Below are 57,500 nucleotides of genomic sequence, written 5' to 3' on the forward strand. Positions count from 1 at the left end.
TTCCTGCCCTGCAGCGCTGTATAGTCCTTGTGGCTTAGCGCTTCTTTTTTATTATAATAATAATATTCCACGGAAAGGCCGTCTGAGTTCTGCTGGCCCTTACATCCACCCCAAAACACATACATACACCCAGGTTGGCGAAGGTGGTTGGAAGGTACATTTTAATTGATAGATTTACCCTTCGAGGAAGAGGTAGGTAGTTTATACTGTTAGTGAACTAATATTAGGACTATTGAGGCAACTGTAGATAATAATAATGTCAACCTAAGACCTTAATGTAGGTAGTAATAGGCCTGTAATGTAGGCAAACACTAGGTTATATTAGCCAGGGAGAACTGGCAGCCCAAGTTTGAATGCCGAGGCACGGGGTTTTGAGACCGATGTGCCTCCTCCTTTGCCGAGAATGCGGAACGAGGACATCGCCATGAACATCAGAGCGGCGCCCCATGTGTCTACACATACTAGGCCCTGGGGAATTATGGTGGAGGCACCTCGAAGTACCGTAGATGACCTCCTCCGTCAGTCCCATACAGTAAGACAAGACCTCCCTTTCTTTCTCAGTACAGTGGACCCCCGTCTTACGATATTAATCTGTTCCTGAGAGCTCATCGTAAGCCGAAATTATCGTAAGGCAAATTAATTTTCCCCATAAGAAATACGTAATGGAAATCAAATTAATCCATGCAAGACACCCCAAAGTATGAAAAAAAAATTTTTTTTACCACATGAAATATTAATTTTAATACACAAACTGAAGAATACATGCACAATTACTACTCTACTAAGAATGGAATACATGACACTTACCTTTATTGAAGATCTGGTGATTAATGATGGGATGGGAAGAGGGGAGTGTGTGGAAGTTATTGCTTAGAAGGGAAATCCCCTTCCATTAGGACCTGAGGTAGAAAGTCCTTTTCTGGGGTTACTTCCCTTCTTCTTTTAATGCCACTAGGACCAGCTTGAGAGTCACTGAACCTCTGTCGCACAACAAATCTGTCCATAGAGCTCTGTACCTCCCGTTCCTTGAAGATTTTTCTAAAATGGGCCATAACATTGTCATTGTACAGGTTGCCAACATGGCTTGCAGCAGCTGTGTCAGGGTAATTTTCATCCATAAAGGTTTGCAGTTCAACCCACTTTGCACACATTTCCTTAATATCTCTTTTCAATTCCATACTAATTCTCGCCCCTTTTACCACACAGATGGCACTAGAAGATTTCTCGAGGTTCATGGTGACTTATTTTGCAGTTACAAGCACTAATAACACTGGGATAATGTGAAATGTACCGAATGTATGCATAGATGCAACTGCACTGGCTGGCTTGTAAACACTAATGCTGAGGCCACATGTGGGACGTGTCCCAGACGAATCACACAAGGCGAGGCAAAATTTTTGCGTTCAAATGCTTCGTACGGCGGATTTAACGTAAGGCGATGCGTTTGTAAGGTGGGGGTCCACTGTATTCTGGCCAGTTTCTGGGGGAATTTGTGAGTGAGTTGAACTGTGGGCCTTTGTGCAGCTGGGCAACCAATGACCAGTACGTACCGGCGTCTCCTCGTTAGGCTTAAAAGCTAGTGTCACTTTCTGCATAGTTATACTAGGGGATACACACCCCCTTGGAAACAGGAATTTCTGAGGTGCAGGCAGGTCACTAATACTGACTGAATATTGCAGGAATTAAAGCTCCCAGTTGCACATGGTTCTGAGGGGAAGTCCAGAGGGGCTAAAGCTTAGGGAGGTTGAAGATCGGGATACATACTCCAACACCAAGTAAGTTAGTCCTTTATTCGTGCATGCGGGCGAGATTTCTTGCAACATCAGTCATTTATGGAAATCTGTCCTATAAGCCGCTTGTGAGGCTGAGGTACCGACCTCAGAGCTCGGTGTCAACAGAGTTTGCTAGGGTAGACAACTCACATGAAGGCAGTCCAGACAAATTTTCACAGGTATTAGCTATGAGGAAAGGTTAATGGAGGTGAATATAATGATAGAGGACAGAAGAAGCAAGGGAGAAATAACATGGAAAATGTTCAGGGAAACTATTAAGGTCGACTGATTGGCTGTTTGAGAAGCATGAAACAGGTACTTGGAGACAGACAAGTCACAGAAAAGTCACATCACAAACCATTTCTTTGGTCTTGAAGTGGTTGGGAAGTTGAATGATCTTAAAGTGGTGGAGGCAGGCTCCATACACAGTTGCAAGAGCAGGTATGATAAGGCTCAAGAGGCTAGGAGGTAATGAATCTAGCAAATGGCAAGTTGAGAGATGGAGCTAGCAGCAGAGATTCGACCCTTGCAACTACAAATAGACTGGATAAATCAAACTCGATAGTTATTATGCACAAAGTACGAAGGTACAAATAGGCAAGTACACAGCCCCATTATTCAAATTTAAATGTGCTTACAACACAAAATATGTACTGTGCATATATACAAGCCAGTGCAAATATTAGCCCAGTGTTTAAAAGTCTTGGACAGCTGCAACAAAGCACAGGCAATACACAAAACAAACTGTGTGCATTTGATATTCCATGTGTTTGAATTAACCTAAGGAAAATTGCCATTCAAATAAAGGCTCAAAAATATGGAAACTCCCCAACCAAGAGTTTATCTACCAAATAATTAAAACATTTGAACCTAAGGCAAATTTATGTAGGTCTAATATAAACGTCACTTTTACTTTTAACACACTGGCTCTCTCACCAAGGTAGGGTGACCTAAAAGAAGAAACTTTCACCATCATTCATTCTATCACTGTTTTGCCAGAGGCACACCAATACTACAGTTCAGATGCCCCTCCAAACTGCAAACATCCCCACCCCTTCCTTCTGAGTACAGGCAATGTACTTTCCACCTCCAGGACTCAAGTCTGGCTAAACAGTTTTTCTGATTCCCTTAACAAAATGTTACCTTGCTCACACTCCAACAGTTTATCAAGTCCTAAAAACCATTCCCCTCCACTCACTCCTATTTAACACACTTGCACGTGCCTGTTGGATGTCCAAGCCCCTCGCACACAAAACCTCCTTTAACCCCTCCCTCCAACCTTATTTGTTTTCACATATGCCTCCTTTATCCCCTCATCAATTCTATGGCTCACCTCCTCTTTCATATACCCATCTGCTGACAAATCCACTCCCAAATGTGTTGAACACATTCTTTTCCTCTATTTTCCCTCCTTCAAATCTTCCATTACCTAAATCCTTTGCTACCCTCATCACCTCGCCTGCCTGTATTTGCAATTTTATGGCTCTGAACAGTAGAATATCCAGTGACCTAGACAATAATCTTTGTATACGCTTTAGATGGAAAACAGCGATTATTAAATTCACACACACACACACACACACACAAAAAGCTAAACCTGTCATAGTTAAACAGCACAACAAGATGGAGGAGTGCCAACAACTGGACTATGAAGAGATAAGTGTGAGAATGTGTCTACACCGAAGGTCGAGTGCTCAGAAAGAGACAGCCAAGGGCAACAGGACATTGAGGAAGAGGGCTGATAAGAATTCTACGCACTCTTTTACAAACGGGAATCAAAAGGTGTTGGGCTAACAGCACCTGATACCCCTTACAAGTTGCCAGGTCCAAGAAATGAACATAAGAATGTCTGGTGTCTAGCACTTAGTCCCCACGTTCCCAGCCAACAGTGATGAAAGGTGATCCAAAAGTCTATTGATCATGAACTTGGATCAACAATGCTGCCAACAATCTAGAATGCAGAGACAGCAATGGAAAATAGTTGGCAATGGGATCTCCAAGGAAGATCCTGAAGAGCAAATGTGAAGAGTCTTCAAGCTTACAGTCCTGAACACCAAAATGTCTAGACCCAGCAAAAGAACACTTCACTAGCATCAAGGTACTGCCCCCTCCCCTTGATGGTTAATAAAACTAGCCAATTCATAAATTACAGCCTTGAAGGGTTGCCACGTATGAACACACAATGCAGCTCTTAACCACGAATGTTGCTTTAATCCTCTCTAAACAAAACAACTGTGACTGTCCATGGTAAGAAATGGAGAAATCTGATACAGGGTATTCTAGGTATCTCAGTCTAGAAATTTTAGGATCAATCATTGATTCAGAAGACCATCCATGGTGGGGTTAAGCAATCCTGTCAGTGCTTGCCCTGTTGGAAAAAAAAAACTAGGATCACAGGACTAAAGCATCTAAAAATAAAACAGCAGTATACTAACCTCAACTGGAACATGAAAATGTTTTCAAATTTTATCATGACCATTAACCATCGTAATTAGAACAAATGTATGATCCAAGTTCATGCAAAATTAACTTAAAGGAGCTAATGAATAAATTATTTATGAATGAGCATGAATACAGTTTTTATTTTTTTTTTTGTTTAATACATTGTTTAAACTAGCATGCATAGTGTACTTACTTTAATACACCAGGTGCCAAGAAAATCAATAGGATGTTTTAAGTTGTAATTTGATTTTTTAACTTGATGGCCATTTTCCACCAAGCCAGGATGACCCAAACAAGAAAACACATTCACTCAATCACCATTTGTCCATAAGTGTGTTGACATCAATCAGATTACCCTCTGACTAATACCCCCACATCTAAGACTCAAGCCCAGTTAAGTGGTTTCCTTCAATCCCTTCATAAAAGTTAGTTGTTATAGATAACACATACAAACTCGCATTCACGGGAGTGTTGTTCAAGCGGCCCCAGTGAAATAAAAATTCACAAATACCACTAAATTTTATCTGTACAATAATAAAATTAACCCCTTCTCCTGCATAAATTACTAAATTTGAAGAGAGACTTTTTTTTTCTTTTTAGGTCACCCTGCCTCAGTGGGATACAAGTGGTGTGTCAAAAAAAAAAAAATTTAAGATTTAGGCACATTTTGACTTTCAAAGGCCAAATCCCATTAATTTTTGTTTTAACCTTGGACTTGACAAATTCAGGGTTCATACTTTGAACAAGATTTCTATGATAAGCTGTTATTCATAAGACCTTTCAGTAATAATACTGGATAATGAAAGTGCACAAAGTAGGAATTTGTGGGTTAAACTGTATTGTACTGCTGTGGACTTAAAACTCATGAAAAGTGAAATCTTGTAACCAAGACAGCTTAGATGGTAACTGCTAGTGTACAGAGGTGGTCAATTAAACTCCAAAACCTAACTATGAAAGATCATAAGAATGAAGTCTGTGCACTACTGGAGGACAAGGTATTCTTTTTTTTATATTCGAATCACCATTATCACTGATCTTCCTCTTCAATTTTATCCTCATCTTCTGACATTTGTTCCTCTCTGACAATTTTCTTCTTTTCATCCATTTCTTCAGATGGTCCTGCTTCTAATCTCTCTGCAACATCATCTGTCTCCATATTTTCTTCTACTACTTTCTTCTTCTGTAAAGTTAAAATAATTATCAACATTATGAGAGATATTAATTAGTTTAAAGCTTCCCTAAAAAAAAAAAGTTGTTCCAATACATATTTTGTTTGTTTATTTTGCTTTTAAGGTAATAAAGGAATATTTTAAAGTCAAGGAAGGAGCTTGCATAGACAAAAAGTAATATGACCCAAGATTTTGTTAGAACCTGCCCATGGAAATACAAGTAGAGCTCATCATGCTGAAATAGAAGCATTTACAGGAAATGAAGTACAAGGTCTAACCTTTTCACTCTTGGTCAGGTTGATCTATGTCACTGGAATCAGTGTTGGTCACTTAGACTTGATTAATGAACAGAGTAAATGTTTTAATGCTAGAAATGTCTACAGTGTTTATTTGGGACATTTTTTTTAATTTGATTTTTTTAATTTTGAATAAAATTGGCCAAATTACCAACTACTATGAACTTTTTACAACAGTTGTAATGGTTGAATGGGCAGTTTCTTTTTTCCCCAACTGAATTGATGAGGGAAAAAAGGTGAGTGGTGCGTTGAGGTATATGTGGAGTCAAAAAACGTTATCTATGGAGGCAAAGAAGGGAATGTATGAAAGTATAGTAGTACCAACACTCTTATATGGGTGTGAAGCTTGGGTGGTAAATGCAGCAGCGAGGAGACGGTTGGAGGCAGTGGAGATGTCCTGTTTAAGGGCAATGTGTGGTGTAAATATTATGCAGAAAATTCGGAGTGTGGAAATTAGGAGAAGGTGTGGAGTTAATAAAAGTATTAGTCAGAGGGCAGAAGAGGGGTTGTTGAGGTGGTTTGGTCATTTAGAGAGAATGGATCAAAGTAGAATGACATGGAAAGCATATAAATCTATAGGGGAAGGAAGGCGGGGTAGGGGTCGTCCTCGAAAGGGTTGGAGAGAGGGGGTAAAGGAGGTTTTGTGGGTAAGGGGCTTGGACTTCCACAGAAGGCATACTAGAGAAATAATTAAGAATTTGGTCAAATGGAGCAAAGTAGGTGAAATTGCTGTGTAAATTGCATCCAGATTGCTAACTTTGCGCCCGGGAAATTCCACAAGTTTTTTATCATATTTTGTATATACATGTACATGTACATGTTGAGTAGACTTCAGGATGTACATGTTTATAGAGGGGCCACAGATATATCAGATCACTTTCTAGTTGTAGCTACACTGAAAGTAAAAGGTAGATGGGATACAAGGAGAATAGAAGCATCAGGGAATAGAGAGGTGAAGGTTTATAAACTAAAAGAGGAGGCAGTTAGGGAAAGATATAAACAGCTATTGGAGGATAGATGGGCTAATGAGAGCATAGGCAATGGGGTTGAAGAGGTATGGGGTAGGTTTAAAAATGTAGTGTTGGAGTGTTCAGCAGAAGTTTGTGGTTACAGGAAAGTGGGTGCGGGAGGGAAGAGGAGCGATTGGTGGAATGATGATGTAAAGAGAGTAGTAAGGGAGAAAAAGTTAGCATATGAGAAGTTTTTACAAAGTAGAAGTGATGCAAGGAGGGAAGAGTATATGGAGAAAAAGAGAGAGGTTAAGAGAGTGGTGAAGCAATGTAAAAAGAGAGCAAATGAGAGAGTGGGTGAGATGTTATCAACAAATTTTGTTGAAAATAAGAAAAAGTTTTGGAGTGAGATACTTGCAGCTTTCCATCTTACCCCACATAGCAAAAATCTCTTTAATTTCTGAAGAAGGCACCATCTTCCATCTCTCTTCCTCCTCCTCTGCAGCAAGATTCTGAGCTGCGATCTCTTACTGTTCCTGCTGAAGCTCTTGCAGCTCCTCAGTGGTGAGCTCTTCGTTGTGGTCTTCCACCAATTCTTCCACATCCTCCAAACTCACATCCAACCCCATGGAACTCCCCAGTGCCACAATTGATTTTACAACAGACATAGGCTCATCAGGGTCAGTCCCAAACCCTTCAAAATCCCTTTTATCGACACAATCTGGCCACAATTTTCTCCAGGCAGAGTTCAAAGTCCTGGTAGTCACTCCCTCCCAAGCCATACCTATAAGGGTTATGCAATGGAGGATGCTGAAGTGTTCTCTCCAAAATTCCCTTAGGGTCAAGTGAGTGTCTGTGGTCACAGTCAAGCACCTGTGAAACATTGCTTTGGTGTAGAGTTTTTTAAAGTTTGCAATGACCTGCTGGTCCATGGGCTGGAGGAGAGGAGTGGTATTCGGGGGCAAGAACTTTACTGTGATGAACCCAAACTCCTCGAAAATTAGGTCATCCAAGTTTGGAGGATGAGCAGGTGCATTGTCCATTACTAGCAGGCACTTGAGATCCAATTATTTTTCCAGGAGGTAATTCTTCACACTAGGGCCAAACACTTCATTGAACCACTCAACGAAAATTTCCCTTGTGACCCATGCCTTACTATTAGATTTCCAAAACACACACAATTTACTCTTCATAACATTGTTTTTCCTGAACACTCTGGGATTTTCAGAATGGTACACTAGTAATGGCTTCACTTTGAAATCCCCACTAGCATTAGCACAGAACATTAGCGTCAGCCTGTCTTTCATAGGCTTGTGTCCTGGCACTGCCTTTTCCTCTTGTGTAATGAAGGTCCTCTTTGGCATTTTCTTCCAAAAGAGGCCTGTTTTGTCACAACTGAACACTTGTTCAGGTTTCAGCCCTTCACTGTTTATGTACTCCTGGAATTCATGCACATATTTTTCAGCCGCCTTGTGGTCCGAACTGGTAGCCTCACCATGCCTTACCACACTGTGTATGCCAGTACGCTTCTTAAATCTCTCAAACCAGCCTTTGCTAGCCTTAAATTCACTCACATCATCACTAATTGCAGGCAATTTCTTTACCAAATCGTCATGCAACTGCCTAGCCTTTTCACAAATAAGCGATGTCATAAGACTGTCTCCTGCTAATTGTTTCTCATTTATCCACACCAATAATAACTTCTCAACATCTTCGAGTACTGGTGATCTCACTTTTGTCAGCATATTTATCCCCTTTGCAACAACAGCATCCTTGATTTCCTTTTTCTTGGCTATGATGGAAGATATGGTTGTACGGGATTTGTTATACATCCTGGCCAGTTCACCCACACGTACGCCACTATCATATTGTTCAATGAAGTTTTTCTTAAATTCAATCGTATTTCTCACCTTCTTTACCAAAGGCTTGGCACTAGGAGCTTTCTTTGGAGCCATGGTAGCTTATTTAGCACTTAAATAACTTGCAAGCACTAAAATAAATGAAATATTATGAAATATTTCACTGGAGCACGTGAGGGGACCGTCGCTCACTTGTAAACAATGGCACACTGGCTGGGAAGGAAAGGCTGAGGCGGCCCGAGGCCGCTCAGACCGTGCATACGCGTCTGGGGCGAAGGACTATTAGCGAGTTACCGGACCATTTCCGAGCCAATATTTTGACGAAAAAACAGGACTATTTCCGAAATGGACGACTTTCAGTCCGGACGATTATTGAGGGACCACTGTGTGTGTGTGTGTGTGTGTGTGTGTGTGTGTGTGTGTGTGTGTGTGTGTGTGTATATATATATATATATATATATATATATATATATATATATATATATATATATATATATATATATATATATATATATATATATATATATATATACATGTATATATATATACATGTATATATATATATATGTATATATATATATATATATATATATATATATATATACACAGTGGACCCCCGGTTAAACGATATTTTTTCACTCAAGAAGTATGTTCAGGTGCCAGTACTGACCGAATTTGTTCCCATAAGGAATATTGTGAAGTAGATTAGTCCATTTTAGACCACCAAACATACACGTACAAACGCACTTACATAAATACACTTACATAATTGGTCGCATTCGGAGGTGATCGTTATGCGGGGGTCCACTGTATTATATATTTTTTTTTTTTCAACAAGTTGGCCGTCTCCCACCAAGGCAGGGTGACCCAAAAAAGAAAGAAAATCCCCAAAAAGAAAATGCTTTCATCATCATTCAACACTTTCACCACACTCACACATAATCACTGTTTTTGCAGAGGTGCTCAGAATACAACAGTTTAGAAGCATACACGTATAAAGATACACAACATATCCCTCCAAACTGCCAATATCCCAAACCCCTCCTTTAACCCTTTCAGGGTCCAAGGCCCAAATCTGGAGTCACGCACCAGTGTCCAAGAATTTTCAAAAAAAAAATTTGTTATTTTTTCTTATGAAATCGTAGAGAATCTTTTTGTGAAGGTAATAAAACAAAAAGTACGAAATTTGGTGGAAAATTGACGAAATTATGCTCTCGCGAATTTTGATGTGTCAGCGATATTTACGAATCGGCGATTTTGCCGACTTTGACTCCCATTTTAGGCCAATTACATTATTCCAATCAACCAAATTCTTAGCTATTTCACTAGTATTACTTCTATTCTATCGATTGAGCACAAGAAATCGCCAAGTCAACTGTTTCAACTACAAAATAAAGTGATCGGAAATTGTTAATTTGGCCAATTTAACACAAAGTTCAAAATATTCCAATTTCAAAATAGGGTCCAGAATAAACAATGTAGGCATTCCTGGCACTAAACTAACATTTCCTCTGTTCATTAGTCATGTTTTGAGGCTTTACAAATAAATTCCATTTTGATTTTTTATTCACATAATGAATTTTTATTCACACCAAAAAATAGAAGATCTACTGCTATGCAATACTGTAATAATTGTATAAATATCATCACCATATTTGTGAATGTATATTAGACCCACCAGCTGACGTGTATTAGACGTGTGAGGTCGTTTGTTTACTCTTGAATATCGGCAAAAATTTAACATTTCCGCTACTTTGAGCTCAGTTTCAAGCCATTTCCAGTGCTAAAACCAATCAAAATCATCTCTATTTCTGTAATATGTCTTCCATTCTATCAAATGAGACCAAGAAATCGCAAATACAACTATAAAAAACATACGAAAAAACACTGCAAAGTTGCCGTTTTAATCAAAAAATCATGATTTCAGTTTTTTTCTCTCATTATACACAGTGTGCTGCAGGATCTGTTTTATGTGGTGCACACATACCACATAGATGTATTCTCTCATATCTAGGCCCAAATGTACCACTCACAGTTTATCAGAGTGAGCTGAGCTCATGGCGTAGATCTACGGTTTGGACACTCACCATAAAGCCGTAGATCTACGGGACGGACCCTGAAAGGGTTAAAGTGCAGGCATTGTACTTCCCATTTCCAGGACTCAAGTCCGACTATATGAAAATAACCGGTTTCCCTGAATCCCTTCACTAAATATTACCCTGCTCACACTCCAACAGATCGTCAGGTCCCAAGTACCATTCGTCTCCATTCACTCCTATCTAACACGCTCACACACGCTTGCTGGAAGTCCAAGCCCCTCGCCCACAAAACCTCCTTTACCCCCTCCCTCCAACCTTTTCGAGGACGGCCCCTACCCCGCCTTCCTTCCCCTACAGATTTATACGCTCTCCATGTCATTCTACTTTGATCCATTCTAAATGACCAAACCACCTCAACCACCCCTCTGACTAATACTTTTAACTCCTGATGCATAAATATCGCCAAGACAGCTAGCTTTGCGAGAGTGTAATTCAGCAAGTTTTCCATAAAATTTTGTACTTTTGGTTTCATTACCTTCCGAAAAAGATTCTCTATCATTTCACAAGAATTTTTTTTTTTTTTTAAATTCTCCAGCCCTGAGAGGAAGTTTCAGATCAGGGGTTCTGACCCTGAAATGGTTAAGAAAACTTTAAAGATCTACAGTCAGTTGTGTAATGTTTCAACTCAACATGATGAACAGATGTTCAACATCAAATGCTTGTTATGTAGAGTTCATAAAGTGGTAAGAGAACAAATACAGGTATTGAAAACCAGTGTTTATATTCTTTTATATTTCCTGTAAATGATTTTGTTCCATAGTTTCCTATTTTCTTTTCTTGTAACATACTACAATGCCTCATTCCCCAAAATATACTGATAGACAGTGCTACACTATGGTGCAAATTAAATAGTATTATGATAAGAATGATAATTATATGAATGAAACAATGCCAGAAATACTCATATACAGTCTTGATGCCTGAAAGGGTAACCCTAAACCTGACACACACACACAATTCTTAAAAAAGACTGCAAAAATGGATGTTTGAGGGCTATACAATGAAACCAAACTTACCCTAAGACCAGCAGCAGGAGATCTGATGAGGCTCAGGCCCTTCCTGACTTCGACAATATCAGCAACACGCTGATATTGTACACTCTTCATGAGACGATCCATCACAAATTTGCCTTCACGCTTCGTCCTGATCTTTGTTATCTTCTTCATGGCTTCCACTGTTGAGAGGTAAATACACTATACTTTTTAGGCAATAGATTAAAAAATCGTACTAATTTTATCATATTTTACATACTCTGACCTGAGAAACTTTTATAGCAGGAAAGGGCTTAAAATGACAAAATAAGCTCTAAAATGACTTTTTTGAATACCTCCTGGAATGTAAACTTATCCAGATTCACCATTTTAAAAAATAATTAAATCAAATAAATAAAAACACACACACCTTACTCTCAACATACTGGCTATCACCCACCGAGGTAGGGTGACCAGAAAAAGAAGGAACACTTTCGCCATCAGCCACAACATTGCCATCCTGCTAGAGGCACATTGACATTACAGCTCAGATGCTCCTCCAGACTGCAATATCTTCGCCCCTCCTTTAGAGTACAGGCACTGAACTTTACACCTCCAGGACTCGCACCCCAACAGCACGTCAAGTCATAAAAACCACTTGCCTCCACTCTCTCCTATTTAACACGCTCACATACACACCTGTTGGATGTCCAAGCCCCTCGTATACAAAACTTTTGCCCTCTCCCTCCAGCCTTTTTTAAAATGACTTCTACCCCTCCTTACCTCCATTACAGATTTATACACCCTCCAAGCCATCCTATTTTGCTCCATCCTCTCAATGTCCAAACCACCTCAATAACACCTCCTCAACCTTTTGGATAATACTTTTAGTAATCCTGCACCTCCTCCTAATCTCCAAACTACAAATTCTCTACATAATAGTTACACCACATTGCCCTCAGACACGATATTTGACAATGCTTCAGTTAAAACATTACACCTACCTTCCGACTTACGACCTGCTCGACATACGACCACTCGACTTACGACCATGTTTTGTATGCCAAATTTCTGGGAAATAAACAACTGTTTGTGTTGTACAGTGTTTATCCTAAAACTTACAGTGTAAAATACAGTACTAACAACATAAAAAGTAAAAAATTAAATAAAAAATAAAACAAAATAAAATCGTTACAAAAATGTGATGTTGATATTCAGTAGTAAGGTTCGACTTGCGTCCATTTTGACTTACAACCGGTTGGTCAGAACCAAGCTTGATCATAAGTTGGATGGTACCTATATTTACTTTCCAATAGGGCAATCAAGGATGGAATATGCATTTTATCTGATCTTTTAAACTACTGTTGCCTGTCTCCTCCTGCATTCTTTCCCTTGACTCCATTTCCTCACTGTAGTTAAACCGAATGACAGTTTAGCCAAAAGGGGCTTTTCAGTTATTAAAACTAATGATGAAGCTTGAGAACCAATTTACTCAACTGTAATGCACAGTTGAACCCAGTAGTTCAGGAGAATTAGGTTCCTTGGAAATGACAAATATGGAAATTGTGGCCAGGGATAGCACGCAAAAAAATGAAGGGGGAAGGGGGTGAAGATCATGAATATAAGAAATGCAAATTAAGGAAGGTCAATTGAACAATTATCTATTACAAGTGATATATTTAATGTCCAGCACATAATCTAAAATTTCCCATAAAATAAAAAAGCATGCTGTACTGTATGTATAAATTTACTATAATTAGAAATAATAATAAAAACAAAAATTAAATATTTATCTGAAATACTACATCAAAAAACAAAAATTCTATTTTAAACTGAAGTAGTTCTGCAGTATCCTTTTTACTGAATACCACATACTGCATAATGTGGGGTCATAATGTGTGTACAGTATCGTCTGGTGTTGCTCCAGTTTCTGATTATTATTCCTGGTGGCAGAGGATATCAATTTGATTTTTATATAAGTGTCAACTAGGGGTCTGCACTGCCCAATCACACTACTAACATGTTTATTCAAATAAAGAAGTCACAATACCTTGGCTGTAGAAATTCACAACCCACAAACTGAAAATGAAAACTGGATGATAGCATAGTCCATCCTGGATACTTATCAAATTGCCAGTGAGGAAAAAGGGAAGAAAGGCAGAAGTCTGGTCAGGGCATCATGAGGCAGAAGACAGCCAGGATCAAGTCAAATAACATTCTGAACATTAGAACATTCAGCAATGTGTTATACCAATAGAAGCAAGCATCTTCAGAAACAAATCTAGGGTCAAGATTTATGTTACAGATGCTGTGCACAAGGGCAGATTCAACAAAATGGCATTTGTAAAGAATAGATAATTTTTGGAAGAGTACCAGTTTAAGGGAGGTAATGGTTTCTTAACGAAGGATAGAGCATTGCTTAGCAAACATAGTTTTTGACCAACTTTGCCAATATACGTATTGCATAGGGCAAGAGAAAAAAATAAAAGTAAAAGCCTAAAACTGAAGCATCAGAAGTAGGAGTTTCAATATCTAAAGAGCACTGGGACCAAAAAGTCATCCAGCACACTAGTGATAGAAGACATGTACCAGCTTGCTTCAAAGTACAGAAATACTTGTCTACCGACCGCTCGGAGTTATGACCAGCTCTATGACCAGTTGGTATTGCATGCTGTACAAGAACTTGGGCCATGGAAACAGGCAGTGAGGCATCTCAGTGCCAAGCATCTTGAGTCTCGTTCCCGCAGCCACTCAGTACACTAGCTTTCACAGTCTCCAAAACTACATATATACAAATTTGTACTTTATTGTGCACTCCCATAGTACAAGATGTCGGTGTAAAGGAAGATCCTGACTTCAGCTCCTGATAACCCTGCTGATAACTCGGATGATAACCCTGAACCAGTACTCTGAAGGATTCGATGACTAAAATGTTAATCTGAATGTCTCTCTTTATACTGTAATTTGAATTTTTTTTGGTACATCATTATTATACTGTACAGTAATTATAATTTTCTGTAGTAAGAGTGATGCAAATTAAAACAAAGTTATCAAGTTGGAATTTCCTTTAGACCTTTTCTTTGTTTAGAATAAAATGTTTTGAATGGTTGTTATAAATGCTTGAAGTATTGGTAAGGGGTGTTTCCTCGCTTAACGATGAATTCGCTTAGCGATGTGGTCTTAGGAATGATACTCTGTTGTTAGGTGAGGAGTGTCTGCATATCACTTTGATGAAATAAAAGTTTAATACAGTATCCAGAAGGTTAAGTGTTATTTATTATGAGTCCTTTAACCCCTTGACTGTCAAAACCCTTTGGTGTAAATAAAAAAAAAAAAAAAAAAAATCTTATGAAATGATAGAGAATCTGTTCCTGATGGTAATGACACCAAAAGAATGAAATTTGATGGAAAACTTACAGAATTATGCTCTTGCGAAGTTAGCGACCTCGGCGATATTTACAAATCGGCAATTTCGCCCACTTTGAGCCCTTTTTCGGCTAATTCCGTTGTTCCAGTTGACCAAACTCATAGCTATTTCTTTAGAGCTCCATTTGTTCTATCGATTGAGTACAAGAAACTGCCCATTCACTGATTTCAACTGCCCAATAACGTGGTCAGAAATTTGCAATATGACCAATTTCACGCAAATTAAAAAATACGCCAATTTCAAAATAGGGTCCAGAATGAATAATGCAGACAATCCTGGCTCTAAAATAACATTTTCTTTCTTCATCAGTCACATCTCCAGGCCCCTCTGATATTACTCTTGCTTTCTATTTTGAATTTTTATTCATACAAAAAATAGAAGATTTACTGTTATGCAGACTGCTGCAATATTGTAATAATTGTATAAATAATGTCAACCCATTCATGACTGCATATTAGAATGGCTAGTTGGACATTTATTGGACAATGACATCATGTGTTTACTTTTGAACATTGGCAAAAATCAAACATTTCCCCAACTTTGAGCTCCATTTCAAGGTTCTTATAGTTTTAACCAATCAAAATCACCTCCATTTCTATAATATGGTTGCCATTCTATCAAATGAGACAAAGAAAACGAGAATACAACCATAAATGCTATACGAAAATAAACCACAAATTCAGCAATTAAAAAAAAAAAAAAAAAAAAAAAACAACGGTTGGAGTTTTTTTCTCATTATGCACTGCATGCTGCAGGATTTTTTTTATGGTGCACACTGACCACACAGACCCATTCTCTTATATGTGGACCTACCAGCTTTCTCCTGCTTGATTTGAAGCCACTAAAGGGGGCTGTAGGGCAAATTTCCGCGCGCGCTCACCGAAAAATAAAAAAAATATGGAAATTGAGTTATATATACTGAAAAATAGCTCAACTCTTTGGCAACACAATGGTACCAGAATGAATGTTCTACGATGTTTCTACAAGAAATTATAGTCATTTATATCAGGTATGGTGACGGCGATGTTGGTACCGAGTCTGCTCACGGCCCATATATTTTTTGGAGTTGTTTCCTTGTTTTTTATCGCCTTTTCTTGCATTATTCTTTCTAATATAATAACTGACTATTTGGCATCATAAAACAGTAGGCGGGACTTATCCGCAGACTGAGCGACAACCGGAAACCAGATGGGAAAGCTCGGCAGTGTTCCCGCGCCCGAGGTGCCAGCCAGGAATCGCCCATTATTATGCTTATATCAGCTTATATATCAACTCTACGGCTTATTTGTCTATCAGAATTGATCTAATATGATATAATAAACACTCTAAATAACATACAAACATGTTATATACTCTAGACTGAATAAAATAGGCCATAATATGGCCCAGAGATTATCGGGAATATTTCGATATAAAAGTGTAACTGGTCACCCTGTCGTCTCTGAGTAAGAGAAAACGGTGTTTTGAAGAGGATAACTGCACTAGAACATCAGTTTACTAAGAAATACACCCAAACAAACGCGATTTTCGTGATTTTTTTTTTTTTTGAGACGGGGGCCGGCCGGCGCTCTCGGCCGATATCTCGGAAGTAACTTATTCAACAATTGTTCAAAAATCTCCCTTTATTACTGAATTAAATGGAATATAATACTCACAAAAGTTGTAGAATAATGATTTCTCTTTTTTTCTGTGACCAAATTTTGGAAATATTCCAAATACTTTGGGAGTTATTTGGGAGTAAAGGGCAGATGTTTTTGCAATATTCCAGGAACTAACAAACTTTATTTTTTTTGTTAAATAAAGATACGTTCATTTAAAGAAAAGGAGTCACAGAAAATAAGAATAAGCATTGTTCTCTCGGCACCAAGTGTCCAAACAACCTTACGTAGTCCCATATAGGAGAAAAATTGAACACTATGGCATTTTCAGTAAATCAGTCATTTCTCAGTTGTTGTTTGAGGTATATTTTTGATAAATATTTTCAAGAAAGAGTGAAACGACTTTGTCTTGTGTACCAAAACTGGAGAAAATCGGACAGTAAACAACGGAGTTACAGATTTTGCCCGACGGCCCCCTAAAATTTTTGAGCATATATACGTCAAACACAGTGGCTCGTAAGACATATATACACGACCGAAACAGTCAAAGGGTTAAATAAAAAATGTAGTGAAGATAAAGCACATGTGGCTTCATTGGAGAAATAGGTTTAAAAGTGAAGAAAAAAATTTAACCCGAGAGTAGGCAGTTTGTAAAATTTTCATAATAGCAAAGTTGAAAGAATGAACTGCAAAAAGACTGAAATTCCAGTTGAGAAACAGTCGCAGGTGTCATGGGCATAGAGGGAGAGATAAGTAAGAAATTTTTCTTATATGACTGGGTACTGTAGAAAAAGTAATGAATATATATGCCACTTGATAATGGTAGAGAACAGACCAAAATGCCACCCAGTTTTTATTTCTAATTTCTAGGTTAGTTGTAAAAGACATACTGTACAGTACAAGCACTGAGATTTTCTTGATGCAGGCATGTACAAATTATTGCATTAGAACCAATGGGTGAAAAATAAAAAAAATTAATGGCTACCATATAGGTATCTCACCTAAGCTAAGTTTTTAAATTCTCTAGTCCCCCCACATACATACACACACAAAAAAAAATTGCACAACCATTTTCTCTAGACCATGTTATAACAAAAGTATCAACAATACCCACCTGTCTGTTGCCATAATTCTCTATTATATTTCACTGGAACATTTCTTTTCTTCTCAAATTCAAAGGAGGGGTCAACAGTTAATTCTTTGCCTGCTGCCTTCCTGAATGATTTTGTCCAGCGAACAGTGCGTGGATTCTTCTTCCTCTTGAATTTCTTGTGGCATTTCGGCCGGCAAAATTTGAAAACCTGAAGGAAAAAAAACAAAAATCAAATAAGCAAATGTTAACCAATTATGTGTTATGGTAATTATGGCAGATAAACATGTATGTAATATACAGTGAACCCTTGGTTATTGGCCAAAATCAGTTCCAGAAGGTTGGCCTAAAACCGAAATGGTCAAAAACCGAAATAATATTTCCCATAAGAATTAATGTAAATCCAATTACATGTATAGTGGAACCTCGGCTTACAAATTTACTCCGTTCCGTGACCTTGTTCATATCCTGAGTTGTTCGTATGCTGAGTCAATTTTCCTCATTTAAATTAATTGAAATGCAATTAATCCATTCCAGCCTCTCAGGAGGCATGACAAAATAATGCTACTATCAACTCTATTGCTTAGTTATCTATCACAATTCATCTAATATGACATAATAAACAATATTAATAACATAGAAACATGATATATACTCTAGAATGAATAAAATAGGCCATAATATGGCAAGTGATGGCGACACCGGCAGTGGCAGAGAGCATCCGCCATTTACTCTCCCACTCTAGTATCTTCCCAGTCTATAACCCCACACCTAGCTTGTGTTTATCTATGATTAGTGGTGAGGTTGTCACATATGTAACCACACGTGTGGTCAAGACAGATGTATATATAGGTGAAGACATGATCACTGTGGCCACAGTGGTGGTGGTGGTGGCGACGGCCACAGTGGTGGAAGCCGCAGCCACAGTGGTGGTGGTGGCGGCCAGCTGCCCCACTCTATGCTGCAGCCTTCGTTTCTCTAGCTTTTTTCATAGTTTCTAATTGCTTCTTGCTGATTGTACACAAACACTGTCTCTTTGGGTGAGGCATTGTGTAAGAAATTTGTACAATATAAGACAAAATTATGCATCCCAAGAGTCTGCTGCAATCACTCAGAACGGCATACCTCCTCTTCCTTTTGACTCTTGGTTGGCACTGAGATAGCCTTGGTCGTAGCAGCTGTACCTACAGCCACCCAGAGTGTTACCACTTTCTATTTTGAAGCATTTGACGTACGAGAAAAAAAAATGACAACATATTATTATTATTATTATTAATATTATATTGTATTATTATTATTCTTAGTACGTACATATTATTATCGTTATTACATACGTATTATAATTATTTTTTTTTTAACAAGTCGGCCGTCTCCCACCAAGGCAGGGTGATTAAAAAGAAAGAAAATCCCCAAAAAGAAAATACTTTCATCATCATTCAACACTTTCACCTCACTCACACATAATCACTGTTTTTGCAGAGGTGCTCAGAATACAACAGTTTAGAAGCATATACTGTACATATAAAGATACACAACATATCCCTCCAAACTGCCAATATCCCAAACCCCTCCTTTAAGTGCAAGCATTATACATGTACTCCCCATTTCCAGGACTCAAGTCTGGCTATATAAAAATAACCAGTTTCCCTGAATCCCTTCACTAAATATTTCCCTGCTCACACTCCAACAGCTCGTCAGGTCCCAAATACCATTCGTCTCCATTCACTATCAAACACGCTCACGCCCCTCGCCCACAAAAACCTCCTTTACCGCTTCCCTCCAACCTTTTCAAAGATGACCCCTACCCTGCCTTCCTTTCCCTACAGATTTATACGCTCTCCATGTCATTCTACTTTGATCCATTATCTGTAAATGACCAAACCACCTCAACAACCCCTCTTCAGTCCTCTGACTAATACTTTTATTAACTCCATACCTTCTCTTAACCCTTTGAGGGTCGACAGGTCCTCTCAGAAACTCGTTCTCAGGGTCGGCCAAATTTAAAAAAAAAAAAAAAAAAATATTTTTTTTCTTATGAAAAAAGTTTTTTTTCTAAACATTATAGGCTAAACAAAAATTTTTTACCGTCAATACTTACCGAGATATGGAGGCGTGAAGTTTGCCAAAATTTAACAACATCTGGTAACATCGACTGCCGTCACCCGGTATTTTTCTATTTACTTTATGTACTATTTTCAATTATTTTTCAATTTTTCTTTTTCTGAGTAACTTTTATGGCCTCTGAGGCCAACATGATCAGTATTTTGTAAGTTATTTCTTTTTCAATACTACACAATAAGGGCGTAAACTCTGTTGTCATTATTTTGTTTACAGAAAATATTTACACAAACAAACGATATGAAATGTTGGTTATTACTATTTTTCTATATTTTATATACACATATACAGTCACAGGGAATGTTTCTAGAAGTTCTGCAGCCTGTGGAACTCTTTGAAACATGGTGTCATGCACAGTGGTGTTTTACACTCCTCACACATAAAACGAGTGTCTGTGCGTTGTTGTGGGCTTTTTTTTTTTGTACGTGCACAGACGTAACACCACTTCTGAGCCTTTTTCTTGAAAGCAGTAGCAGGCAGTTTTACCAGGAAGTGATCCCCATGCTTCAGACGAGCAGGCAGTTGTTGATAATTTGGTGGGCAGTCAATTGCAGGTGTTGTTCCTTGGTACTTGAATACTATTTGTCTGATGACAGACAAACAGAATTCGCCGTACTGTGGTTTGTTTCTGGTCCTCATCTTATACATATTATAAGCATTGAGCATGGAAATGTCCAGAAGATGGAAAAAGAGTTTGATGTACCACTTATAACTCTTGCGAACACAATCAGCAAACCCAATCTGCATGTCACATTTGTCCATTGAACGCATATTGAAGGTGTAATCAATCACAGCTGCAGGTTTTAGAATGGGTTCATTGCTCTCTCTATGCTGCCTGCCACTGTGCCATTTCATTAGGGTGAACTGATGACAACAGTGTGACATCTCGTTTGTCATGCCACCGAAATGCCATGATGTCATTGGCAGCAAACGCCTGCACCTCACCTCTACGAGTGCCAGTGTCAAACCTGGGCATATGTTTCCGATTTGCACGCACTGTGCCACACACATCTGTCATGTTCACTCTCAAAAAATCACTGAGTGAGGGGCTTGTGTACCAGTTATCTGTATATAATATATGCCCCTTACCAAGGTATGGTTCTATCATTGTTCTAACCTTATCACCTGAGATGCCCAATAACTTCCTGGTATTTTGCAATGTATAACTTCCAGTGTACACAATAATATCTAATACCAGACCACTGTAACAATCACAAAGCACAAACAACTGTATACCAAAGCGTTTCCTCTTGCTTGGTATGTACTGCTTGAAAGAAAGTCTTCCTTTGAACAGAATCAAAGACTCGTCAATTACAAGCTTCCTGAAGGGATAAAAATGCGTACTGAATTTCTCTTTCAGATACACAAACACATGCCTAATCTTATATAACCTGTCATTTCTGTCAGGTCTGGTTTTGTCTGAGAAGTGAAGCATACGTAACATTAGCACAAATCGATTCACTGGCATTATATCACTGAAACCTGGGGTTGCAATCAGGCGGTCTGTTGACCAGTATGATTTCACTTTGTGCTTATACACATGTGGCATAAACATTATTGTGGCAAAGAAAAGATACATCTCAGCCACAGTTGTCTCCTTCCACTGGTGTAGACGTGATTTTGGTGAAAGTATTGTGTTTGCCATGGTGTACTCGTAGTATGTGTTGCTTTCCATGACAATACTTTCCATCAGGGGTTCGTCAAAGAATAACTCGAAACATTCCAGTTCAGTGGCATTGTTCCCAAGTGTACAAGATGGCCATATTCCACTTTGGCTGTCATCAAACTGGTGGGAATTTGGAACAAAATTGACAGCTTCCTGCCAATCCCAGGTGCGGTCTGCTGGTGGGTACTGGACAATGACAGGTGGTTGTGGTTGTGGAGGCTGGTGTGGTGGGTGGGTGGGGGATGGTGGCCTTTGTTGTAGATCAGCTGAGGCAGCAGCGTGGGTGGCAGCATGGCCCACTGCTGGTGCCTCACCGCCAGCACCACTACCACCACGCACATTTTCCATCCCAATTGCAACAGTATCATCATCATTTTCACTGTCTGTTCCTGTTGTACAGCCACGGGATGTACTCCGAGATGCACTCCTTCCCCTTGGAATAGCATATGGCACACTACCAGAGCGCATATATCGTCGTAGATACTGACACTTCACTGGGGAATATTGCACTATCACTACTGGAACTAGTTTGAAGAGCTTGTAGTTCATATTCACTATCACTATCATCACACATGCTCTCATCTGAGTCTGGGATTTGGGAAAATAGAAGTTTCCTCTTGGATTCTGGTACAACTGAACATGAACAAGACGGCCCAGCACCAGAGGTGGAAGGCTGAGGGTCGTCTGGGTTTTCCTCACTATTACCGATATTATGGCCATTAGTTTCGGTCAAAACCTCACCAAAACCTTGAAACTCATCTTCACTGGCACTTCCATCTGTATTAGAACTGTCACTGGGGAACAAAAGTGTCCCAATTCGCCGAGGAGTGAGGAGCTTGGAAATGGTATTTTATACCATTTATTTCCAGAGTGAGGAGCTTCTTACCACAAGGCATGGTGGACATTGTTTACTAACATGGCGTTCCCACAATGCACCATTGGGTCCCAGATTTTTTTTCTACCATGCACACCGACCACACAGACCCATTCTCTCACATCTAGGCCTACCAGCCTTTTCCCGCGAGATTTGACGGCGCTAGAATTTATGCGTACTAGTACGTCAAAAAAACCTGCGCGTAAGCCGCACTAGTACGTCCGAAACCCTCAAAGGGTTAATTTCCACACTCCGAATTTTCTGCGTAATATTTACACCACACATTGCCCTTAGACAAGACATCTCCACTGCCTCCAACCGCCTTCTCGCTGCAACATTTACAACCCAAGCTTCACACCCATATAAGAGTGTTGGTATATGTGGAGACAAAAAATGTTATCTATGGAGGCAGAGAAGGGAATGTAAACAAACCGGGTGGCCGCGCCGTATTTGAAAGACCACTTGCTGTATAGAAAGTTCTGGTCATAATTTGAGATCACAGTATTAGCGGAATGCCGTAAGGCGAAACGCCAAAAAGCGGGGCTCTACTGTATGTTCAAATTTGACAATGACACTAAAATAGACAGTCAGATTAATTATGATGAGGGGACTAGAGTGCTACAGGAAGATCTGGATAGGTTGATGCTGTGGTCAGAGAAGTGGCAGATGCAGTTTAATGTACACAAATGTACGGCTCTAAGCCTGGGGGAGAGATAATAATCATGGCACTTATAAATTGAATAATGTAAATCTCAATCACTCTGAATGCAAAAAAGATTTAAAAGTTCTGGTTAGTAGTAATCTAAAGCCAAGACAACAGTGCTTAAATGTTCATAATAAAGCTAGTAGAATTCTTGGCTTCATATCAAGAAGTATAAATAGTGGTACCCCGAGTTTCGAACTTAATCCGTTCCAGGAGCTAGTTCTGAAGTTGAAACATTCAAAACTCGAAGCAGTATTTCCCATAAGAAATAATGTAAATCCAATTAATTCATTCCTGCTGTCAGGAGGCATGACAAAATAGTACTTCAATATGACACTATTATCAACTCTATGGCTTATTTATCTATCACAATTCTTTTAATATGACATAATAAACAATATAAATAACATAAAAAACTGATATACACTCTAGAATGAATAAAATATGTATGTCATTATGTATGTGGTGGTGGGGGAGGACGCAGTCACGGGCATTCTTGCTCCAGCAATGAAAACATCTTCCTATTCTTTCCTCCTGCAGACGTGTTAGTATAAGAGAAAATGGAGTTTGTAATGCTAACTGCATTAGATCACTTTTCATAAGAAAACCATAATGAAGAAATGAAATGGTGTAAGTACACCATTTACATACCTTGCAGAAGATAGGCTTTAAAATCCACAACATGCACCTGTGCTGACATGCAGGAACACATTAAAATCATTAGGAGTGTGTTATTAGTCATGAAGATGCCATATTAACCCTTTCAGGGTTTCTGACATACTAGTACAGCTTACGCACCAGGGTTATTGACGTACTAGTATCTGTAAATTCTAGCGCCTTTAAATCATGCGGGAAAAGGCTGGTAGGCCTAGATGTGAGAGAATAGGTGTGTGGGGTCAGTGTGAGCGGTAGAAAAAAAAATCTGGGACCCAGTGATGCATTGTGGGAACACCATTTTAGTAGACCTTGTTCACCATGCCTCGTGGTAATAAACTCCTCACTCCTCGGCAGATTGGGACACTTTTGTTCCCTAGTGACAGTTCTAATACTGATGGAAGTGCCAGTGAAGACGAGTTTCAAGGTTTTGATGAGACTGTGACTGAAACTAATGACCATAATAAAGGTAATAGTGAGGAAAACCCAGACGACCCTCAGCCTTCCACCTCTGCTGCTGGGCCGTCTTGTTCACGTTCAGTTGCACCAGAATGAAAGAGGAAACTCCTATTTTCCCATATCCCAGACTCAGATGTGAGCAATGGTGATGACAGTGATAGTGAATATGAACTACAAGCTCTTAAAAACAGTTCCAGTAGCGATAGTGAAGTGGAATATTCTCCAGTGAAGCGTCAGTATATACAACGGTATATGCGCTCTGGTAGTGTGCCATATGCTATTCCAAGGGGAAGGAGTACATCTCAGAGTACATCCCGTGAAAATGAAGATAGTGAAAATGAAGATGATAGTGTTGCAATTGGGATGGAAAATGTGCATGGTGGTGGTGCCAGCCGTGAGGCACCAGCAGTGGGCTATGCTGCCATCCACGCCGCTACCTCAGCTGATCGACAACAAAGGCCACCATCCCCCACCCACCCACCACACCAGCCTCCACAACCACAACCTCCACAAACTCCACAACCACAACCACCTGTCAATATCCAGTACCCACCAGCAGACTGCACCTGGGATTGGCATGAAGCAGGCAATTTTGTTCCCAATCCCCATCACTTTGATGAAACTCAAAGTGGAATACGGCCATCTTGTACACTTGTACAATGCCACTGAGCTAGAATGTTTTGAGTTATTCTTTGACGAACCCCTGGGAAAGCAACACATACTTCGACTACACCATGGCAAACACAATACTTTCACCAAAATCACGTCTACACCAGTGGAAGGAGACAATTGTGGCTGAGATGTATCTTTTCTTTGCCACAATAATGCTTATGCCACATGTGTATAAGCACAGTGTCAAATCATACTGGTCAACAGACCGCCTGATTGCAACCCCAGGATTCAGTGATATAATGCGAGTGAATCGATTTGCGCTATTACATATGCTTCTCTTCTCAGACAAAACCAGGCCTGACAGAAACGACAGGTTATATAAGATTAGGAATGTGTTTGTGTACCTGAAAGAGAAATTCAGTACGCATTTTTATCCCTTCAGGAAGCTTGTAATTGACGAGTCTTTGATTCTGTTCAAAGGAAGACTTTCTTTCAAGCAGTACATACCAAGCAAGAGGAAATGCTGTGGTATAAAGTTATTTGTGCTTTGTGACTGCTACAGTGGTCTTGTATTGGATATTATTGTGTGCACTGGAAGTTATACATTGCAAAATGCCAGGAAGTTATTGGGCATTTCTGGTGATGTGGTTAGAACAATGATGGAACCATATCTTGGTAAGAGGTATATATTATATACTGATAACTGGTACACAAGCCCCTCACTCAGCAATTTTTTGTGGGTGAACATGGCAGATGTGTGTGGCACAGTGCATGCAAATTGCAAGCATATGCCCAGGTTTGACGCTGGCACTCGTAGAGGTGAGGTGCCAATGACATCATGGCATTTCAGTGGCATGACAAACGAGATGTCACACTGTTGTCATCAGTTCACCCTAACGAAATGACAAACACTGGAAGGCAGAATAGAGAGACCAATGAACCCATTCTAAAACCAGCAGCTGTGACTGATTACACCTTCAATATGCATTCAGTGGACAAATGTGACATGCAGATTGGGTTTGCTGACTGTGTTCGCAAGAGTCATAAGTGGTACATAAAACTCTTTTTCCACCTTTTGGACATTTCCATGCTCAATGCTTATAATATGTATAAGATGAGGACCAGAAACAAACCACCATATGGCGAATTTTGTCTGTCTCATCAGACAAATAGTATTCAAGTACCAAGGAACAACACCTGCAATAGAAAACTGCCCACTAAATTATCAACAACTACCTTCTCATCTGAAGCATGGTGATGACTTCCTAATACAACTGCCTGCTACTCCTTTCAAGAAAAAGACTCAGAAGAGGCGTTACATCTGTGCACATACAAAAAAACGCCAACAACAACACAGAGACACTTGTTTTTGTGTGAGGAGTGTAAAACACCACTGTGCATGACACCATGTTTGTAAGAGTTCCACAGGCTGCAGAACTTCTAGAAACATGTTCTGTGACTTTCGATTCTTATGACCAGAGTCTTTGGTAAGATGGGTAAGGAAGAAGAATGGGTAAGGGTAGAAATATTGGAAAAGGGTGGGAGGGGGAGTGAGGTAGGATATAAAAGGTAAGTGGCCCAACCACTTTGGTGCAATTTAAAAAGTGTATGTGAAATACAGTGGACCCCCGGTTAACGATATTTTTTCAATCCAGAAGTATGTTCAGGTGCCAGTACTGACCGAATTTGTTCCCATAAGGAATATTGTGAAGTAGATTAGTCCATTTCAGACCCCCAAACATACACGTACAAACACACTTACATAAATACACTTACATAATTGGTCGCATTCGGAGGTGATCGTTATGCGGGGGTCCACTGTAATAGAAAATTCTTGAAGGGGTATAATACTAACCCATCAGAGTCACATAGATATAACAGATATATAGGTACATGCCTCTGAATTGGTAGTATATATACAAGTTGCAATTGCTTTTTTTTTGTGATTGCATAACGAATATTTAAACAACAAGACAAGGCGGTAATCTGGACAGTTCGTAAAGAATTACTTGAAGTTAGCTTCTTTCAAGGTGGTGTCCCGCCATAGTAAATGTAGCATATTTATAACAGTAGATGTAGAAGTAGAAATGTTATACAAGATATCTCCCTAATTAGGGGCGATAATTTTCTTAGTAGACATAGAAGGGTTCTGGTGTTACCCAATCATTTTCATCTGCAGGGAGGTTGCTCAAGATCATTGGTCAATGGTAATCGTCTTTATGGATGAAGCGGATGAAGCGTTGCACCCTCTGTGGGAGAGTCATTCTTTGGGTCCTGTGAGGAGGAGTATTAATGATACAGTCAGTGGTACTTTCAACTTGGAGAGGATATTCTCTATCTGGTATGTAGAGTTCTTGCACTGCATAGAGTTGTCTCTTCTTCAGCGTATCAAGGCATACATTTAACCCTTTCAGGGTCCGTCCCGTAGATCTACGGCTTTACGTTCAGGGTCCAAACCGTAGATCTACGCCATGAGCTCAGCTCACTCTGATAAACTGTGAGTGGTACATTTGGGCCTAGATATGAGAGAATACATCTATGTGGTATGTGTGCACCACATAAAACAGATCCTGCAGCACACTGTGTATAATGAGAGAAAAAAAATGAAATCATGATTTTTCGATTAAAACAGCAACTTTGCAGTGTTTTTTCGTATGTTTTTTATAGTTGTATTTGCGATTTCTTGGTCTCATTTGATAGAATGGAAGACATATTACAGAAATAGAGATGATTTTGATTGGTTTTAGCATTGGAAATGGCTTGAAACTGAGCTCAAAGTAGCGGAAATGTTAAATTTTTGCCGATATTCAAGAGTAAACAAACGACCTCACAAGTCTAATACACGTCAGCTAGTGGGTCTATTATACATTCACAAATATGATGATGATATTTATACAATTATTACAGTATTGCATAACAGTAAATCTTCTATTTTTTGGTGTGAATAAAAATTCATTATGTGAATAAAAAATCAAAATGGAATTTATTTGTAAAGCCTCAAAACATAACTAATGAACAGAGGAAATGTTAGTTTAGTGCCAGGAATGCCTACATTGTTCATTCTGGACCCTATTTTGAAATTGGAATATTTTGAACTTTGTGTTAAATTGGCCAAATTAACAATTTCCGATCACTTTATTTTGTAGTTGAAACAGTTGACTTGGCGATTTCTTGTGCTCAATCGATAGAATAGAAGTAATACTAGTGAAATAGTTAAGAATTTGGTTGATTGGAATAATGTAATTGGCCTAAAATGGGAGTCAAAGTCGGCAAAATCGCCGATTCGTAAATATCGCTGACACATCAAAATTCGCGAGAGCATAATTTCGTCAATTTTCCACCAAATTCCGTACTTTTTGTTTTATTACCTTCACAAAAAGATTCTCTACGATTTCATAAGAAAAAATAACAAATTTTTTTTTTTAAAATTCTTGGACACTGGTGCGTGACTCCAGATTTGGGCCTTGGACCCTGAAAGGGTTAAGGCAGTAATATCCTGTTGTACATGTAAATCTGTCATTTTGACTCTGTCTCTCCTCCTGGTACCCGTAATAAAGCGGAGAGCTCTATTCTGGACCCGTTGCAACTTTAGCATGTTGGTCTTTGTTGTTAACGACATTGGGACACATGGGTATTCGAGTATTGGTCTTATCATCATTTTATACAGATGTTTTTTGACATGTGAAGGGGCTTGATTAAATCTAGAGAGACTGCTAAGACCAGCTTTGGCTATGTTGATCTTTTTATTGACGTGAGATGTTGAGTGGAGCAGCCTGTCTATTTCATATCCCAAGATCTTGTTAGGATTTCTAATGGCTACAGGTGTACCTCTGATGGAGATACTCCCCTTATCTTCGATGGTTGATGCAAAACATCCTATCGTGCTAACCAGGACTTTGTCAGGGTTAGTCGTAATTCTCCATTTCTTTTCTCATTTGGATGTTCGACGAAGTTCAATATTCATTTTTTCTATGACTTTCATATTTGTATTTTCCTGTTACAGGAGTTGACGAGACGACATGGGTAACATCATCTGCAATTTGCGTTATAATTGTATCATTAAACTCTGGTTGAGGAAGATCATTCACATAAATATTGAATAGAATTGGACTAAGACCTTGTGGACTTGCCATGAAAGGTAGGAATGATTTTTCTTTGAGTTAAGAAGTTATATATAAATCTGAGAAATGTCCAGTTATGGTCAGGTAGGTCAATAAGTTTGTATATAAGACCATCATGCCATAAGCTATCAAAAGCTTTATGAACATCTCTGGTGGCAATTAGGGCAAGATTGCCCTGATGTTTCAGACTCGTTACAGTATCAAAAATAATATTTATTGCATGATGGGTACCTCTGTGTCCTAAAGCCAAACTGTTTTTCAGTAAAAAGGTGGTTAAACTCCATATAGTAGTTCAGTCTGTTGGAAATCATCCTTTCAAGAACTTTCCCAGTGACTTCAAGTAAGGATATAGGTCTATAGTTTTCTGGTTGATGGATGTCTTTATTGGGTTTAGCAAGAAAGATCATCCTAGCAGTCTTAAAAACCACTGGAAAATGTCCGGAGGCTAAGATGGCATTAAAGATATTAACCAAAGACAGTTTACAATTTCTGGGTAGGAACTTTATTTGTTTCATTGTTATTCCAGAGAGACCTGGGGCTCTATTTCGCATTCCTCCAATAACTTGACTCATCTCAAGTAGTGTGATAGGTCTAGTAAGCAGGTGGGCCTCTTCAAGAGTTGATGTATTGATGGAAGGTAGTGATTGTAGATCAGCTAAGTTCTCATCGCTCCATTCATTGACCAACTGATAGTGATTATTATTAAATCGACGACTGTTATTGTGGAGAGAATTTTCTCCCATACATCACCCATCAAATTAGCCTGGTCCTGAGGATCATCAAGTTTAATCTCGACCTCTTCATCATCATCAGTGTAGGAATGAATTAGGTAGGTAGGTGCCTTGTGTTTTGCACCTAAAAGTTGCCGAATCTTACTCCAAAATTTTGCAGGCTCTCGTTTATACTGATTAGCTTTCAGAACTAGCAATTTCCATAAGTCACGTTTGTGATGACTAATCATGTTAATTAATTCTTGCCTCATTCTATACAATGTAACTACTTGTGGTTGCCGCGTTTGAAGATGCCTTTGACATTCTGTTTGATAATTTCTCATACCGTCTCTAATTTCCCTCGTAGGTTTATATTGTTGGTAGATCTTTGTGGAAGCTAATTGGCAAGTTGCATTAGTAGCATCAATTATTCGATTGTGAAGGAACCTGATTGCGTCGTCAATTGCAGTGGAAGGTAGATTTTCCAATGACACAATCTCATCTTCACCCAGAAATGCCCTGAAGGGGTCAAATCCTAGGGTGTTAAGGTTGGGTTTAGGAGGTACAGGTATTCTAAATGGAGAAGTTTGTAGTTGTATTATAACAGGGATGTGGTCAGATCCTAAGTTTCCACCAGGAGAGATACGACAATGAAAGAGGTCACAGTCTCTGTTTGTCAGGACTATATCTGGTGTCCCTGGATGAGGACCAATATACGATTTAAAGAATGGGCCCTGAAATGACAAGTTTCTGGCTGTCATGATATTAAATAGTTGTTTTCCTTTCAAGTCACCCAGTGGATTACCAGCTCCACAGTTAAAGAGGGCAGGGTGATGAGCATTAAAATCTCCCACTAGAATTGTTGGAATATTTCTGCTTAATATCCTATGTAGAGGAATTGACTCTATATATGGTTGTCTTGGGGGAAAATATCCAGTTCCTATCAATAGTTGGCCATGAGACGTCGTCAGTTCGATTGCAAGAATGTTATCTTCATCAACATGAATATTTCTAAATGCATAGCCTAATTTAACTAAGATGGCTATGCCACTATAGGGTCCTCTTGATTTCTCCACAGTAGAGTAACCACGTAATTTAATATGTTGATCAACTCCCACAGCTGTCTCATTCAAGAGTATAACATCAGAATTGTAATTATGTAGTTCAACTTCAAGGAGGTAACGGTTATTAAAGAAATGTTGAATATTAAGTTGGAAAATTGTAATCCCCATTATTTCTTGCACTTCGCACGTGTACTGCGGTCTGAACGTCTGCAAGTAAATTCATGTTTGGTATACACACTATCCCTGCTGGACTCGTCAAGGGGAGGAGGGAAATTCTGAGTAGTTGCTTGTGTACTAAAAATGTCACCATCCTCACTAGAGTTGGTAATATTAACAGAATCATTAGTCATCATCATCAGAAAACTGAGGTGTGATATTCCCAGTTTCAGGAAGCAGAGGCTCGTGAGAGTTAATGGGAGACTGTGGAGGCTCCAAGAGAAAATTTGGTAGGCCAGGTGAATTACCCTGGGAAAGTTCCTGTTCAACAGGATCAGCTGCAATAACGGAAGAGTAAGCACCAATAGGCGGGTGATCCCTGAACAAGGGATGAATTAGGGCTTATTTGTAGAAGTAGAGTAGGGCACATATTTCTTGTTTTGAGAGGGCTGGGCCATAATAACCTAAACATTATCTGGGATAGTAATGGGAGTGATCCCATTAGCCATTAACAAATCACTGAAAATATTAGAGCAGAGTTGATGTTACCACCTGCTATGTCCTCGGCCATCATATACGTTAGTTGAGCTCTCGTCATATTCCTGGCTGAGGATACCTGAGACATGGGAGGTGAGGCTGAACCTTGTTGTTGCGTTTGTGTATGTTGTAGATGAGGGTTAGATTGGGGCACTCCAAGAGGGGCAGAATTCCAAACATTGGAACCGGTGGAAGAGACCTGAGGAGTCCCACTAGATCCAGGCAAAGCTGGGAAGGAAGTTTGAGACATTGTTGGAGGTGCCTGGGGAGTGGTCTTCGAAGAATTGGATAGTTTCTTGGCTTCTAGAATTTTCTGCATTACCTTTTTCCTCTCAGGACAGATAGCAGAAACAGCATGGTGTTTTCCATTGCAGAGGACACATTTGGGCTTAGTTTTGTTATGACAATCTTTAAAAGAATGTTGACCAGAGCATATGCTGCAAATCAGTGCTTGGGTACTGCATTTGTTGGTGGTATGACCAAATGCGTAACATTTAAAATATTGTGTAACACTGACAAACCGTTCAAGAGAGATTTGGTCAGGTGTACATCTTGTGCCAAAACATTTGAAGCCATTTTGACACACTAGTTTGGCTGCTTCAGGTGTCTCAAGTATTAACTTTAATGTTACCTGGTTGTTGCCAGGTTTAGAGAATTTATATGCTTGGACAGCCTTAAATTCAGAATACTCCCAATTAAAGTCATCAACAAGTTCATTCACTGTGCTCTCTCTCATGAAACTGTTAATTCTGGCAACAAACACAGGTGCCATTGGGTTGATACCAAAAGTTTTCAATTTGTCCAGAACATCCTGCTCAAGCAGTTGAAGTAACTCTTCTTCAGAAGAGAGGAGAAGTACTGCCCCAGCGTGGGTTTGAAAAACATCCACTGGAGCAACAGTTGAATTCGAACAAATAAATTCTAGAATTTCTTTCTTCGACTTTTGTCATCAAATCGTAATTATACTCTTATTCGTGCCATGATGTCCAGGAAGGTACATCTGGCACAGAAGTTGCTTTAACAAAAAAGGTCTTTCCTTAGTGTTAGTCCTGACATCCTATTTCAGCTGACTTATGAAGGTCAGCCCCTAAGATAGCCTACCCTCAAGTGGTGAGGGGGAAAGGGCCCAAGGCAAAGATCGGCTGGATTTAAAAAAAACCACACGGGCTACCGGATGGTCAAAATGCCTTGTGCTAACTCACCAAAGGCGAAGTTGCCGAAAAAGAAGATAGGAAAGTCAGAAGGATAGCAATGTAAGTATAGTGTGTTAGTGTGTGGGCCAGTGTAGATGTTTGGGTGAGGGGAGGATGGGGGGATGGGGAAGAGAGGGGTGAACAAGCAAGCAAGTCACCGCCTTACCCTCTTGATGGGATGGGGCTCGAAGTGACTGCAAGCAAGTTTCCTCTCAGCTCTGGCCGAGAACAACTCAGGATAACCCAAGAAAAATCTTGAGTAACAATGTTCAGAGTTGCTCTGATCGAGAATTACTCAGGATAACTGAATGGTTTTTAATACTTGACGTGCTGTTGGAGTGTGAGCAAAGTAACATTTATGAAGGGGTTCAGGGAAACCGGCAGGCCAGACTTGAGTCCTGGAGATGGGAAGTACAGTGTCTGCACTCTGAAGGAGGGGTGTTAATGTTGCAGTTTAAAAGCTGTAGTGTAAAGCACCCTTCTGGCAAGACAGTGATGGAGTGAATGATGGTGAAAGTTTTTCTTTTTCGGGCCACCCTGCCTTGGTGGGAATCAGCCAGTGTGATAAAAAAAAAAAAAAAAAAAACTGAAGAGCAGGAACGACGACGTCTTCTCTCCACGGCGGCTGCACGGTGACTCAATTCAAAGTTTATTCTCTATAAGTATTACAATGTTGAGTTTACAGAATTTGGTTATTGTGTGGTTTACATGTAGTAAAATAATAATTACAGAGTGTACCACTAGAACGCCTAGCACAGCTAGGCATTTCGGGCAGACTTATATTAAATCTTAGGTTTAAAATGTTACAAAATTATGAGGTAAGTTGGTATTATGGCTAAGTGACTAAATACTAGTTGTGAGTTTAGCAATGTGAATGCTTTTGTTTTGGCACTATACATAGTTTCAGTATTGGAGTATCACAGGCCAACTTATGACTAGTGAAGATTCATTATTTTGAGATTGAGATTGATATTTCTGTTTATGGTCAAATGGGTGAGTGAGTGTAAGTGTGAACCACCAGGTGGTATTCGTATTATTAGTTGACAGGGTGTATCAGGGAGATAAGATGTTTTCTGATGGTAGTTTTGAAGGTGATGAATGTGTCTGCAGTTTTGGAATTTTCAGGTAGGGTGTTCCAGATTTTAGGGCCTTTGACATACATTGAATTTTTGTAAAGGTTTAGTTGGACACGGGGAATGTCATAGAGATGTTTGTGTCTGGTGTTGTGCCTGTGGGTTCTGTCACAACTATCAAGAAAGTGTTTTAGGTCAAGGTTAATATTGGAATTTAAGGTCCTGTAGATGTAGATTGCACAGTAGTAAGTGTGGATGTACTGAACAGGGAGTAAGTTTAGATCTATGAAGAGTGGGGGGGTGTGTTGCCAGGGGTGGGATTTAGTGATTATTCTTACTGCGGCTTTTTGTTGGGTTATTATTGGCTTTAGGTGTGTTGCTGCAGTTGAACCCCAAGCACAGATAGCATAGGTGAGGTATGGATATATAAGTGAATGGTATAGTGTGAGAAGGGCAGTTTGCGGCACGTAGTATCGTATCTTGGAGAGGATCCCAACCGTTTTGGATACTTTTTTGGTTATGTGTTGGATATGGGTGCTGAAGTTCAGGTTGTTGTCGAGGTATAGGCCTAGGAATTTGCCCTCATTATGCCTGGCAATTAGTGTGTTGTCGATCTTAATGTTAATTTGCGCATCTCCTGCTCTGCTACCAAACATAATGTAGTAGGTTTTGTCAACGTTAAGCGTAAGTTTATTGGCTGTCATCCAAGTCGATATTTTGATCAGCTCCTCATTAACAATGGTGTTGAGGGTTGCAAGATTAGGGTGAGAGATGACATAAGTCTTGTCGTCAGCAAAGAGAATGGGGTTCAGGTGTCGAGATACGTTTGGAAGATCATTGATGTATATGAGGAAGAGCAGGGGACCAAGGACACTTCCCTGCGGAACTCCAGTATCAAGTGGCTGTGTTGTTGATGCTGTGTCTTTAATGGTGACATACTGATACCTATTAGTAAGGTAAGATTTGAAATATGCAAGCACATGGCCTCTTATACCATAATGGTCAAGTTTGTGGAGTAGGATGCCGTGGTCTACTGTGTCAAAAGCTTTTCTTAGGTCAATAAAAATTCCTAGTGGATATTTCTTATTTTCCAATGCTGTGTAAAGCAGACCTAGCATTTTTATAATTGCATCGTTAGTGCTTTTATTTTTCCTGAATCCAAATTGGCAGGGGTTGAGTATGTTTTGTGACATTATAAATGAATATAGTCTCCTGTGCACGAGTTTCTCAAAGATTTTGGATAGCAATGGTAAGTTTGATACTGGCCTATAGTTGTTTAAATCTGTAGGGTCACCACCTTTATGTATTGGTGTAACCCTTGCCGTCTTGAGTAGTTTCGGGAAGGTGCTAGCTTCTAGTGACTTGTTAAAAAGCAATGAGATAGTATGCGAGAGGACATGGGCCACTCTCTTGTACAATAACGGTGGGACATGAGACAGATTCCCTGAGTTATTTTTAAGTGGCTTTATAATCTCGGTGACTTCCGTGGGCTCAGTTGGAGCAAGATAGAAGGAATTTGGGAAATTCCCATCTAGGTAGTCCCCGGCATGGGCATTGGTACGTGGGGTTTTATTGGCGAGATTAGAACCTATGGTTGAGAAGAAGTTGTTAATCTTGTTAGCTGTGTCGGTGGGTTGCAGTGGTGTTTCATTAGGTTTAGTTAGGACAATATTCTTGTTTTTTTCCAGTTTGTGGGTCCCTAGAATCTGAGAGAGTGTTTTCCAGGTCTTTTTTATATCTCCTCTTGTGTCAGTGAATCTACTGTAGTAGTATAGTTGTTTGGCTTTCTTTATTACTTTGGTGAGGACTGATGAATAGTGTTTAAGAATATCTTTGTGTATTAAGCCCTGTCTATATTGCTTTTCATATTGGTGTTTCTTATCAATGGATTTCAGAATGGTGCTGGTTAGCCATGGGCAACCAAGCCGTTTGTTTGTGATCTGTTTCGTTTTTATAGGACAATGTTTGTTGTATAGTCTAAGTAGTTTGTTAAGAAAAATGTCTGTCCAGTCGTCAATACCACTGGCCTTGGAGAATTCTGTAGGCCAGTCAACAGTCTCTAGGTCAGCTGTGAACTTCCTTATTGAGGCCTCATCATGGAGTCTAAACGAGACTTTGTTGTATTCAAGTGGTGGTTTACTAATGTTTGTCAAGAGGAAGGTAGGGTAGTGGTCTGTAGTGCTATCTGTGATTATCCCCGATTTAAGGGGGGCTAGTATATTGGTCCATATGTGGTCTATTATGGTTGCACTTGTTTCAGTGAGCCTGGTTGGTTTAGTTATTGTTGGTATGAGAAGTGTGTTGTTTATATTGTTGATGAAATCAGTTACAGGCTGATCATCTAGTAGGCCAAGGTTGATGTTGAAGTCTCCAGCTAAGAGAAGGTGGTGCTTATTCATTTGTCTGTTTGTTATTCGTGCCTTTAATTTCTCACTGAAGTTTGGGATGTTTGTGTGGGGTATCCGGTAAATGGCACCGATTGTTATAGGCGTCTTAAGGTTTTTTACAGTAAAATTAGCAAAAATGTATTCTCCATATTCATCACTAAAGCAATTGGTGCTGATACAAGATAATTGGTTAGAGTAATAGATTGCAATACCACCCCCAACTTGGTATGGTCTGCAGTTGTGGATTGCTGTGTATCCTGGTAGAGGGTAGATATCTATTGTGTCCTGTTTAAGCCAGGTCTCAGTAAGAATAATGCAGGAGAAGGGTGTCTTAGTGATTCAAGGAGTGCCAGGAGGTCATCATAGTGTTTGCTTAAGGACCTGATGTTGTAGTTAAGTACTGATAGACTTTTATCATTGTTTAGGATAGTGCTGGCTTGTGATGCTGTGTAGTAAAGGCAGTTACTTTCCAATAGGTTTTGATTGTGTGTCAGATTATGTAGGTTTAGATCAGGGTCAACGTGATCAATCATCTTCTAGGTTTAAATTATGGTTATTTACATCCTGAGTTGTGTGTTGAGTTTTAGTACTGATATCCGTAGTGGTGGGAAGTTTGGACAAGTATATAGCTATAGCATTTTGGTCATGTAGAGTATAGTCACTAATACACATAATGTAGTTGGTGTTGTCTATGTGATGTACTGGAATGAGCTAAAGTACAACTAGGTATAAACTAATAATATAAAAATACAAATTAAAAATAGCACAAGACTCTCACTTGTAATTGCACTAAGGTCTAATGTAATGACTTTGGTATAGTCTATGTATTGACCTAGAGTGAGCAATAGTACAACTAGGTTTAATCTAATAATATAAAAATACAAATTAAAAATAGCACCAGGCTCTCACTAGTAATTACACTATGGTCTAATATAATGACTTTGGTACTGACTATGTATTGAGCTAGAATGAGCTATAGTACAACTGAGTTTAATCTAATGATATAAAAAAGGCACAAGACTCTCAGTTGTAATTGCACTAAGGTGTTATATAAGTTGTTTACAAGAATTAGAGTATAACTAGATTTAAATTGACAGATAAAATATACAAGTTAAGGTAGCAAAAGAATAAAAAAAGTAGAAAAAAAAAAAAAATATGAGGTAGTTGGTACTAGTTAGCAAATGATAGTTAACCCTTTGAGGGTCGACAGGCCCTCTCCGAAACTCGTTCTCAGGGTCGGCCAAATTTAAAAAAAAAAAAAAAAAAATTCTCTTATGAAAAGATAGAGAATCTTTTCCCGATCATAAAGACACCAAAAGTTTGAAATTTGATAGAAAACTTACGGAATTATGCTCTCGCAAAGTTAGCGGTCTCGGCGATGTTTACGCATCAGCGATTCTGCCCACTTTGAGCCCCATTTTCGGCCAATTTCACTGTACTAGTCGACAAAAAACATGAATATTTCGCTAGAACTCCATTTTTTCTATCGAATGGGTGCAAGAAACCACCCATTTATGAAATTCAACTATCCAGTACAGTGGTCAGAATTTAGCAATTTTGCCAATTTCACACAAATTTCAAAAGATGCCAATTTCCGAATAGGGTCCAGAATAAACAAGAAAGACATTCCTGGCACTAAAATGACATTTCCTCTAGTCATTAGTCACGTCTCAAGGCCCCTCTTATATTCTTTTGCTTTCCACTTTGAATTTTTATTCTCACAAAAAATATAAGATTTACTGTTATGCAGACTACTGCATTAGTGTAAAAAATGGTATAAATATTATTGGTGCACTTGTGAAAGAATATTAGACTCGCCAGTTGACGTGTATTGCACGCTTGGCACGATTTGTTTACTTTTGAAGTTTGGTAAAAATCGAACATTTCTGCTACTTTGAGTTCAATTTCAAGGCACCTTTCATTGTAAAACCAGTCAAAATCATCTCAATTTCTGTAATATGTCTTCCATTCTATAAAATGAGACCAAGAAAACTAGAATACAACAATAAATACCATACGAAAATACACTGCAAAGTCGCTGATTTATTCCAAAAAAATGGTCAAAGTTTTTTTTTTCTCATTATGCACTGTGTGCTGCAAGATTTTTTTTAGACTGTGCACACTGACCACATAGACCCATTCTTTCATATGAAGGCCTACCAGCTTTCTCCCACTAGATTTGAGGCCGCTAGAATTTATGCGTACTAGTACGTCAAAAACCCCTATGCGTAAGACGTACTAGTACGACCAAAACCCTCAAAGGGTTAAGGGCCTTGAACAATAATATAATTGAAATATACACTAATTGCACACACAATATAGTCACTAAGATATGAAAACAATCTTAGAGTAGGACTTACAATATAAATTTAAAATATAAAAATACAAATTGAAATGGTACTTGCAATTAACCTAGAATCTGGTATATGTTGTTGACAAGATCAAGAGTATAACTAGATTTAAATTGACAAAATAAAATTCACAATTAAAGTACCAAAAGAATAATAGTAAAAAATAACAATGGTAATGTCTTGGTTATAATATGACAGTAAGATGGTAGACAGGTACACAGGTACAAAGGATAATATAAAGGTTGGAGTTGAATATATAAACTTGAAAATTTGGCAACAAAATGTTATGGGAAGTATAAAATAATGTTTAATGTACAAAAGTAAAATTGACTGGTAGTAAATATGGTGTTTAATAAAATTTTAGTAAGTAATAATGATTACAAAAAAATGAAAAAGTAATGTTTATTTCATTCAATATTGCACTGGTAGTTATACTTGAGGTTATTTGGCAGTACAAGGTAATTAAGAGTACTCTAAGATAGTAAATGTGGTATTAAAACAGATAAAGGTAATTAGACAAGTAATGGTTATTAAATGTCAAAAATGTTAAGAGTAAATTGAAATTATAGTAAAAATGGTAATTATTAATTTTAGTAAGTAATATGAATTGATAGTATTTAAAAAAATATGAGGTAGTAATATGGACAGAGAAAGTATCAATTTAGCTAATGTTTAAGCAAACAATAGTAAATAAGAAAATTACATAAGGTGACTTATGCTTACTAGTAAAATCACAAAATGAGGTAGTTGATTATTTAATTACTAAGAGATTGTACAATGAAATTTGAACAATAATGGACCAAAACATACACTACACTACGTAGGCTTTTAGGTTGGACATTGTTTAGTTATTCTCTGTAAGATTAGTATCCCTGAGAAATCGTGATAGATCATTCTCGTTCGTGATTGTGTACAGTTGACCTACATTTGTTTTCCTAACTAGAATTTTCCCATCCCGTGTGAAGCATTGGTGTATTGTGTCATTATTCTCCCGCTTAAGTTTTCTGACTCTATACAGGAGGTTCTGACGTTTTTTGGTAAGACACTCGTTTATGTATACCTCTTTCTTTACTTTAATAGATGCAATAATTAAGTCTTTTTTCCTGTCATGTGAGTGGAATCTAAGCATAACACTTTTTCTACCATGGGATCCTAGTAACCTGGCTTCTTTTATTTCTGACTCTGGTACTGTAACTTTTGTTTGGTCCTTTATGATCTGCAGAGTAATTTCTTTACTGTTTGTTTGGTTCATATCACTGGGAAAAAGTGGACTGTTAACTATTACTGCGTCTGATAGTTTATCTTGTTCAGTTTTATCTTCTTGGAGAGCAAAGTAGTCACTGAACTGGTTATCTAAGTTGTTCTTCCATTCTTTTACTGCTTCTTCAACCTTTGTATTAAGAGATATTATTTGTTGGGTATGGCTATCTATGACTGTTTGGATGGTCTTGTCACAGTTAGTCATTCCTGGTGTTGATAACTTTTGTTCAAGACTGAGGATTTTGTTCTCGAGTTGTGTCATCCTGGTGTCTTGTTTTGTTAGTGTCTCTCGAAGATTCATATTTTCAATAACTAAGTTGGAGATGCATGTCTTTAGGGTATCTGGATCGTTGGTCATACCTGAGAGACTACTTGGTAGGTTGAATCCGGGGAAGAGAGGGGAGGATGGGCTGGTGGCAGCCATGTTTGTTGTTATTGTTGTGGTGTCGCCTTGAGTGGTGGTGAGAGGGGTGGTTGCTGGGCCGGCGTCCTCCTGGCTACACTTGTTGAATAGTTGATTTTTCGGTGTTTTCTTGCTGGCCTTGGTGCTGTTTCCTCTTAGATTGCGCCTCATAATACTACAGGAATTGTTGTAGTTAAGAAGAAGTTGTAGTTATACAAAGTTTAGGGTTACGTTGTTCGGCTGGCAGCAGGGTGTTGCTTTCGGTTTGTGGGCAGTCTTCCTTTGATCTCTATTATTTTCGATTTGTAAGTTTCACTGTTGGTAATCTTTGGTCATTCTGGGTGCTACGTTGGGTAGTGCAGTTTTGCTTGTAACTAGGTCATCATAGGAGCATTGGTAGCTCTGATAGTTGGAGAAAAGTACGGAGCTTGGAGGTCGCTGCTGCCGCTGTGTGTATCTGTGTATCAATTTGTCGTGTATTGTTCTGTGACTATGTGTATATAAAATATAGAAAAATAGTAATAAACAACATTTTATATCGTTCGTTTGTGTAAAAAAGTTTTGTAAACAACGTAGTGACGACAGTGTTTGTGCAGTTATTGTGTAGTAAATAAAGAGAGAAAAAAAAAACTTACAAAGTAGTGCTCATATTGGTCTCACAGGCCATAAAAGTTACTTGAAAAAATTTTTTTTTTAAATAACAGAAAAAAGTACAAAAAAAAAAAAGAAAATTAGAAAATACCGGGTGACCGGCAGTTGGCGATGAAAAAGTTTTTTTTTTTTTAAACTTCTCGACCCTGAGAACGAGTCTGGGGGAGGGCCTGTTGACCCTGAAAGGGTTAATAATAATAATAATAATCACTCTGAGGCACATAGTCGTATAAAATGTTAATACTGACATTCTGCTTAATCCATTTATGATATTTTTTTCAAAATTATATAATAAACATGCTACATAACATATAAACACACAAATTAACATAACTATGAGATGTTTTTCCAGTTGGCTCGATGAAGTGAATAAAAACCATTCATGTCCAGGCTGGCATCAACAACAACTGGTTTGCTTACAAAACTCGTGAACATGGGGGTTACATACCTACCACACTTTGATATTTACCTACCTTACTATTCACCTTGCACCCTATATTAAGACCATTAAGACTACAAATATTTTAAGGTAATAATGAGTGTATACTGTACATATGCATTTTATCACTCTAGGGCACTTTAAATGCCTAGTATATACAGTACATGTAATTTAATGTTCACTCGAGAAACAAAGCTATACTGACTCACGACGCCTGCACGAGGCAGGCGGACAGGCCTGGTATGCGGTTTGAAACACAGGGCACGTTCGATACTCGGGACAAAATTGGTGCGAAAAAAGCGTTCGAAACTCAAAGCGTTCAATAGTCGATGCATTCGAAACTCGGGGTTTCACTGTAATCGAGTCCTTAGGTTATGCTTCAACTTTATATATCCTTGGTAAGGCCTCATTTAGATTATGCTACACAGTTCTGGTCTCCATATTACAGAATAGACATAAATGTACTGGTAAATCTTTCCTACAAGGACAGAGCACTGAATCTGCATTCTAGAAGGGCATAGAATTAGGGTGGTATACAATTGAGGTAATAAATGGAAAACAGGAATAAATATATAATGTGCTTAAAATATATAACCAAGAGAGGACTTGCAGCAATGGGTTTCAAGTTGGAAAACCTTAGAAAAGTCATAGGAATGCATTGGTTTGGTAATAAAGTTGTGGATGAGTGGAACAAACTCCTAGGTATCATCACTGAAGTGAAAACCTTTTGTAGCTTTAAAAATAGGTTAAATAAGTACACGAGTATGTGTGGATGGGTGCGAGTTGGATGTGCCCAGCATTGACCAGAAGGCCTGCTGTGGTGCTCCTTTCTTGTTTTCATGTTCTAATCCCCTGGGGGTTAATAGTCTTTGTTGTCATGTTAAGATGTATGTATTAAATTTTATTTTGTTGTCCCATATCATGTTCAGGAATTTTCCTTCATCTTTTCTTTTCATGTGTAATATTTATCTTGATATTTAAAACAGCTAGCATGCAGTTAATTTTGCAATTACGACTGTTTCAGCAAAGATGACGGACTTTTCAAATCGCAAACTTCAGCAAGTTATCCAGGCAACAGTCTCAGTTACTTGCTTAAATATAAGCCACCAGCATAATTTAGGTTTAGGTTAGGTTAATGCTTACCAAAAGTTTAATTTATGTACATGGAAGAACCTTTTCCAAGCAGGAAAGTATCGAAGACTTCTGGCCGATCAGTAACTTCGGAACAGTTATGAGATCACTTACATTTATGAAGAGAGAATGTAAAATAATTTATTCAGGTTAGATTAATTAAGATTTAGGAAAATTAATAAAAAAAAGTACAGGTTTGGCAACAGAAAACAAGAATAGGACTATAATTGAAGGCTGATCCTCGGCAGAACTCAGGCGCAACATTTTCTAAGTACTATGTGCTATCTTAAACATCAAACAAGTAGGTATTTTTTGTGAAAATTGTTATTTTGAGAGATTTCAGAAAAATAATAGCTTAATTTTGGCTCAAATGCCACATCAAAGCCAATCCATGGTTAGTACCGAGTCAGGCAATAAGCTTTTCAAACAGCCTATGTAAGAAAATACAAAAAATACATTTCCACCTCTGCTGATAACAAAATGATTTCGGTTCTTACACTGGGTAATGTTGGGTTGTCCCAACTACACAACATATACCCCAAGGCAGAACCCTCTTATGGATATCTGAAACTATAATTTATCATCAAAATATGCCGAGGAGCAACATTCACCTGTCCAACTTATTTTCAAAACCAACAAATGTTCTCGCTTTAATGATGCTACTTCCCTGTATTTTTTTGTACCTCTGTATGTGTGCTCAAATTGGTAATAAATAAATAAATAAATAAAAAGCATGATTATAGACAAGAGGAACAAATTGCCACACAGTCTCATTTATGTGAAATATTTGGGTCGATATAAACATCAGTCAGTTAAATGCTGGAGTGTAAATGGATGAGTGAAGGTAAGACTTTCCTAGTAAGGGCCATTAGGCCTATTACAATTCTAATTCAGCTCACAGCTGAAGGACCTAGGTTTAATCCTGGTATGAGTGGAAACGACAGTCATGTTTCCTTATGCCTGTGTTGCTGTTCACCTAGCAGACAGTAGGTACCTGGGTATTAGAAGACTTGTAGGGGTCAAAGAACCCCAGTGGAAATAGGTCACTGACTTTTTTGGGTTATCTTAGGTAATCAACACATATGCTGCAAAGTATGACAAATTATGTAACTGTATTTATGTGTACCTGTACCTGAATAAACTTGAATAAGCTTACAGGTTCATATTACCTGGAGAGAGTTTAGGGGGTCAATGCCCCCTCGGACCAGTCTGAGACCAGGCCTCAAATTCAAATTCAAATTCAAATTCAAAGTTTATTGTTAGGTAAGACACATATGCAACAGTTAGGTATCTTTATTATGAAACGTTTCGCCTACACAGTAGGCTTCTTCAGTCGAGTACAGAAAAGTTGATAGAAGCAGAAGATACTTGAAGACGATGTAACCAGTCCATCACCCTTAAAGTTTTGAGGTGGACTGACCACCTCAAAACTTTAAGGGTGATGGACTGGTTACATCGTCTTCAAGTATCTTCTGCTTCTATCAACTTTTCTGTACTCGACTGAAGAAGCCTACTGTGTAGGCGAAACGTTTCATAATAAAGATACCTAACTGTTGCATATGTGTCTTACCTAACAACCTGTCGGTATTTTATACCATTTTAATGTTCAAAGTTTATTCTCTATAAGGATTACAATGCTGAGTTTACAGAAATTTGGATATTGTGTGGTTTACATGTAGTAAAATAGTGATTACAGAGTGTACCACTAGAACGCTTAGCATGGCTAGGCATTTCGGGCATACTTAGTTTTATTCTTAATTGTAAAATATTACAAATTATGAGGTAAGTTGGTATTATGGCTAAGTGACTAAATACTAGTTTGTGAGTTTAGCAATGTGAATGCTTTTGTTTTGGCACAGTACATAGTTTCAGTATTGGAGTATCACAGGATTCATTATTTTAAGATTGAGATTAATATTTCTGTTTATGGTCAAATGAGTCAGTGAGTGTAAGTGTGAACCACCAGGTGGTATTCGTGTAGTTAGTTGACGGGGTGTATCAGGGAGATAAGATGTTTTTTAATGGTAGTTTTGAAGGTGATAAATGTGTCTGCAGTTCTAGAGTTCTCAGGTAGGGTATTCCAGATTTTAGGGCCTTTGACATACATTGAATTTTTGTAAAGGTTTAGTCGGACACACACAGTAACACTATAAATTACCTAGGATGTCACAGTGACATTTTTTTAGTTATCCTAGGTAATTTACACTATGTATGATTATTGTACATATGTGTACCTGTACCTAAATAAACTTACTTAAAAGACAACTTATTTTTATTGGGGTTGCATCCTGGGCGAAGGTCACGGGACCTCCAATGGACATAAGACCAACAATGACTGGCTTTCGTGGGTTATTAACACTCAAGGATAATGTAAACAATATCTTAATTTTCTTCTACTTGTGCAAAAATTACATGACCACGTTAGTCAGTAGTATATTCCTGGATCAAGAGCACAGGCCAGGCCACGTGCATTACAACTTACACATACACCACCACTCACCTTGGAATCATTCCTCACAAACTGCATACCATGGCCGGGGTACACTCTACTGGAACAAAAGTAACACCTTTCTATACGCATTGTGTTACAGTGTTAACTGTTGTGTTGCACCGTGCACGAGACTCTAGCGTGGAGGAAGTTAACACTATTAGCGACCGTTCAGGAAGTTACCAATACCAGCGACCATTTTGAAGTTAACACTACCAGCTACCATATAGGAAGTTAACACTACCAGCGACCATATAGGAAGTTAACACTACCACCGAAACGTCTACAATAAAGATACCCAGATGTTGCACATGTGTCTAATTTTCATCTTGTCGATGTTATATACCATTCATATACAACTTGCCAGACACTGCAACATCATGGAACACAAGAACATAAGAACATAAGAAAGAAGGAACATTGCAGCAGGCCTACTGGCCCATACGAGGCAGGTCCAAATCTCCTACAGGCTTAAGCCAGTGCCCCAACCTAGTCAGGTCAGGTCACATTCACTTAAGGAAGGAACACGGCAACTGACCTAGTAGCACAAGCTAATCAGGTCCAACTCACACCCACCCACACCCACTCATGTATTTATCTAACCTATTTTTAAAACTACACAACGTTTTAGCCTCAATAACTGTACTTGGGAGTTTGTTCCACTTATCCACAACTCTATTACCAAACCAGTGCTTTCCTATATCCTTCCTGAATCTGAATTTTTCCAACTTAAAACCATTGCTGCGAGTCCTGTCTAGGCTAGATATTTTCAGCACGTTATTTACATCCCCTTTATTTATTCCTGTTTTCCATTTATACACCTCAATCATATCCCCCCTAATTCTACGCTTTTCTAGAGAGTGCAGATTCAGGGTCCTCAGTCTATCCTCATAGGGAAGATTTCTGATACATGGGATCAACTTTGTCATCCTCCTTTGTATGTTTTCCAGAGCATTTATATCCATTCTGTAATACGGTGACCAAAACTGTGCAGCATAATCTAAATGAGGTCTAACCAAGGATATATAGAGTTGAAGAACAACCTGAGGACTCCTATTATTTATGCTTTTTGATATGAAGCCAAGGATTCTGTTAGCTTTATTGCGAACACTTATGCACTGTTGTCTTGGTTTCAGATTACTGCTAACCAGAACTGTTGTCTTGGTTTCGGATTACTGCTAACCAGAACTCCTAAATCTTTTTCGCCATCCGTAATATTAAGATCGACATTATTTAGTTTATATGTGGCATGGTTATTTTCCTGTCCAACATTTAGAACTTTGTATTTGTCTATATTAAACTGCATCTGCCACTTCTCCGACAACTACATCAGTCTGTTCAAATCTTCCTATAGTGCTCTAATATCCTCGTCAGAATGAATTGGACGGCCTATTTTGGTGTCATCGGCAAACTTGCTTATGTCGCTCTTTATGCCCTCATCAACGTCTTTTATGTAGATTGTGAACAACAGGGGGCCCAACACTGACCCCTGTGGAACACTGCTCGTGACGCTTTCCCACTCTGATTTCTCCCCATTTATGCAAACTCTCTGCTGCCTATTTGTCAACCATGCCTCTATCCAGGATAAAATTTCTCCTCCTATTCCATGTGCCTTAATTTTCCTCAATAGTCTCTGATGTGGGACCCTGTCAAAAGTCTTACTGAAATCCATATACACAGTATCATATTCATTACCATGATCTACCTCCTCAAATACCTTAGTGAAAAAAGTTAATAAATTCGTAAGGCAGGAACGCCCCTTTGTAAAACCATGCTGAGATTCATTGATTAATTTGTGCTTTTCAAGGTGGTTATGAACTGCCGCGGCAATTATTGATTCCATAAATTTTCCCACTATGAAGGTTAGGCTTATTGGTCTATAGTTCGAAACTAAGGACTTGTCACCTGCTTTGAAAATAGGTATCACATTTGCCATTTTCCACTTATCTGGCACCATGCCAGTTTGTAGTGATATATTGAAAGGATTAACCAGAGGTTTGCTAAGCTCCTCTTTACATTCCTTTAGAACCCTTGCATACAGTTCATCAGGGCCTTGGGATTTGTTAGGTTTTAATTTATCAATTTGCCTAAGGACCATGTCACTTGTGACCCTAATCGTGCATAGTTTATTATCATCCTGTTCTACAAAATTTATTATTTCTGGAATATCGCTGGTATCTCACAGACAGTGATAAGGAAATGTGTAGAATTTTTAATACATATGTGTTAAAAATTCTACACATTTCCTTATCACTGTCTGTGAGCTGACCCGAGTAACTTTTGAGTGGGCCTATCTTGTCCCTGATCTTACTTCTGTATACCTGAAAGAATCCTTTTGGGTTAGTCTTCGATTCTCTTGCAACTTTAACCTCATAATCTCTTTTTGCTTTTCTTATTCCCTTTTTTATTTCTATCTTTAACTGAATATGTTGATTTCTTAATTGCAGCTCTCCTCTTTTGATTTGCCTATATATGCCTCTCTTTTGACCAATGAGATGTTTTAATCTATTGTTCATCCATTTAGGATCATTTTTGCTTGATCTGATTTCCCTATTTGGAACATAAGTTGTCTGAGCAGCTAGAACTATGCCCTGGAAAACGTCATATCGGCAATCATCACCACCTACCTGACCCATAGTCAGGTCATTCAAGTTCAGCCCACCCAAGTAATTTTTCAGTCCTATGAAATCAGCCAAGCGGAAGTCAGGGACAGAGACTTGATTGTCATTATTAGGGAAATTCCATGATATATTAAAACTGAGTGATTTGTGATCACTTTCCCCAAGCTCATCATTAACCTCAAGATTATTAATTAGCGTTTCCCTACTGGCAAGAACCAAGTCAAGGAGGTTATAAGATAAGATAAGATTTCGTTTGGATTTTTAACCCCGGAGGGTTAGCCACCCAGGATAACCCAAGAAAGTCAGTGCGTCATCGAGGACTGTCTGACTTATTTCCATTGGGGTCCTTAATCTTGTCCCCCAGGATGCGACCCACACCCAGATACCTATTTGCTGCTAGGTGAACAGGACAACAGGTGTAAGGAAACGTGTCGAAATGTTTCCACCCCGCCGGGAATCGAACCCGGGCCCTCCGTGTGTGAAGCGGGAGCTTTAGCCACCAGGCCACCGGGCCTGGGGCTCTGTCACAAACTGTCTTGGAGTCTTGGTTCAGAGGACATGTACATAACCTTCACAGCTACTTCAACTACTACTACCACTAGCCCATCCCTTGGGTATGACCTATGTGAAAAATTGCATTTATCTGAATGTGTCATTAAATACATAACAGTAAATGAACAAAGATAACTATTATTTATCAGTTAGACAAGTAGGAATTTGGGACACCTAGGTCGCAAAAAATGTCCCCCTTCGATACCTACCACTGTCATATCCACAAGTTGCTCTGGACCCATTAATTATAAATGAAATATACATGAGGAAATTAAACATGAGGAAATTAAATCTTCATCAGAGTACAAAACAAATTCTGGCCACAAAATAGAGCGAAACACCAACGTCAAAGACCTGGGAGTGATCATGTCGGAGGATCTCACCTTCAAGGACCATAACATTGTATCAATCGCATCTGCTAGAAAAATGACAGGATGGATAATGAGAACCTTCAAAACTAGGGAGGCCAAGCCCATGATGACACTCTTCAGGTCACTTGTTCTATCTAGGCTGGAATATTGCTGCACACTAACAGCACCTTTCAAGGCAGGTGAAATTGCCGACCTAGAAAATGTACAGAGAACTTTCACGGCGCGCATAACGGAGATAAAACACCTCAATTACTGGGAGCGCTTGAGGTTCCTAAACCTGTATTCCCTGGAACGCAGGAGGGAGAGATACATGATTATATACACCTGGAAAATCCTAGAGGGACTAGTACCGAACTTGCACACGAAAATCACTCACTACGAAAGCAAAAGACTTGGCAGACGATGCACCATCCCCCCAATGAAAAGCAGGGGTGTCACTAGCACGTTAAGAGACCATACAATAAGTGTCAGGGGCCCGAGACTGTTCAACTGCCTCCCAGCACACATAAGGGGGATTACCAACAGACCCCTGGCAGTCTTCAAGCTGGCACTGGACAAGCACCTAAAGTCAGTTCCTGATCAGCCGGGCTGTGGCTCGTACGTTGGTTTGCGTGCAGCCAGCAGCAACAGCCTGGTTGATCAGGCTCTGATCCACCAGGAGGCCTGGTCACAGACCGGGCCGCGGGGGCGTTGACCCCCGGAACTCTCTCCAGGCAAACTCCAGGTAAACACCAGGAATGCTGGTAAATATATAAATTTTGTGGACTGTATATTAAATTAAAAAATGATTATATATAAACACATATATATAACAGAAGGAGAATATATCTTAATCATAACACTCACCAGGATGAATTACAGCAGTTGGATATGCTGAATGTTGAAGACAGAGTAAAACAACTGAAGCTAAATCATGTTTATAAAATTGCTCACAAACAATGTCCAGAATATCTTGCTGTCAATTTTGTCAAGGTTGGGAACCAAAGCAATCATAGTACTAGGGGGAGAGAGCACAACTTTGTAGTACCCACAGTCAGTGGCCAGGCTTCAAACACCTTTTATTGTACAGCAATAAAGGAATGGAACAGACTACCTGCACATGTCAAAGCCAGTCATAGCGTGAACCAGTTCAAGAAGAGTGCCAAAAGGTGTCTGATGAATGTAGCTACAGAAAGGGAGGGGAATGATTTTCTATTTTTTAGCTAACATACGTGTAAATTTTACCTTATTCCTTGTAATGACCCTCGTATTGTAGATAGTCTTAATGACCTTGGTGTAGCTGATAGTCTTTTTAGTATGATGATAAGATGTTATCTTCATTGTAGAATAATAAGAAAATATTATAACCTTTATACTATAATAAGGTAAAAGGACCCCAATGGAAATAAGTCACTCTGTCTGACTTTTTTGGGTTATCCTAGGTTCTCTACACATATGCTGCTATGTATGATAATTCTATGTAACTGTATTTGTGTATACCTGAATAAACTTACTTACTTACTTACCAATTTGACTGGAAATTAATGTGTCATGTACAGGACCCCCCTTATGCGGGGGGCCTCGGGCAATTTCCGCGCGCGCTCTACCAAAAATCGAAAAATTATGGAAATTGAGTTATATATACCGAAAAATAGCTTAACTCTTTGGCAACACAATGATACCAGAATGAATGTTCTACGACGTTTCTACAAGAAATTATAGTCATTTATATCAAGTAAGGTGACGGTGATATGGGGAGCTCGTCTGCTCACAGCCCATATATATTTTGGATTTTTTTCCTTGTTTTTTATCGCTTTTTCTTGCATTATTCTTTCTAATATAATAACTGACTATTTGGCATCATAAAACAGAAGGCGGAGATTATCCGTAGACTTTGAGCCTACCAGGCCTGCCACCGCTCCAGAGAGTGCCAGGAGAAATCACTTCATTATTACGCTTATATCAGCTTATATATCAACTCTACGGCTTATTTATCTATCAGAATTGATCTAATATGATATAATAAATACTCTAAATAACATACAAACATGTTATATACTCTAGACTGAATAAAATATTCCATAATATGGCGAGAATCCACTAGTAATATTCGATATAAAATTGTTACCCCTCGACTTCTTGTTGTATGACTTGGTCTTCAATGATAGAAAACGGTGTTTTGAAGAGGATAACTGCACTAGAACATCAGTTTACTAAGAAATACACCCAAACAAACGCGATTTTCGGGATTTTTTTTTTTTTGAGACTGTGGGCCGGCCGGCGCTCCCGGCCAATATCTCGGAAGTAACTTATTCACCTAAGGTACCTATTTCTGACTTTATTACTTAATTAAATGGAATAATATTCACAGAAATTGTAGAATAATGATTTCTCTAATTTTCTACAAGCAATTTTTGGAAATATTCCAAATACTTTGGGAGTTATGTGGGAGTAAAGGGCAGATTTTTTGCAACATTCCAAGAACTAACAAACTTTATTTTTTTGTGAAATAAAGATAAGTTATTTAGAGGTCAGGCCATGTAGAAAATTCGTATAAGCATTGTTCTCTCGGCACCAAGTGTCCAAACAACCTTACGTCGTCCCATATAGGAATAAATCGCCCCCTAAGGGCATTTTCAGTAAATCAGCCCTTTTTCAGTCTTTTCTCAGTTGTTGTTTGAGGTATATTTTTGATAAATATTTTCAAGAAAGAGTGAAAACACTGTCTTGTGCACCAAAACTGGAGGAAATCGGACGGTAAACAAAAAAACTACAATTCTTTGCCTGAGGGCCCCCTTATGTCTACATTTATGAAAAATTTACTGGCCAGAATTTAAACATAAATTAGACAGCTTATCTGAGGTTCCTGGAGTTGTCATGTCCTGTCGCCTGATATCTCAAGTTATGCAGGAATGCACATCCAACAATTTCGCGTCCTATTTGAGAGGTGTCAATCCAATTTTAACCTCTAGAGCACGAAAATTCTTCACAACTTACTTCCACTAGGGAATCCCGCCTACCAGTGACTATGCCCTCGTCTGCTACCCGTCCCTATCCACTGAGTCGTATATAAGCGCCAGTCTCCTTGCCTGAGCTCTAGAATATCTACAACTACGGTGATCTTCACATCAACTCCAAGGCTGAGGGAGTGATTACCTCATCTTTTGTATATAGTTCAACTGTCTTCAAGTTATGTCCTAGAATCTGTATTGATAAAACCACTGGTGGGCGAAACGTCTACAATAAAGATACCCAGATGTTGCAAATGTGTCTAATTTTCATCACTATCAGCTATATCCAGGTTACCACCACCAACGACCGTCCAGCGACATTTAGAGGTTACCACCACCAGTGACCGTTCAGAAGGTTAACACTATGAGCGACCATTTAGGAGGTTACCACCATCAGTGACCACCAAGAAAGTTAACACCACCAGCGACCATTTAGGTTACCACCACTAATGGCCATCCAGGAGGTTAACACCACCAGCAACTATTTAGGTTACCATCACCGGCGGCCATCCAGGAGGTTAACACTATCAGCGACCATCCAGGTTACCACCATCAGCGACCGTCAAGGAGCATACCGGCATTATTATATAGTTCGGAAACCGAAAAGAAAATAAACGAAACACTTACTTACTTACTTACTTACTTGTACAACACTTGGGTATCTTTAATGTGGAAACATTTCGCCAGCCAGAGGCTTCATCAGTCCAATACAGAACAGAACAGTGGAACATAAGGAGTTATTATTTTGAAGTAATCAGTCCTTCAGCCTGGTAGTTAGCAAGTAAGCAAGTTTATTCAGGTACAGGTATACATAAGTACAGTTACATAGAATTATCATACATAGCAGCATATGTGTAGATTACCTAGGATAACCCGAAAAAAGTTAGACAAAGTGACTTTTGACTCACGAAATCATAATGACACGATTGCAAACAAACCATACCACGGGCGGGATTTGAACCCGTGGTCAGAGAGTCTCAAAACTCCAGACCGTCGCGTTAGCCACTGGACCAGCTAGCCGGTCCAGTGGCTAACACGACGGTCTGGAGTTTTGAGACTCTCTGACCGTGGGTTCAAATCCCGCCCGTGGTATGGTTTAAAGTGACTTATTTCCATTGAGGTCCTTGAAATTATAATTAGGTAAAGTTACACATAAGTACAACTACGCAAATGTAAGTAGTTACAAATATCATACATAGTAACATGCCTAAATTACCTACGATAACCCCCCCCCCCCCGCAAAAAAAATTAAATTGGCTTATGTGTTCGCTTCATCAATACTGAGAGGAATACTACTACCAGCGATCAAATCCAGCAGAAAAACCAATCATTAGAACCCATCCCAGAGAACAGCTGCAGGATATGAAGTTAAATAAAAACTAATTTCAGCTCCGCTGGAAGAAAACTTTTAACAGTCCTGGAGAAATGAAATTTTTAACAGCCCTGCTGGAAGAAATTGAGTTTATTGGTGCCGCCTAGACGACTAGTTTGTATCCCATGCTCGTCCTGTGAGCGGTAACTAAAATGCAAATATTACAAGTGAGTCTTTATCAGACTCTACTGCACATGACAAACTTGTTGAAAAGAACAAAAAAGGCACAATACCGTGACTAGAACAATACACAAACAACCTGCACATAGGAGAGAGAAGTTTATGACGATGTTTCGGTCCGACTTGGACCATTTACAAGTCACAGTAGGAAGGGGGAATCATTCCCCTCTAATTTATCTCTCTATTAAAACCAGTACACTGTGCGGGTAAACACATATGAGGTTATTTAATAATATTACAATTAAAATCTTTATTTCTACAAGTATATTTACAATATATACAGACCACAGCTGACATCAATGACATACTATATATAAAGCCCCCAGTTAAGCAGAGCATTTCTGGCAAATTAAGTCAGTTTTTGTCCGTAGGATGTAAGCTACACCAGTCGGCTAACAAACACCCAGGTACCTATTTTACTGACGGGTGAACATGGACAACAGGTGTCTTAAGGAAACTCGTCCTAATGTTTCCACCCGTGCCCGGGATCAAGCCATGGACTTTAATGTTTGATCTGAGTGCGTTAGCAATGGAGCTACGGAATGGGGGGGGGGGATCATGCCTCTAATCAAACAAATTTATAGAAACCTTTACCTTTCTCTTGTCTTTTATACAAAGCTGAGAGAATTGCCCTTAAGAACGTTCAGTAGTTGAAGACGCAGATATTCAAAGTTGTAAAAAACAGGATTTTTTGTTGAGAAGCGTATAGCATTCACAGGAGAGAGCACCCACCGCCTCTCGCACACCAGACACGCAGGTTTTGCTTCTTAATGAAAGGGGCACAGGTGATCTGAGATCACTCAGTGTGTGAGTGTTGCTCGCACACACAACAAGTGTGTCTGCTGCCCGTCCCTGCTGAAAGGTTAACAACTCCACAGGGAAAACTTGCTTGGCTTCTGCTGACAGTCTTTAATTAAATACCAGATGATGGCGCTCCCACGGAAGAGAAACAGCTGCAACATGTGAGTCTATGTGTTAGTCTTTGATAAAGCAACAAACTAACCAAGTTACTCTTACTAAGATGTATAACTATGTTACTAGAGCATGTGTGTATGTTACCGAGACACCTGTGTAGTTTACTAAGACACCTGTGCATGTTACTAAGACACCTGGGTACGTTATTAAGACACATGTGTACACTAAGACACCTGTGTACGTTACCATGACACCTGTGTAGTTATCAAGTACAGTTCAAGGGACATACAAAGTCACAAACTTAATGTAACTGACTTTTACGAGAAAAAACATTAGCCAATAAGAGAAGTGCATAGGACGCTGCGGTGGTCCTACAACGAGTGCACAGGACGCTGAAAAGTGCTACAACGAGTGCACAGGACGCTGAAAAGTGCTACGAGTGCACAATGCACTGAGGCATTGCTACCAGTTCACAAGATGCCGATGCAGTGACAGAACGAGCACACAAGACAATGATGCAATGCTACACTGCACACAACACTGTACTAGGTGCCGATGCAGTGATAGAACGAGTGCACAAGACACTGGTGCACTGCTATATGTGAAAAATTAAGACACATATGCAACATCTGGGTATCTTTAGTTGTAGACGTTTTGCCATCCAGTGGCTTATCAATACAAATTCAAAGACATAGTGGGAAGACTGACTTTTTTGGGTTATCCCAGGTTCTCTACACATATGCTGCTATGTATGATAATTCTATGTAACTGTATTTGTGTATACCTGAATAAATTTACTTACTTACTTACTTACTTACTTACTTACTTACTTACTTACATGTGCTCACGACACTGAACTGGTGCTCAGATTCTACAGTTTTACCAAGAATGTAAAACAGATAATCAGAATGTGCTATAACAGATCATAAACCAGAGGTGAAGGCTGTGCGACTCATCAACCGGTATTTCAGAACTCAAAAAAAAAAAAAAAAAAAAAATAAAGCCAACACACGCACGCGTTCAATAATAATAACACGTATACGTATTAGCTCGACATTCAAATAACTCGCACATAAAAGAGAGAAGCTTACGACGACGTTTCGGTCCGACTTGGACTTTGTAAATGGTCCAAGTCGGACCGAAACGTCGTCGTAAGCTTCTCTCTTTTATGTGCGGGTTATTTGTGTATCGTTCCAGTCACGGTATTGTGCCTTTTTTTTTTTTGTTAGCTCGACATATTGACCGCAGTTATTTCAGTGAAATCAGGCAGCCACCAACTGCCCAGTAATATTTTTCGATATTAACTTGGGCTTCTGTTGTCAATGATATCAAAATAATTTCGACTTCTTCCGTAAATTGTGCCAACTTTCAATATCTCCCACACAAAGTCGATATTATTGATAATATCCAATAACAATATTTCTGTGAGCAATTGTGTTGAAACTGATAGGTACAATCCTGTATTAACTCACACACACAACTGGGCAGAACTATGGTATATCATAACACAGATTACACTTACTGATATTGATGTACCTCGGAGAGAAGTGGGACTTGAGGAACATTAGGTCTCCATAGTCGTCCTCCTTCGATGCCCACCTTCTCAGTGCCTAAACTCACACGTTTGGACCTTAAATTAAGAACATATACTTCCTGAATAATTACTAGAAAAATTAAACCAGTGTCACTGGCAAATTAGGTTGTGAACCGTATAAAAAGTTATTATCAGATGAATATAATTATTACAACATAAGTGTTCATAAAAATTAAGACACCCAACTATTCCTTGGGGTTTACATCCCAAAGCCTCCCTATCGGTAGGCAAGTAATATAATAATAATAATAATAATAATAATAATAATAATATCTTTATTTCTACAAGAATATGTATAGTGTATACAGGTCTAGCTGACATCAATGACATACTATTATACTGGCCAATAAGCAGTTACATTACGTATTGTGTGAGAATTAACTCACTGGCAGGCTAAAACACAATTAATATCCGCGCGGTAGACAGTTCTTGATCCTGTCAACCCGCGTCTCATTTTTCTATTGTTATCCGCCTTGATCTGACATTTGCAAAATACATCGGTATTATTCCAGATGCTCTCTATATTAACTTATTTTCCATAGGCAGATTTACCCTGATGTTATTCCTATCAGCTGCGATTAGTTACAATTCAATTAATACGACTAATTAGAACAACAAATTACGCCATTATCCCCGGCTTCCTCCCTGGATTGTTGGTTCTTTTGTGACTCCACATCACTGAAAAACTCACATCAGCACTGCACATTTCACTACGTTATATAAACGCTTATGTTATTGTTATTATTACACTAATTAGAGGAAAATTATATAAAAAAATCCAAAATTTTATACATGTATACCCCCAGCCCGGTCTGTGACCAGTCCTCATGGTTGATCAGGGTCTGATCAACCAGGCTGTTACTGTTGACCGCATGGAATCCGACGTACAAACCACAGCCCGGCTGGTCAGATACTGACTTTAGGTGCTTGTCCAGTGCCTTCTTGACGACAGCTGGGAGTCTATTAGTAACTGCCCTTATGTATACTGGGCCCCTGACACTTACTGTGTTGTCTCTTATCGTGTTGATGGCACCTCTGCTTTTCATTGGTGGAATGTTGCATCGTCTGCCGAGCCTTTTGCTTTCATAGGGAGTGATTTTCGTGTGCAAGTTTCGTATTAATCCCTCTAGGATTTTCCAAGTGTATATAATCATGTATCTCTCCTGCCTGTGGCCCGGTGGCCTGGTGGCTAAAGCTCCCGCTTCACACACGGAGGGCCTGGGTTCGATTCCCGGCGGGTGGAAACATTTCGACACGTTTCCTTACACCTGTTGTCCTGTTCACCTAGCAGCAAATAGGTACCTGGGTGTTAGTCGACTGGTGTGGGTCGCATCCTGGGGGACAAGATTAAGGACCCCAATGGAAATAAGTTAGACAGTCCTCGATGACGCACTGACTTTCTTGGGTTATCCTGGGTGGCTAACCCTCCGGGGTTAAAAATCCGAACGAAATCTTATCTTATCTTATCTTAGGGAGTACAGGTTGAAGAACCTCAAGCGCTCCCAGTAACTGAGGTGTTTTATCTCCGTTATGCGCGCCGTGAAGGTTCTCTGTACATTTTCTAGGTCAGCAATTTCACCTGCCTTGAAAGGTGCTGTTAGTGTGCAGCAATATTCCAGCCTAGATAGAACAAGTGACCTGAAGAGTGTCATCATGGGCTTGGCATCCCTGGTTTTGAAGGTTATCATTATCCATCCTGTCATTTTTCTAGCAGATGCGATTGATACAATGTTGTGGTTTTTGAAAGTGAGATCCACTGACATTATCATTACCAGGTCTTTTACATTAGTTTCTCGCTCTATTGTATGGTTGGGATTTGTTTTATACTCCGTTATAATTTTAATTTCCTCACGTTTTCCATATCGGAATAATTGAAATTTCTCATCAATGATCTGTATAGGTTATAACCCGGGATCTGTATTTCATTGTCAAAGTGATCATTTATGTAGATATCTGTGAAAACCGCGAACATTGCGTTTGAGGCTGTAAACAGTCCACAGATGAAAGGTGTTGTGTTGTTCGTTGCTGGCTTTAGATCCTGTATATTTGCAAAGATGAATGTCGTCGTATTGATGGTATGGGGGGGATGGCTCTTTTTTTTTTCCTGGCACTAATATCTGTTGTTTTGGAGTGGAGGCCACTGACTGTGATTCCACTCCACTTTCTCCATGAAGACTGTAGA

General features: G+C 39.0%; 2 protein-coding genes across 2 annotated transcripts in view; one reads left to right on the top strand and one right to left on the bottom strand.

Moving 5' to 3' along the window:
* Positions 1–4,334: 4,334 nt before the first annotated feature.
* On the bottom strand, positions 4,335–44,894 carry LOC128687630 (probable ribosome biogenesis protein RLP24). The gene is made up of 4 exons (XM_053775181.2): positions 44,736–44,894; positions 17,698–17,884; positions 11,604–11,761; positions 4,335–5,394 (listed from the first exon to the last, which is right to left on the bottom strand). The coding sequence occupies exons 1-4, from the start codon at positions 44,814–44,816 to the stop codon at positions 5,242–5,244; spliced, it is 579 nt and encodes a 192-aa protein (XP_053631156.1). The 5' UTR covers positions 44,817–44,894; the 3' UTR covers positions 4,335–5,241.
* An 8,529-nt stretch (positions 44,895–53,423) lies between these two features.
* The window catches only part of LOC128687476 (peroxidase-like), a 113,249-nt gene continuing 109,172 nt past the window's right edge, over positions 53,424–57,500 (top strand). Inside the window, exon 1 of the mRNA XM_070084066.1 lies at positions 53,424–53,771. Within this exon, the coding sequence (XP_069940167.1) occupies positions 53,734–53,771 (38 nt within the window). The 5' untranslated portion in view covers positions 53,424–53,733. The remainder of the gene's footprint in view (positions 53,772–57,500) is intronic.

Source organism: Cherax quadricarinatus, chromosome 11 (assembly GCF_038502225.1).
Source record: "Cherax quadricarinatus isolate ZL_2023a chromosome 11, ASM3850222v1, whole genome shotgun sequence".
NCBI classification, from domain to species: Eukaryota; Metazoa; Arthropoda; class Malacostraca; order Decapoda; family Parastacidae; genus Cherax; species Cherax quadricarinatus.

Excerpts from the sequence above, each read along its gene's own strand:
- LOC128687630 (XM_053775181.2), bottom strand. The coding sequence starts at position 44,816 with ATGCGTATAGAAAGGTGTTACTTTTGTTCCAGTAGAGTGTACCCCGGC. Across the intron at positions 17,885-44,735 it reads TTGTGAGGAATGATTCCAAG|GTTTTCAAATTTTGCCGGCC; the intron begins GTGAGTGGTGGT and ends TTTTTCCTTCAG. Across the intron at positions 11,762-17,697 it reads AGAATTATGGCAACAGACAG|TGGAAGCCATGAAGAAGATA; the intron begins GTGGGTATTGTT and ends ACCTCTCAACAG.